General features: G+C 37.1%; 1 protein-coding gene across 1 annotated transcript; it reads right to left on the bottom strand.

The window, feature by feature from the left end:
* Positions 1–17,795: 17,795 nt before the first annotated feature.
* Positions 17,796–26,158, bottom strand: LOC149822276 (uncharacterized). Its single transcript, XM_089980662.1, has 7 exons — positions 24,933–26,158; positions 23,197–23,407; positions 21,916–22,001; positions 19,542–21,156; positions 19,266–19,444; positions 18,797–18,980; positions 17,796–18,696 (listed from the first exon to the last, which is right to left on the bottom strand). The coding sequence occupies exons 2-7, from the start codon at positions 23,354–23,356 to the stop codon at positions 18,059–18,061; spliced, it is 2,862 nt and encodes a 953-aa protein (XP_089836788.1). The 5' UTR covers positions 23,357–23,407; positions 24,933–26,158; the 3' UTR covers positions 17,796–18,058.
* Between the last annotated feature and the right edge of the window lie 45,931 nt (positions 26,159–72,089).

Consider the following 72,089-nt stretch of genomic DNA (forward strand, 5'->3'; position numbering starts at 1 on the left):
GTTCTTCCAAATCTAGTCTAACACTGGTCTTTCATCAAATCCAATTCTCACATTGGTCCTTCCAAATCCAGTTTAACACTGGTCCATCATCAAATCCAATTCTCACGTTGGTCCTTCCAAATCCAATTTTACACTGGTCTTTCAAATTCCAATTGGTCCAAAATTCCAATGTTTATATTGGTCCTTCCAAATTCCAATTTCTCAAATTGGTCCTTCAAAATTCCAGTTTTACACTGGTCCTTCAACATTCCAATGTTTTCATTGGTCCTTTAAAATCCAATTGATCCTTCATCAAATTCCAATGTTTTCATTGGTCCTTCAAAAATTACAATTTTCTCAAATTGGTCCTTCAAAATTCTAGTTTTTCACTGGTCCTTCAAATTCCAATTGGTCCTTCATCAAATTCCAATGTTTTCATTGGTCCTTCCAAATTCCAATTTTCTCAAGTTGGTCCTTTAAAATTCCAGTTTTACACTGGTCCTTCAAATTTCAATTGGTCCTTCATCAAATTCCAATATTTTCATTGGTCCTTCCAAATTCCAATTTTTTTCAAATTGGTCCTTCAAAATTCCAATTTTACACTGGTCCTTCAAAATCCCAATTCAGTTCTTCAAAATTCCAATGTTTATATTGGTCCTTCCAAATTCCAATTTCTCAAATTGGTCCTTCAAAATTCCAGTTTTACACTGGTCCTTCAAAATTCCAATGTTTTCATTGGTCATTCAAAATCCAATTGGTCCTTCATCAAATTCCAATGTTTTCATTGGTCCTTGCAAATTCCAATTTTCTCAAGTTGGTTCTTCAAAATTCCAGTTTTACACTGGTCCTTCAAATTCCAATTGGTCCTTCATCAAATTTCAATGTTTTCATTGGTCCTTCCAAATTCCAATTTTCTCAAGTTGGTCCTTCAAAATTCCAGTTTTACACTGGCCCTTCAAATTCCAATTGGTCCTTCATCAAATTTCAATGTTTTCATTGGTTTTTCCAAATTCCAATTTTCTCAAATTGGTCCTTCAAAATTCCAATTTTACACTGGTCCTTCAAATTCCAATTGGTCCTTCATCAAATTTCAATGTTTTCATTGGTCCTTTCAAAATTCCAATTTCTTAAATTGGTCCTTCAAAATTGTAGTTTTACATTGCTCATTCAAAATTCCAATGAGTACATTGGTCCTTCAAAATTCTATTTTTTCTCGAAATTGATTCTTCAAAATTCCAATGTGTACATTGGTCCTTCAAAATTCCAATTTTTTTTCGAAATTGATTCTTCAAAATTTCAGTCCTTCAAAATTCCAATGTGTACATTGGTCCTTCAAAATTCCAATTTTCTTAAAATTGATCTTTCAAAATTTCAGTTTCATCATAGTTCTTCAAAAATTCCAAATATTTACATTGGTCCCTCAAAATTCCAATTTTCACAAATTGGTCCTTCAAACTCTAGTTTAACACTGGTCCTTTACCAAATTCCTTTACCAAAATCTTTTTACCAAAAATTCCGTTACCAAAATCCTCCTCAAATTCCAGTTTAACACTGGTCCTTTAGCAAATTCTTTTACCAAGGTCCTTTACCAAAATTCTTTACTTAACCTCATTTTTAAGTTGGTCTTGCCAAATTCAGTTCTTACTAGTCGAATTTTCCAATACTTACATTATTTCTCCAAAATGTCAGCTCGAGGTCCTATCAAAATCTATATTGAGTGATTATTTCACAAAGGATTCTCGAAAACTTTGTCAATCTGCTAAAAATGTGTTGATTCCAAAATTTTACTGCACACAAGAATCACCTCAGATTACCTCTAGTATTCTTTTCAAAAGGGTGAAGCTTTTTGCGAAAAAGAGTAAAATTCAAATCTTCTCTCTGTCGGTCAACCAAGAGGATGTAAGAAATATCCTTGGTATGAATAGAGAAAGAAATATTCAATGATGTTGAAAAGCTGGAAGCGAATCAATATTGATTATAGCTATGACACATATTTAAAGATGACTTTCTGGCAATTAGGCAGTAGAAATATCCTGAGCGATAAAAAGAACCCACTCAATCCATATCTCCTCGTTTATTTAAGCTACAATCAGATATCTGCAAAAGGGATCTCTCAATTGTCGTCAAGTTGAAGGCGAATATGCGAGCTAGACCCACGGGGCCAAAGAAGATTCAGATCATCTCCCAGATGAAGGAGTTTGTGACGGATCCTTCCAGGGAACGTTCAGATCACCGTCAAGATGAAGGCGATTGCGATGAACCTCCCGACAAACCCTAAAAGATATTTGATTGCCACTATCAATCAAGAGATTTCCAACCAATGAACCAGTATAATTCCTGAGAAAAAGAAGGATTGGAGCATCTCCAATATGAAGGAGTTTGTGACGTACCCTTCCTCGAAGAAAAAAAGAAAAGTCAAGACATCTCCAAAATGAAGGATGATGTAATGAACTTCCCCCAAAAACCCAAGAAAACTCAATGTCTCAAAAAGAGTGCCAGAAAGATCATTATGGAAAAAGCCTCAGGATATCAAACTGCCAAAATTGCCAGAAATCATCTTTTCTTATGTGAAATCCTTTCATCAATGTCTTTTCACTACTTGCTTTTATGAAATTAAGAGTATCTCTTCTCTATTCATGTCAAGGAAATGGATAACTTTCTTAAATAAACTCAACAACTTTAAAATTTAAATCTGACTCTGAAATTCGGGAAGCTAACCTCGTTGGAGGAAATACTCTAGGTAAAAGAGGGAATATCTTTCGCATATACGTGCACACTTTCAAGCATTTGAATCAATCACAATTTCATCTTATTGGCAAAATTTTCTAGTTATCTAAAAATGAAATAAATGCTCAATATCTATTTTGATACAACCTAGCATTCTTTATATTTTCCAAAAAGAGTTGCCTCATTCTGGTGAGGTATTTCTCTTAGTTCCATCATGGTCTTTCCTCATCAAGGAATCCATGCTTTGTATATTCATTCAAACAAGGATTATACCTGAACCTCGTCCCACGAGGTATTTTTCAAAAATATCCCATCGTGGTCTTTCAAATATCTTTGTCTCATCCAGGTTAAGGGCTAAACCTGAGTCTTTTAAAAAATCCTTACTTTTGTCTCAACCATGAGACTTCTTCAAAATCTCTCCTTTTTACCATTTCGGGACATTCATCTTAAAGTCCCATCTCGATTTCCTCAAATTCCTTTTTCCAAATTACTTTCTTCTCAAAGATTTCATTTTCTTCTCAAAAAATCACTCAGGATAAGGTATCAAACCTGAGAATGATATTTTACAAAAAATAATTCTTCCACACCCAGTTCAGACTTTCTGACTGGGGCATTTTTAAGAAAATTTGGTGTGTCTTCTTTGCCGCTAAGCTCGACTTACAACTGACTTACCAGCAAAGAGGGGCATCTATGAACACCCCAAATTTTTCAAAAAATCCAAAATTTTCCTTTTTACCCCTGGGTCTATCTTCTAAAAAATCACGTCAATTTTAAATCAAAATTTCCATTCATTTCTTGGATTCACTGGAAACTAGACTCAATTTTCATTTTTTACCCAGTTTCTGATCCAAATCGGATATCCAGATACAATTCTGATCCTGAATCTCTTATTGTTCAAAAAATAAAAAAAATCACTTTGAAATTTTATCGGATGTTTTTATCTGGATGCAATCATAATCTGAGATCCGAACCCAATATTCTCTAAAAATCTTGGATCCAGATCTATGTTGGAGTTCATTTTCTGATATAAATTGGGTATTTTTCCTCAAAAACCACATTTTAGAAAAATCTTAAAGTTTTAAAGCAAAACTTTTGCAAAAAACTTCAAAAATCTTAATTGGATCCCATTTTTTTTTATTTCCATCTTATTTTAGAACTTTTCTAAAAAATATAAAAAGATTTCAAAAAAATATATAGCTTAAACCTCCTTTCTGAAAAACTTTGTAAAGAAAACCCTTGTTTTGAAAAAAAATCTTTTCTAAAAACCTTTTATTGAAAATTTGAAAATGGCATGGGACCTCCATTATAAAATCCATAACAGATTTCCGTTATAAAAAGGAGTCGAAGGCTCCCTTCCTTCCTCATCACGTTTCACCCCTACACCATTCTTCTCCTTCATGATCGCCTACATCCCATCTTCATTTTCTCCTTCTTTCTCTCTAGTCTTCCTTTCCACCTACTGAAAGGAGTCCATCGACTACCCCCTGCAGTTACAGGTAAGTGATCGCCCCTTTCTTTCTGATTCTTTATAGAAATTTTGTCTCTCTTTCATAGCATCTCTTTGTTTAAAAATCTCATTCTCCTTCATTTTTCTTCTTTTTATTACAAAGCAAAGGGGTGGGATCGGTCTACATATAGCAGGACCCACCCACCTGCGTGCAAAATCAACAGAATATATATTCTGACATCTTTTCATTTCTCCTTTATAATTTATTTCTGAATTTCTTATTTCAAATACCTGTTTATGTTATTATGTGTTAGATCCAGTAGTTTCTTTATCGATTTCTTTTTTTTTTTTGTTCGTTTGTTTTGTTTCTTCCTTTTTATCTATGATGCATTTCATTGGTAGATTCTTACTTGCATTTAGTTCATAGCATTTTGTTTAAAACAGTATTTCATTCACTTTTGTTTTGATCCTGCAGCTCTCTGTTGATCTCATTTTAGTCAATTTCCTGTTTCAATAGGGTTTAATAGCATTTTGTTCACCTTGCTTCCGTTCATCTTAATTACAATGCATTCACATTTCATTTCCTGTCTTTAGCATCCATAGCAATCATGTATTAGCCTTGATTCTCTTTTATCACTTCAAATTTTGGTTGGCATCAGATTTCTGGTCCCATTGCGATAATCGACTGGTATGTTTTAATTTATTTCTTATTTTCTTTATTTTTATGAACTTTTTGATTCTCTGTTCTATTTTTCTGTGGCTATGATTATCCGTTACGCCTGATCTTTTGTTTCCTTCTTTTACTGTCTTTTAGTATCTGATTTCATATATTAACAACATCGGATCGTGTTCCATTCACCAACATTTGCGGTATTTTTTTTATTTTTTTTTCACTCTAAACAACATTTTGTTCCCTTGCAATCGAATCCCTTCTGTTGCCTGTTCACCTTCACATAGGTAGAAGCCTGCAATTCATCCCATCGTAGCATCACATCATGTTACCATTCTATTAGACCTGAATAGAGCCATTCCATTTACTCCAATGGGCATGATCTTCTCAAATAATCTCAAAGTTACCAGCTCACCAATAGAAACAGGATAACTCCGGTTGCTGAGTGGGATTTGCCATGTAATAGAACCCCTCGTGCATTCATATGTTACATTTGGTTTCATAGGTTATCATAACATGCATATTGCATTCTATTAAGGTGTTGCATTATCGCCTTGTAAATTTCTGCAAATAAAGGATCATCATAATCTGCTGGGTTAAGTTGGTGGGATCGAAGGAGTGTGATGGGAGATGGGCAAGATCTTGGCCTACCCGTGAGTCCATCCCCGAAGAGTGACAAGTTCCATGGAAATACACACTCCTATGTGAATAAATTATAATTGTCTTTGCAACACTGTTAATACCAATGAAGTCCGTGGATGACAGATCATTACCAGTCCAAGGGAGCAAACCTCTGTAGAAAAGAGAGGTATGAGAAAGCGATTAGGAGCGGAGCCTGCATTTTTCTACTCAAGTTGTGTGTTGAATCCCTATTCCCTAATCTACAGTTTTGCTCTGATGTTCGCTGCTATCGCCACATTTTGACTGCTGAAATTGTTACTACAAGCATGGCTGTCACAACACCTAAGGGAATAATTTAGAAGACATTTACAGTCTTTTCCAATTCTTGAGAGTGGAGCCCTGGAACAACTAGGCATGGTGGGACAAGTTTATTCAGAACCCTTTTGGAAAAGGTGGTATCGAGACCAATGATGTTAAGAACAACTAAATGGGAAGCCCATCCTTGTTCTCCTTCAAGCTGACGCTCAGGTGCTCCAGTGTGAGCCCATAGAAGCCGAAAAGGGCAAAGACAGGTTCTTCACAATTATGCATCTATTCTTGAATTTCTCTTACAACTTTGCCAGTGTTGTGATCATTTTTTTTGTGATAAGCTTCGTTGTGATGCCAGCAGAGATTCCTCACCCCTCACCACAACATCACAACATATCCCCCTTTTACAATTTACACCTGTTACCCAACATTACACTTTCATCTTACAACCCTACTCACCTGTGTTTGCTGTCTTTGCATATCTCCGCATTTAACACCCTGCAAAACACACTATTCACTTCCAGCTTCATAGACCCACCTACAACAATACTTACCTTTGCACAACTCCATCTCACTACCACACATCAATTTTCCCTGCTATGTAGTCACCTCTCACAGTTATATTCCTTACATATGCATAGCATTATCCTGCTACACAAAAAACACATCAACCACTTATGCGTATCTGTTGTATATCTTCATTTTTATCACACATCACGTATCACAGCAGATTGCCTTTTCCACCACATCTAGCATCTCTACCTTTCTCACACTCCGGTACTTACCTGCTGCATACATACTTTCACAACCCCTGTCCACTGCTGCCACACTTTCCGGCATCATCTGCAACCCTCCTGCAAAATACACTATTCACCCTTACAGCACAGTCACATTTTACTTTCACATACACCCTACCTCCAGTAGCATTCCCACACTTAGTATTATCCACTTGCATATATTACATCACACCCCCACTGCTCACCATCTGTTACAACATCCAACACATATCTATCACCACATTCCAGCATTCCACTTAATCACTTGCCTTCACCTGTCACCTATTTACATTACAAAACACCAACACCTTCTTGATCACTATGGCATCTGTTGCACATGCACAATGTCACCCTTCACAGCAGCATCACTTGCATATCATTTAAATATATGTAACTGCATTGCATGAATAGCATGTGCACATCATTTAGATATATGTGCCACATCTTTTAGATATATGTGTCACATCTTCTCACAGCAACATTGTTGCAATTACAACCATATGATCACCCCTTGTCAGCCTTTAGTTGTTGTACCCACTGTTTTCACAGCAACAATGCTCCAACCACTGCTGCAAAGCGTCTACAGCTTCAACATAGCTTACCCTCCATTCTCACTCACATGTGCACCACTATATTTTCTCTTAATGTTACACTTGCACACTTAGCACGTGCACTTCTCCATCAGTCACCTTGAACTTTCACAAGTAATTTGTGAATGGGTTTCTAGCTCTCATCTTTCACTATGATTATCGCTTGCCTTCATCTCACAGTACCTTGTTGAATCACCATGTGCTTTCATGACTGTTTATGGGAGTTATTTATTACTAACCCAACCCTTGGGAAAAAATTTCATGTTACATTTTTCCATTAACCTTAGCCTTGTATAGACATAAATTACCCCCATTTCATCATCAAATACAAGCATTGCACTGCCACTTAGTTGATATATATGTATTCTAACTAACTTAGGATATCATTCATGTATTTCAATATCTATTTTCCATCATCATTTCAGGATATTACATGCATATTATGATATTCATTCAATATATCATCTCAAAGTATACTTTGTCATTTGCATTACATCTCCATTAGCATAATGTACATACATGAATATTTCGTCAATTGCATCTTGGATTCAAAAGTGATATTATATGAATTGCTTCATACATACATCATGTGCTAACTTGGACTTTGGAGGGATTAAGAAGAAAATGTTATTTTCCTTTTTAATCTAGGATTTTTTTTTAATTCAAGCAAAAAGTTGTAATAGTGAGATATCAATGAGAACTTTACATTTCTAGTCTTAGAATAGAATGTATGAGCATGTAAATATCATGAATTATCTGTTTCATACTATTTAACTTTTACTTTTCAAAATTTCACAAATGGGAAAATGAGTGGCACGTGCACCATTTTATAAAAGGTGATTAAATCCTAAGTTGACAATTTGCATCAATGGCCATAGTCAATGTGCGAACAAAACTTAGGATTTTCATCTCTTATAAATAATACTGGATCTACACTGGGTCCCCTTTCAAAAATCATCATATTTTTCTAAAGTATTTTCTTCCTTTATCAGAGTTTAATTTAAAATTAACTCGAAATATATATCAATGGCCATAGTCAGAATATATTAAGAGTTAATTTCATTTTAAACTCTATAAAGGCACCAAAAATGTATTTTATTCTTCACATGAATTTAAATATGATTATTATATAATACATCTTATGACCATAGTCAGAGATGTATTATATTTTCAATCTTTTTTCAAATTCATTTAAAGAATGAAATATGCTTGTCAAATATTCAATTTTCAAAATTCCTTAATTCATTTCATCATTTAGGCCAAAATTATATCATATTTGCAAAAAAAAAATTTCAAAATCCAAGTAATTTTTTAGATATATTTTCAAATATCTTCTTCACTTCTCAAATCAATCTTCAATTTTTTTATTTCAATTAATCTTTCTATCTCATTTCGAAATTCAAACTTCAATTTCAAAGTCCAATTTGACTTTGAAATTTCAAATTCACTTCTATATTCAAAATTCAATTTCCAACTCAAATCAAATTTCAGAGTTTGAATCAATTTTGAAATTCCAAATTCATCTTCAGAATTCTATTCCAAATTCAAATTCAACATTTTAGATCAAAGTTCAATTTAACTTTGGAATCTCTAGATTCATCTCCTGATTCAAGTTTCATTCTCTATCCTTCCTTTCAAATTTCAAAAGTTAATTTAGACCTCTCAGATCCAATTTCAGGTTTCATCTGGATCTATGAAATTCAATCCTATCTTCAAATTCCATGGGGATTTCTCAAATCCACTTCAGATTCAATATGGATTCTCAAATTCAATTCCGGATTTCTCAAAATCTGATTTTCCACTTTCAAGCTCAACTTGGACATTTTAAAGATCCAAATCCAAATTCAATTTAGATCTGAAAACCCAAAATCCAGACTCTCGATCCAACTTCATTTAGGATTCTAGATTCCAGATTCAACTTTATCTTGGATTCCAGACTTCGAATCCAGTTTCATTTAGGATTCCAGATTTCAAATCCAATCTCATCTTGGATTTCAAACTTCGGATTTAAAATCCATTTTGGATTCCAGATTTCAAAATCTAATTCCATTCTCAATTCCAGATTCAAATCAAAATCCATTCCAGATTTCAGATCAAAATTTTATTTACAATCCAGTTCCATATTCTCAAAACCCAATTCCAAATCCCATCTAGATTTCTTAAATATCATCCACCTTCCGTTTTGATTTCAAACTTTAAATCTAGAATTCCACTTCATTTCTCAAAATTCTATCTTGACTTTTTCGATCCATTTTTGAAGTCTATATTCATTTTTCAAAATCTCCCTTCTTCAAATTCAGGTTCATCTCAATCTTTGATTATTTCAAAACTCAAGATCTATTCTAAATCTTAAGATAGAAAACCTAACTTCTCCAAGTCCGTCTTCAACTTTCAAAAACCATTTCTTCATCATGTTCATCATAATTTCAAAATCACTTGGATAAAATTTTCAAATTCTTCTCAAAAGAGCATACATCCCTACATTTGCATTTATACAAGCATGATTGTTTGTGCATTTTTTTAGACTTAGAATAAATTCTTCGATAATATTTCTGCAAAGCAAAAAGCATAAATTCGATCCTTGGTTTGATTACCCCTGGTAAAGGCGCCAGGAACGGTCAAACCTCGTATCGACGAGCGAATCCCGTCTCTCCATTTTTTCCCGCAAATTTTCAAAATAGAGGTGAGTAATCTTTTAAATATTTTCAAATTTTAGGTCAAGTAAGACCTTCGCGAAAGAATTTCTCTCTCTCTTCTTTTCTTTTCTCCTCTCTCTTCTTTTCTATCTTTTCATTTCTCCTTCAAATAGGGGGAAATAGAGGTTAGAAAGGAAAAGATAAGGAAAAAAGACCGAATACCAAGAGAGGAAAAATTTTGCGATGATCACACATAGCTAGATTGTAATGCCCCAATTATTTAACTAAATTTTTTTGATAATCTTTTTTTATAAAAACACACCAGAATATTTGGTTAACCCTTCGGTCAACCAGTTTGGGGCGAGTTACAGGTGATAACAAAGAATTCCATACCATCTCATCATCATTCAATATTAATCGATTAAAATAAGGATCTAACATTCTTACACGAATAGTAAATTAAATCATGTATTACAAGTCTATCAGAGATCTGCATGACTACAAAAATGTTTGATCTCATGGCTCTGCCCCAATGTTGCACACAATACGCTTTGTACCAATCATACGCTTTCTGAGAAAAATAAGAAGGTAAATGTGTCAGACTACAACCAGTCTGAGTAAGCAACACACAATAATATGTATACGCATCATGTTACGTGTAATGAACACAATCGTTACTCAGATGTGAAGTAAACAACATAATTCATGACATATAAAGTTTACATCTAAATTAAGAATTTCTCTAATAGACATACAAAAAGAAGCATTAGTTTTTCTAATTAGACTTTTCTCATATTTATATTTCTGAAACAAATGGAAACACTCAGGATATCCAATTTCACTAAGATCTATTTGCTTATCTTTGTTAACCATTCTTGTGGGTACACACAGGACAAGACATCGTAATAGACTGAGACCACATGGAAATTTATTATGCAATGTCATTCATTTTTTTATTATATTTATATAATTTATTCTGTGTGACTAGCTATACAGATACCCTAAGGGGACGGCTCGTGACTGAGAGAGTACTCCTCGAAGGCCCAATAAGATAATAGGATGCATCCCGAAACTTCTGCAAAAGACTTGGATGCTAACATAGTGTTCAAAAAGCCAATCCATACCCAACATGACATCATATTCTGTCATGTCCAGTAGGATTAGGTTTGCAGGATCCTAGTATGGGTTCTACGTCTAACATATAATTTACACACATCTCATTGAATCTGATGGGATTATACACTATCAATTCTTGATTCAATGATTCAATGGGTACTTCAAGTTGTTTAGCAAAATTTACAACTATAAAGGAATGTGTTGCACCACAATCAAACAGTACCAAGGTGGTTTGACCAGATATAAACATTGTACCTTGCACCAAATCTTCCTTTTGCAACTGTTTCGCTGATGTAGTATAGACCCTACCCGCCACCTTCTTTTGAGATATTTGCGATTGTTGCGGTTGTTATTGCTGCTGCGGTCCCCCGGTCCCATGCCTCGTTTCATCTGCCTACTTTTTGTAACACTCCTTGATATAGTGTTCCATCTTTCTGCAATAGAGACAAGCACCGGTCTCACAGAGACATTGTTGCTCGGGGTGGAAGCGATTGCATTTCATGAACCTCTGATTTTGTATTTGTCTTAGCTTATTTCTCCCGTTATGCTTCTGTTTCTTGGCCAGTGGGATCAACTTCTTTCCTCCGAATCACTTTTTGAACTCAGGTTTTTGTACCCCGGTTGAATTCTTTTGGGACTTTTATCCCTCCTTCTAGTCATCCTCCAGTAGGGTAGCAAACTGTTCAACAATATTAGACTCTAGGGTTAGATTTTTTTTTCTATCACTCTTCGCATAATTTGAGACTAATAGGTTAAAATGTACGCCTTTAAACTGAATGAATAATAACCAGTAAAAGAGTATTAAAAGTAGACCAGCCACAATGTTTAGATATATAGTTCTAGATCTACGTTTCTAATTCTCTGTACCACTTCTAGCAGCATGACGATACTCATAAACTGACATAATAATAATAATCAGTAACAGAGTATTAAAATTAGACCAGCCGCAATGTTTGAAAATAATATATACATAGAACAACTAAACGACTAAATAAAATATGTGTGAATAAGACTACACCCACGTTCTAGCTATAAGTGTATTTTTTTTCTCTAAGCTACTTCTAAATGAAAAGAACGACAACAATATGTATGAATCAGATCACATCAACGTTCTTTTTTTCTAAGCTACATCTAAATGAAAAGAAAGACAACAATATGTATGAATCAGACCACATCAACGTTCCAGCTATTAGGGTTTATTATTTTTTTAAGCTACATTCAAATAAAAAGAAAGACAACAATCTAAGACTATAACGTTACAGCTATAAGTGTTTTTTTTTTTTTGAATTGCAACACATACTCTGAAACCAAATGATCATGCTTCATAAACGGATCTGACAAAAACAATCTGTTCTTTGAGTCCATGCTCACAACAGCATGATCAACCCATCGCCTTGGTGCCATCGATCTCACTGAGAACGGAAAATCGATGAAAGCATGAGATTAGATCTAACATGGCCTGTAGGAAATTAGATCCAATAGATATATTATTAGTTTTTTTTTTCTATTGGGGTTGGACAGACCCGCAACCTGTCACAGTTTGCATCGCTGACTACATATATGTGTTGAATACATATATTTCAGAAGTGAATGGTGTTCATGAAACAGCTAACACGTTGTATACACATAAGGTCGTGTGTACCTACCTTTCAAGCTCAAACAAAAAGATTGTCCTGACCGCTGTCTCTTCGGATCTACCGGCTGGTTCTTCCCAATTCAAAAAATGTTTTTCCCAAACACATCTCTCTTCCACTACTGCCTCCACACCCAAAACTGTGTGAATAGTAGGTGCTTTGGGAAGTAGATCAGGTCATGCTGAAAATGAGCGTTTTTGCTCATGCTGACATCGTGGCCATCCGATTTGCATTTTAAAAAGCTCAAAAGTCAACAAAACCACGTGGCATTCATCCAAAACGCAAACAGATAGCCACGATGTCCGCATGAGCAAAAACACTCATTTTCAGCATGATCTGATCTGCTTCCGGTGCTTTGATGGGGAGAACCAGGAGAAGGTTTGAGAGAGAGGAAAGTTGAGAGAAATGAGGGAGAGAGAGGGATTGAGAACCCACCAAAGAGAAAATCGGTGAAGTGTGTTTTGGCAACCCTTAACCTTGTTTCCTTCTTATTTCTATTTTTTTTTATTGATTGCCCAAAAATCTTATCTTTTGAAACTGCCCCCACAACCCCTCCCCCCCCCTTTTCCTTTCTCATTTCTTACCTTTTTCTTCAAGCCTACCTATATGGCAGCCACCTTGAACCTATCCCAAAAAAGTCGTAAAATAGAATGGAGCATTACTACTTACCAAATGAGTATTTTAAACTTCTCTTTTTTCTTTTAAATTCTAATTACAACTTAAAAGGGGAAAACATGTGCTAAATAGGGAATGTCATTCATGTTTCAAAAATTCAAGATTTAAATCTCAATAACCCTAATTAAGTTTCTTATTTTGAGATTTTCGGTTAGTCTATGTTTTGCATAACTAAAATGTGTAATCTTATAGTAAGACTTCAAATTTTTTGTCAAAAAATCTAAGTGCACCAAAATAAAACCCATGTGTGTGGTGGTGGGAAGAGGGGATTTAAACTTTGGTCATTATCCAGAAAGGCAACAAACCCCTCCACAACACTATTATTCTTTTTATTGCAAATTGAGTTCAGGTTAATTTATTTATACACATGTAAACGTCAAAAAAGAATGTAGTGCCTTGTTACCAAAACTGCATGTGTGTGGTGGGATTTGAATTTGCAATCAACTTTTAAAGATGTAATGAACCTCTCCACAACAACACTTTACTTTTTCATTGTAATTATGACTACATAAATTTATCTATATACATATTATTTTCTAATGGATCTTGGATTTTGGGTTTGATTACTAAAAATTATAAATTTATACAACCCTCCAATTGCTTTTCAAATCTTGACTGGGTTTATATAAAATGTTTGGATCTCTAGAAATCCAATTAGATTTCAATAGGGTTTTGGGTCCATTTGGGATCCAAATTCATTTGCTAAATCCATATCCAACTACTGGTTTCATATGATTTGGTTCGGATATAAGATCCATTTGGACCTAATGCCCTCAAATAACAACATATTATCACATTTATTATGAATAAAGTTTACTTCCATTGATTTTCCAAAAATCATTGAAATTTACGAGTTTTATATAGATGGACATTAGGTCCTTATAATGTCCATTGAATTGATGGAGCAATTTGAAGCCCCGTTGAGCACATAGATCATCCTAAACCCCATCTTTGTCTCAGGGACACGTCTTTTGAGAAGAAGCTCTTCCATGTCATTCCATGATTTTCAAAGTGATCTTTCTCGATGTTTTTTTGCCCCAAAAAGCTTTTATCTGCCTTCATCTTAAAAATAAAGTCTTTGCCTTTGGCAAAATTACCAACCATCTTTCATGCGATTCCAAGCGATCATACACTTATTCTGTCCTTGTCTGATCTTGCTCAAATAAGACTTCTTGCTCACAATACTGAGTTCAATGAAAAGCCCTCGTGTGAAACAAGGTACTAGCTTAGTCTGCACTTCAACCGCGTTTAGACAAACCTGTCTGCCTATTGACAAGCATGACAGGGAGCCCTTTGTGTTAAGCTATGTACGCGCCTCTAGCTATCTTCTTGCACCATCAAGCTATCTTTGTTTTTGTCAAAATTCTTTTTTTTTCAAAAAACTTCGCCAGAGCCAATCTTTTTTGCTCTCTTCAACTGGTGTGTTTACTTTTTTGTTATCGATCGAGCTTCACACACTCGAAAATAAGGATGGGCCATTCTGTTGACACCCAATTTTGGACTTAAAAAAGTCAGGCATTTGCGAATTTGGATATGAAACTGTGTCATTTTGGCATACAATACAATTATTTTTTTTTATCTTTATTTTAGTGTAGTTAGTATTCTATAACAATAGCTAGTTTGACTATCAGTCTTGAATCATTTGACAACATAGCACATACATTTTTTTGGGATAATCCAAGGAAAAAAAACCCACATCACCCACCACACATTGGCTGACTTCTGGTTGGTAAAACCCTTGAGGTTTCCCCAATCCACTAGAGAGTACATCCAGCTTCGACCTTGTGGCAAGGGACACCAATGGTGGGTTTTGACGTCTTGTTAACTTGGTGACATTCACAACTAACCCCTGCCAGATAAGTAGCCCCGACTAGATGAGTGAAGCACAACCCTTTCAGGTAAAATTTGGGCCATATACAATATGGGCACCACCTAATGTAGAGAGCAGGGAAGCTGGCTGCTTCAAAAGAAGAATTCATTCGGTGACTTCTCCCAAGAAGCCCCAATAAGCATAGGTGATATGTTAAATCACTTTAAGAAAGTGATTTGACATCTTCACCATCCATTGCTTCATCCCACAAGGACCTCATGGTCCTTGTGTACATTGTGGACGTTGAGGATACCAAATAGCCATCTCAATTTTCAAGTATCTCCAAGAAATTGCTCAAACAACTCCTAAGTGGGGGCGGCTCAAGAGAAGTTGAGGCCCTAGGCATATTTCATTGGAGGCCCTTAACATGAGGCACATGTGTGTGCCATGCACATTGGAGGCCCTCAGCATGTGAAATATAAGTTATATTTTTTTTCATTTGAGGCTCCAAGGCGGTGGCCTCAAATATCAAAGAGGCCAGCCGGCCCTGCTCCTAAGTTTTATCCATTGCAAACACTTTGTGCTGAGAATCGTTTTTACCCATTAAAAACAAAGAAAGGTTAAAAGTATCATTTTAAGGAGGTAGCCACACTTGAATGGTATAAAAAGTAACTCAGGTGGTGATCTGAGTAACTTCTTAAAATGGCAGGCATATATCGCAAATATTTGAAAACTAAGGCAGCTAAATGAAAATTAGTAAATTACCCTGTAAATCTTTATTTAGAAAACCAATCACAATATTAACCACTTGCATTCATTCAGAAAAAAGCTTATCTTCAGACTTCTCAGTTGCTAAAGTTCAAATGTTGACCGGGTCTGATGTTCCTACCCTTGCTGATGCATACAATCGTTTGAGTAGACTTGTCATCTCTCTTCCACAATCTCAACCTATATCTCAGACGTCTGCTCCCTCTAGTTATGGAAGAGAAAATCATCTAAATATTAGATTACGAGGTTGTGGAAAAGTTATGGGAGGTAGAGGTAAACTCCAATGTACTTTTTGCGGAAAATCAGGACATTTAGAAGATCGTTGCTGGGATAAACATGGACAACCTGCCTTTCCTACATCGAAGCCTAATGTTCCAAAAGCTAATGTTACAAAATTAGAGGTAGCGAATGACACCACTTCTCCAAGTGACTGTATCACCCTGAGTCGTGCAGAATATGATGAACTGGTCGCTCACCGTCCTTCAAGCTCCTCTTCTCCTGTAGTTGGTGTGGCCTACTCAGGAGACCATCTTCATCCCCATGATAGTAAGTTGATCATTGACTCTGGTGCATCTAGACATCTATGTGAAAACTCTCAAAATCTTTCAGATCTAAAGGTTATTACTGCACATTGGAGGGTCTCATTAGCAGATGGGAGTTCCTCTCTGGTTATTGGTAAGAGAAATGTTTCTATATCCTTTTCTTTGCAGTTGAAAAATGTCCTTGCTCCTTCATTTCCTCAAAGTTTACTCTCAGTGAGTTGTCTTACAAAAGAGCTAAATTGTAGAGTGATATTTGATCCTGTGTGTTGTCATTTTCAGAATTTGCTGACGGGAAAGAAGATTGGTGGAGGCTATGAAGAAAATGGAGTCTACTATCTACAGCACCCAATGGAAAACATTTATGCTGCAGTCGATTATTCCTCCAGTTCTGTTCAGTGGCATCATCGTCTCAGACATCCTTCATTGTCAAAGCTTCGTCGTGTTTTTCCTCAAATTTCGTCTACTATATCATTTTAGTGTGAAGCATGTCAGTTGGGCAAGCATCATCGGAGTTCGTTTCCTTCTAGTCAGAGTCAGTCTAGTCATAAAGTCTTTGAACTTCTTCATGCAGATGTATGGGGTCCTAGTAAGATTCCTACCAGGACTCAGTGTCGTTATTATCTTGTCATTGTTGATGATTTTTCTAAGTTGTCTTGGATATTCTTAATAAAAGAAAAATCTGAAGTTCCTAATATTTTCAAATCTTTGGTCATTGAAATAAAAACCCAATTTGAGTCAGTTAAGATTATTCGCATTGATAATGCTCTTGAGTTTAAAACCACAACACTATTGCAATTTTATCATGATCATGGAATTCAACCTCAAACCTCCTGTGCTTATACTTCTCAGCAAAATGGGATAACTGAACAAAAACACATTTGATCTTTGTTTTCGAACAAAATATAAATCCACAATCTGTAAACATTATGCTCGAACGTATTGTAATATTTGCGAGGACAACTATTCCAAAATCCAAAACAAAGGACCAAACAGCTGAAAGATTGCCACCATGGAAAATCCAAGGGGTAATCTCTCTACCTCTCAAATCAATTTCTTAGACGATGTAACACTTGTTGACACACAAAACTCCCGCAAATATCAAAAGTCCTCATAGGAGAAAATGTATCACAGTTCACAGGACAACAACCGCCTTTTTGTTTCCTCTCTCTCTCTCTCTCTCTCTCTCTCTCTCTCTCTCTGTTGGAATCTATAACGATATGGAAGGTGTTATCCAAGTCTGGAGGATCCCTTGGTATTGAGAGTCTGAATTCCGCCCACCCGAACACACACACACAAAAAAAAAAACAGGAAAAAAAATCATACAACCAATAGCCAGTCAGCAGATACAATTAAGAGGATTAATGGCATTCTGAACATACAACTGAAAAATAGTTTCGAGTAACAGAAAATATGCCATTCATATAACATCAACATACCATTATGTTGTGTATGATCTCACACAAACAAGCCTGCCATTTCAGAACTCAAAAAAAGAAAAAGAAATGGAATGCAGGCTTCTTATTAAGGACAGAGAAATAAAACCAAAACAACCAATTATGAACAGATAGCCTAACAAACCCATCAATGTCAAAGATAACCTAATTCAAACCTTGTGGTTGTGATCCACCACTGATATATGAACAACTCCAACGGTTATCTTTCCTATCAATGGAAAGCAGAATGAAATGAATGCAGCCAACAATGCAGAGCAATACCCACTTGGCAATGAAGAGAACTTGCATAACTGTTTTGCTGATTTTAGCTTGCAAGATCAATTATAGTATCTCCTATCAAGTCTTCCAACAGGCTCACTTCAATCTCTTCTCCTATGCATCCTGCATCCAATCTGAGGTCCATCCAGCTGCTGCTTTTTGCAAGATCTCTTCCAACAATCTGATCTAGTGTCCTGGATTCTTTGGAGTGTAGAGCAAGATGCCAGTTTACACCTGCCCATACATCTTGAAGGAGGTGTTCTCCCATTGGGAAAGGCCGCACAATTGGCCTAGAGCATGAAACTCGATTATGGTATCCCAAGGATCGCCCTGACATCTCCAAAAGGACCTCATTAACGCAATCAAAGAGCATCAGTTGATCCACCAAAACATCAGGTGGATCTACCAAGAGAAATAAGGATGGGTGTAGAGGTTGGTTTGATGAATCCCAACATAGATAAAATTCCTGACTGCCAGTCAAATCTGCAGCTTCTAATAGCATTTTCACGTACTCAAAATCTACTCCTTTGGACTCCAAGCAACTTCTCCATGCCATTTTTGAATCTGAAGTTGCTGAAAGCGTTCCATTTCTGCTAAGACTACAACCAGGACTGGACAATCCATCCATCCCTTCAGAATCTTCTAGCTCCTCAAAATGAATTTTCCGAGGCTTTACAAGAATCTCTGCAGTGGAATGCAGACAAATCAATGTCAATTTCAGCTCAAGCACAGACTAGAACAAGAGAATCAGGAAATGAAAGCTGACTTTTGATATCAAATAGACCTTGTTGGATGGGGGGGCAGATTTCAGGACTTGAAACATCTGAAAAAGCTAGCTCTAGCACTGAAACTGGACTTGGTTGCTGTGGCTTATCACATATATTTCCTGATAGCACAACTTGATTGGAAATTTCAAAAGCTGATGAAAGAGACAGGGAGCTAACAGTTGTCACATCTGCTGAAGAATCCTAGAATGACATGAGAAAACATAAGATTAGATAATTCTGGTAAAAGAGCAAAGTTTAACCAGACACTAATCCTTTGTATAGACGTTGTCCATTGAAGAGACAGACCCAAATCAGGGATTATGGAGGACTCCCAATTAAATGACCCACGTTGGTTTGGAACCTGACCAACTTGAGGCCCAGTCCTGAGTTGAGAACAAAGATCTCAAACACAACAAATATTATGCAGATTCAATTTGTAAATAACAGACATTATTCTTTACTCTGAAAATTAAGGACATCATCTACCAGTATTGAGAATTCCAGATTGATTCTATTTTCTGTTCCTTCTGGTGAAGAACATAAGCATGATGCGGGGGAATTTCTGAATTGCTCTTCCACGTGATCAGGTTCAGGAGGACCTGAGAACTTAGTTTTGCTCATCTCTTTCTCCTCACTATCTTCTTGTTCTGTTCTACCTTTATCACCTGGAGAAGCATTTAGACATATGAAAGAATCAATTCCTCAGAAACTGATACTGCATTGAAAGATAAGATGAAACACAAGAAAAATTCAAAATCATACCTTTTGGGCTCTCAATTTCCTCATTGCAAATGCCCTCCTCTGTTAAACTGTCAACCAGAATTCCTCTATAGTTTTCTGTATTAGATTTTAGCTCTTCAATCCCACTGCCTTCAATGAAAGAAGATATGATCTCCTGCATGTCAGGCTCTTTCAACTCCAAATACTGCTTCGCTAGGCTTTTGCATTCCGAAACCTTTTCCCCCTTGGAATATGAAGAAAATTCAAAACCAAGATTCTCACGCTGAGGAGAAGCCCAGATTTCATCAGAGCTGTCCCTCCAACGGCTCAACCTAGGGGACAACAAACTATACTCAGGCAAGGAAAGTAACTTCCCTAGAGTTCTAGTAGGTGGTCTGCCAAACAAACACTCATCGGCATCCTTTGCATTCAGAGACTCAGACAGATGTCTTTGAACTTCTCTGGTACTAGCGGATTCTCTAGGTTGTGAAAGTAAACGAGAGTATGCCATGTTCTTGTTTTCAAGATAATTGATGCCACGAGGTGAAGATAACTCATCAACAATGATTGCCTGAGATCTCAAAGGCCTCCAATTTTTCTCTCTCCAGCAGTCACTTCTTAAGGGTCTAGTTGTTCTTTTAGAAAAGTCAGAAGAATCACCTCCCAGGCGTCTCTCTGCTAGACCTCTGCTAAGCTCTTGTGAACCTTGACATCCATATGGAGCCCTATGCAGAATACCATCCATTGAAAAGCATTGCTGCTGCTCTTCTTTTTCATCTGATATTGCTAGCTTTAACTTCCTTTTGATCTCCATAAAAGAAAAAGGAGAGTTCAGTTTTTCTCCCACCTCTTGTTTTCTCGAATCATAGATTGCACTGGTCACACCCATATTATTTTGGATACTAGGAGGCCCAGGCTTCAGAACCACAATCTTTGTTGAAGAGGTATCACCTTCCGTCAGTGAAGGGTCTCTACCCCATAATTTATGTCTCCTTTTTGAGAACTTATGTACATTTTGCTTGCTGAACTTTTCATCTACACTACAGTCTGATAACTCATCTGATCCTGATGGCCTATTTAATTTTATTTTTGACATTCGCTCCATCTCAGCATTTCTTAATCCTTGAATATGCTTGACCAAAAGCGAATTGGGATCATGCAGGAGTTTGAGAAATAATTCCTTGTTTGAATTCAGTATCTCCAATGCATCCATAAATTCTTTCGAATGATGGATCCTACCATCTTCTGAGAGGCACTCTGCTTCACAAAATTTCTGGTTTACAAGAGCTTCTGTTGCCTCAAAGATTTTCTTGTTTTCCAATTCTGATACCTGAAAGGCATCCTTATTATAGAATCCCTGCACTAGTGTAGCTTGGTCAATGCTACCAGTAAATAGTTCCATGGATTTAGAGTGACAAGTAGGATCAGGTTTCTTCCATTTGGAAGCTCCCTCATCATATGACTTGAGATTGCACATTATTTTAGATGTCTTTTTTTTCTGATTCTGGTGTTCCTTAGAATGGTTTCTTTTCTCTGAGACTGACAAGAAACAATCCCTATGCTCGTCCTTGGAAATTTCATTGGCTATTAGTGCTTTCATAGGCACCTGATCAGCATTTGCTTTGGAAACCTTGGTTTCATCTATCTCTTTCTGAACCTGACAAACCAAAGATCATACTGTTAGGGCTGGAAAATATGCCGAGCAACTCATCATTTGGCTCTGTTCGGCTCACCATGAACTCATTTGTGTTTGGTTCATGCAGCTGGTGAGCTGAGCTACGAGCAACTCGTTAACCAAAAATGAGCCGAGCACAAACAAAGGTTGCTCGGCTCGGTTCGGCTGGTAGAAACATAAGATTTAGAATTTTAGCTCAATAACTTTCACAAAAGGTAGCTTTGTACTGTTAGTTAGAACACATGCCATGTTAAAGTGAGGTCTGCAATTCAAATCCCATTGTTGTCAATGCAAAATACAATATTTTCTTTTTTAACGAGCCAGCTCGTGGAACGGTTCAACTGACTCAAGCTCGTCTAGTTATGGACATGAGTCAAGCTAAAGCTGAGTTAAATAATAAACGACCTCAGACTGAACAAGATGGGCGTGATTTGTTCGGCTCGTTTATCAGCCCTACATACTGTTCAGTTAGTTTACTTGGACAAAAATGATTATTTTGCAAAATATACTGGCAAGTTCTAAATTTGCATGATGTGTGTGTGTGTGTGTCTGTGTTGCATGCGAGAGCCTGAAATTATGTGTGTGTGCACATGCATGTAGACTCTAGGCCTGCAAGTATGCATGCTTGCTTGTGTGCTCCACCAAGCCATTTGAAAAGTGAATAAGCTACTCATGGTTGAAACGTCGATCTGTTAGACCAATGATATGTCGGAAAGGGAAAAAGTCATTCAGATGAATTACCACTACATTGTCAACTGGAGAATATCTTTCCATATGCTTTCCTTCATTGCTGGTAAAGTTTAGCCGCCTTCTTGAATATCGAGAACCTACATGCATGCAAGGTTATTCATCAACATGCATTGCACAAACCACCTCCCAGGATGCATCAAACACCATTCACTATGGTAGCAATTCTTTGTTATCTAATATAATTCGTAGTAATGACAACAAGGGAGAAGTCTATAGAATGACAATAGGCCTCAATATTACACAAATAAGTTCTAACATCAACTTCTAAAATAGTAAGTCCATATTTTTGTTTCCATTGGAAATATTCACAGTGATATTGCATCTTTGTGAATCTAGATCTGTTAAATATGCAGAATATGGTTCAAGCCAACAAATAAAGTGCACAGATGAGCCCCTGGTCAGCAATTGGCTGACATGGCCTGCACCGAGAAATACTAATTACTAAGAAATAGGAAAGCCTTGTTATTTCATCCATAGGAAGATGCAACCACAGGATAAGGTGCACACACAATATAAATAAATGAAGCATTACACAGCTGGTGAAATCTTTAAACGTTTGCTTAAACATGTTTGAGAGTGTAATGCATCATCTGAGAACCTTTCATCAACTAATTGAAACCCTGAGAGATTGATCAATGTCATGAAAAATATTTCTTGAATGATGACCTCACCAACAAAATAACTTACTCCAGAATCTGCAACTTGGAAAACCAACTTCTTTGTCCGTGTCCATTTTGAATTCACTTTTATTTATTTGTGCAAAATATAAATTTACTTTTTCTTTCCTGAGAGAAAAGCTGCCAGGAAATACTCACTGAATAATAGTGACAAAAAATCCTAACGGAAATTCTAGTTCCTATCAAGCTTTCATGTCAAATCAGATTGTGCATTGAGCATCTGGAATCCCAGAAATGAACAAGCACAGTCACTCTCACGGAAGAACACAAACCAGAAATATGTTCCCAAACCACTTCAGCAATAACCAATGACAATGTGCCTAAGATTCCCACAATGTTTAATTGCCCAAGGTAAGAGATGAGTGGATGATTCAACATTTCCAAGTGCTACTAATATTGCTTCCCTTTTTGTTTAAGTTAGGAAATTAGACCCTTTGCTCAGTAAAATGGCAGGTATGATATGGAATAGAAAATGCAATTGCAATTGTGAAGTGAATGTATTTTTAGTACATAATGAACAGTGTTTCTACTGTTTATAGACTCAGTACCATGCTACATGACCATAGCTTTATAATATGCAAGGTTTCCATCTTACCAACAACTGCATTTGCACCACCGCCACGCCCCCTGTCTGATAGCAACCTTTGAACGGAATGACTCTGACGGAAATCAAAGATTCTAAGCAGACCCCATATGCATCCGGGTTGACGTTTCTCGCGTCGAACATAGCGCTTGTGCATAAGATTCCGCTTCATTATGCTGTTAAATTCTCTCAGCACGTTGAGGTTGGACAATCAGCATTAAACCTGATTAAGAAAATACTATCCGAATGGATTAGTGCCATTTCATAAGAGGCAAAATATGTACAGTCCAGTGAAACTCAGGCTTTCACGAACATAGTAATTAGGTACTGAAACTTCTCGAGATTAGGAATACATTGTTCATGATCTTGGCTAATATATCAAATGGTCTGACCTGTTTATTTTGAGTGGATGGCATAAGAAGCACTGAGTATGAGTTTCCAATACAGCAATATATAGGCCTTTGATAGGCTCTTTAACAGCTGAATGTGTTACTTTATTAAACACTAACTTGTATTCAAAGTTGCATTAGCTTTGAAGTTTGCAACCCAAAAAGAAAAGACAAAGAGGACTCCAATGTCATGATTTCAGTGGTTCATTCCCATATGCATTTTAGGCTCAACAATGGCAATCAACTGCAGCAACCACATAGAATTGAACACCCAGCCAGGACAAAGGGAAATACCAGATATCAGAAAATCCTTCAACAGGAAACCACACAAATTTTAAAGAAACAGAAACTAACACTGTTCTACAGTAGACATCTATTCCAGCTATCATACACTATTCAACTGGCCAAATCAAGGATATTGATCTCTCCAGAAATTTGCTCAACTGTCTGCATATTGCCAGCCTGATGACAAACCAAGAAATCCAAACATAATCAAGAATCAACTTTGCATGCAGAAATTGATTGGAAAATCCAAGACTATTGAATGGAAACCACTTACTCCCTTGTATGCTATGTCATACAAATACTCCATTTTGACTGCAGTTCTGCATTCCCTTATACTAGTTACATTGAAAACTTCATAAAAATGGTCATATCCCTGCATCTTCAGCCGTATCCATGTGACATAGCTTGTATGAATCAGTAAGTCTCAAAGGCTCATAAATATCAGCTATTCTGAAAGGCATAGCTATTAAACAGTCTCATATTTTTTTTAATGAAATTGAAAGTTTCTTGATAGTTTCCCACCCAACCCCTCAAACAAACCAAAAAGAGAGAAAAAAAAAACATTTCATGGAAAATAGAAAAGCAATAGAATCAAGGCTTCTAAAACCACACTCCCTAATAAGAAAAGGTAAACAGGTAAAGTATGAATCGGACATGCGTGTAAGACAGGAACATGCCAAGGAAAACAGAGGATAAGATTCACAAAATATCAATAGCACAGAAGAATGCGAACAACTAAAAGATTATTATGATTATACTAGAGTTAAGCCTCATGGCAGCATGACACCAATAAATTCGAACAGGCTAAGATTTTCAAACTCAAAGGCTACATGGATCAAAGTGTCAAGGTATTGCAACCAAGAAAAGCTCAACATACTCTTTTAGACAATTAGTTCAGACAAGATATCACAGAATACAAAATAAAAATAGAAAAGCTAGGCTCCTTGTTATCAACTAACTCAGAGAATCCTGAATACTTGAATATTTCATATCCACCAGAATGACAGAAAAAGAAAATGTTCAGGGAGAATACATAAACAGCTTATCTGAAGAACTGAAAAACTAGCACCATACCCACTCTTGGATGGTTCGGAGAATCATTTGTCGTCTCAAAGATGTTCCACAGGGCATCCCCCAAAAATGCTTCATTTTCCTGCATCTGTGAAACAGATGGTGCATTTTCTCATGGCTTGTACATCATCCTTTAAAATCTGGGAACTACGAGAGCCTCTTTTCTTCAATTTCGTTCTACTTTTTTATCTTGTGTCTCCAGCTCAAGAATCCTGGCAGCAGTTTAGGCTTCTCAGTGGTCCCAAAAGTAAAGAATCGAATTCCTCCTCCAATCTTACACCACAAACTTCCACTCCTTTCCAAATCCGTGTACAATCATAACGGATACCTGAAACAAACAGAAACTAGCTGTCCAACCCTTACTTTTCCCAACCTCTTCCATCACCTTGAGAGGCAAGAAACCATGAAAAGAGATATTCTTGTAACAAGCCCAAATTCCAACTGATCTCCAAGATAAAAAAAAAAATCAGAGAAAACTGCAAATTTTCAGCAATCCAAATGTATTCAGTTATTCCTTCCTTTTCTGAGCGAAAGAGAAACTCTAATTCGCGTCCTTTTCCCTCCTTTTCACCATTAAAAGACACCAAACCACAGAGACCCAATCTTACTCTAAAACCAGCAAGATGAAAAAGCTTAAACCCTGACAAGAAAAAAACAATTCGATTCACCAACCTTTAACCTCCAATTTAATATCCTCCACACTTTCTCTCAGTCCTTCGAGACTCCAAAGAGTAGTAAAACTACCACATTACTTTATCCAAACATGAGAAGAAAGAAGAGATGATATAAAATGAAGAAAACCCACCTTCAAAATCTCAAATCCTAAATCGGACGCCCAACCCACCATCAGAAGAGTCCTTCAGAGCCCAAAACATTCAACCTTCTATCATCTACTCCAGATCCCACTTCCTTTTCCACCGACCATCAAGGCTAAGGAATCCAGCTTTTCCGTCCCTCTGAGAACAGAAAAGCAGAGTTGGTAGGGTGAGAAGAAGCGAACTTTCAAATGGAAGCTGTCGAGGCCTAGTGGTCTCTATCATACCAATTACGTTAGTCCACTACCCGGTATTTCTTCTCCTTTTACCTCTTTTTTTTTAGAAAGACAGAGAAGGAGACAAAGCGTTCCAAACACGTACTCTCAGTCCAACGGCCCTCTAAAATTTAGGGTCATCGGGTTCCCTCCGGATTTACACACATTTGCTGCTGTCGAAATATAAACCCCTACACTCATGCACGCGCGCACACACACACTCTCTCTCCCTTGTTCAGGTATATATATATATATATATATATATATATATATATATATATATATATATATACACCACTACTGTGGCTGGCAGGAAGGAAAAAGCATGGGCCACGGAAAGATGAAAAGTTTTATATTGGCCACCTAACTCTTTCAAAATACGAAATCAAGGATTCCCTTCATCTGTCTTTTCCTTTTTGTTGATCAAATTTTATGGCACAATTCTCTGCTTATTCCAGTTCCCTCTCTCTCTCTCTCTCTCTCTCTGAGCTGGGTAGTTACTGATTATTAAGAGAGACAAAGGACCACAGCCGTTGTCTCCTTTAAAGACAGATGTCTTGTTAGAAGACCTTTCAAGGGAACAAACCACTCTCTACAGAATACCTCTACGGTACAGCACGGCTTTTATGCAGAATTTATAGCCCCCTCCCCTCAGCTTTTTGGCATTTACTTTATTTACATTAGAAGAAGTTAACCGAATTAGTTGATGAGGGGCCCTTTTTTCTTTTCCCTTCTCCCCTCTCGCCCACCTGCCTTTTACTAAGTTACCTTAACAGCTAGGAGGGTACGCAGTGGTCCTTATCCAATGGGTTCCTTATTAAACGAGCAAAGAAAAATAGAAAAGCCAAAAGCTTGCACCACATTTATTCTGGTTGCTTTGTTGTGGGCAGTGCACCAACTGTCCACTCAGCACTTTTCACCTATTGGAACAAAAGGGTTCACTAAACAACAATGTTTCTTTAAAGAAATGACATTTAGATAAGTTTTTAATGGAGGGGAAGCATCAACTGCCTCATCATCATCATCATTATGGTTGTAAAACCTTGTCTCATCTATCTATGGTCCAACCTACTGATTCCATACGTAAGCTTTGAGTCTCCTCACATTAGTTTATAATATATATTGAAAGGCAAGCTGGGGTTAATTAGGCCGACCCGACCCGGCCCGGCCCTACCAGAACAACAGCCACACCCATGTGGGAGAGGGATTCGATCCTGGGCCTTCAGCTTGACACAGGACCCCACTTACCACATGGGATGCCAACTTATATTGCTTTTAGCTACTTTCACTTGTTGGTGTTCTCTTTTTCTTAGTTTTATCATGACTGTCCGCACTTAATTCTTCATGCTACTGTCAAGTATGAATGCACGACCAGTTGAGAAAAATGTAAACCATTTTCTGCATATTGTTTTTTGGTTTTAGACCACTCAATTTTTTTTTTTGGACCACTCAATTTTTCCTTGCTACAGTGCGTATTGTTGTGGAAAGGCCTATGTCTAAACGAGCGTTTTCTTAAAGCGCTCTCTTCTTTAATTATTATGTAGTGTTCATAAAACTCTGGTTGCCATACGATTCTGAAAACCTTGGAAGCTCGCTTCACGAGAAGCTTGCTTTATAAGCATAAAATCTTGCGTGTGTGTGTTTTCACAATTAGACACTTTATGAGAAGCTCGCTTCCTCGTTATGCAACTGCTCCTTTTTTTTTCAAAGAAATGAAACTAAAAGTATAGTTTTTCCCTGTGATGGTCCAAAGCAAGGTAGTATTTTGGCTTGGGATACATTTCATTGAAGTTTTCATGATGTTATAGATACCATTGGATGGGTGACCTTCAATTAGCATTGAAAGCATATCACTTTATGGCAGGATAATGTTTCACAATTTATATAATGTTTTTTTCTTTCGCTTATTTTATGGTCAAAAGATTATTTATGGTTGAACTTTTTCCAACTTATCAAATAAATAATCTTTTTGGTATGAATAATTTATCCATCGGTCATCTTGTTTAGAAATGTACTTTTCATGTTAGATAATTTCTATATTTTTAAATTTATTTTTATTACAAAAAACTCTGTCTGTGTATAACTGTTTAGTTATACACTGTCGGTCCCAAACCCGGATAAAGGAGGAGGGTTGCGGTAGGCCTGTGACAACCAGCATAAAAACTTAGTCATACCCTATGAATACGAACCAATATGAGAATTTCGTTGGGGCGTTCCCTACTGAGCGACGCGTTGTACTCTATAGGCCCGGAGGCAGTGATAAATGGGCAAGGGTTGCTAGGTCGTCGCCCAGAAGCGACGCGTCACACCGGCGCCCGGGTGTGGTGTCAAATAGGCAAGGGTTCCCTCATTTTGTTGGACGGGTGGGGGTAAAGAAGTTAGTCCAAGACCATAAAATTAGGTTAGCCACTTGGAACATAGGATCTTTAACTGGTAAGTTGGTAGAGTTAGTAGATGTTATGTGTAGGAGAAGGATTGATATTTTGTCTACAAGAGACCATATGGGTAGGTGAGAAAGCAAAAGTGATAGAACCTTAGGGATATAAGATTTGGTATACAGGAATAAATAGGAATAGGAATGGAGTAGGGATTGTTATGAGTCGTGAGTTTATAGATAATGTAGTTGAGGTCCGTAGGAAGGGTGATAGGATTTTACTTATTAAATTAGTATTAGGTACGAATATTATTAATATTATTAGTGTTTATGCACCTCAAGTAGGTTTAGATGATTCCATTAAGCGTCAATTTTGGGAAGATTTAAATGTAGTAGTACAAGGGATATCTTATGGAGAAAGGCTTTTCATCGGCGGTGACCTTAATGGGCATGTAGGCATTAGTAGGGATGGATTTGAGAGTATCCATGGAGGCTATGGTATAGGAGAAAAAAATGAAAGTGGAGAAAGGATTTTAGATTTTGGTTTGTCCTATGATATGATCTTAGCAAACACTTGGTTTAGGAAGAGGGAGTCTCACCTAGTAACATTTAAAAGTGGCGTTAATACGAGTCAGATAGATTTTTTCTTACTTAGAAAGAGAGATAGGGGTTGTTGCATCGATTGTAAGGTTATACCGGGAGAAAGTGTAGCTACACAACATAGAGTTTTAATTTTAGATCTTAGAATTAGACAATACCGCAAAAGGGATAGACATATGATAGATCATAGAATTAAGTGGTGGGCACTGAAAGAAGTTAAACAAGGAATGTTTGTAGAGCGGGTAGTTAAGGAAGTTGATTGGTGTCTCGAGGAGGATTCAAAATCTATGTGGAATAAGATAGCGGGTGGCATGAGAAAGGTGGCTAAGGAGGTATTGGGTGAGTCTAAAGGCGGTGCACCGCTAGGTAAGGATACATCGTGGTGGAATGAGGATGTCAAATTAGCTATTAAGGTTAAAAGAGAGTGTTATAGAAATCTAAGTAAAAATCATGATAATTGGAATTTGAAGAAGTATATAATAGCAAAGAAGAAAGCTAAAAAAGTAGTTCGGAACGCGAGGGATAAGGTATATAAGGAGGTTTATGACAAGTTGGATACCAAAGAGGGTGAGAAGGATATTTATAGGCTTGCAAAGATGAGAGATAGGAAATCGAGGGATCTGGGTATGGTTAGATGTATCAAAGATAAAACACAAAGGGTTTTAGTCAAAGATGAGGAGATTAAGGAGAGATGGAAAGATTATTTTGATAAGCTATTTAATGAAAGTCATACTCAGGATCTTGGAGACTTTTCAATTCCTTTTCATGAGATGAATCGTGACTTCATGCACAAGATTCAAAATAAAGAAATTGCAGAGGCTTTGAAGAAAATGAAATCAAGAAGAGCAGTTGGCCCAGATGGTATACCTATCGAGGCTTGGAAATGCTTGGGAGAGAAAGGTTTAGAATGGTTGACAAATCTTTTTAACAAGATTTGGCGGACAAATAAGATGCCTAATGAGTGAAGGAAGAGTACTTTGGTGCCTCTATATAAGAATAAGGGTGATATACAAGATTGCACAAACTATCGTGGTATAAAACTCATGAGTCATACTATGAAACTTTGGGAGAGGGTGATTGAGTCTAGGTTGAGGAAGATTGTCATGATATCGGAGAATCAATTTGGTTTTATGCCTGGAAGATCAACTATGGAAGCTATACATATTCTTAGACAAATTATTGAGAGAAATAGAGAGAAGAACAAAGATTTGCATATGGTTTTTATTGATTTGGAGAAGGCTTACGATAGAGTACCTAGGGACGTTCTCTGGTGGACAATGATGAAGAAAGGTGTTTCTCTCAAGTACATTAGTATAATTAAAGATATGTATGAAGGAGTAGTAACCAATGTCCGCACTTGTGGAGGGGTGACAACCAATTTTCCTATAACGGTTGGGTTACATCAAGGATCTGCTTTAAGCCCTTTCCTATTTGCTATAGTGATGGATGAGCTTACGAGATCAATTCAAGAAAATGTGCCGTGGTGTATGTTGTTTGCTGATGATATTGTTTTGATTGATGAGTCTAGAGCTGGGGTTAATGCTAAGTTAAAATTATAGAGACAGACATTGGAAGCAAGAGGTTTTAAGTTGAGTAAGAGTAAGACAGAATACATGGAATGTCGATTTAGTAAGCAACGAAGTAGTGATGGGAGTGTAGTGAAGCTTGGTGAGCACGAAATATCGGTGGATGATTCTTTCAAATATTTGGGATCTATCATTCAAAAGTATGGAGAAATTGATGGAGATGTAAATCATAGGATAAAGGTTGGGTGGATGAAATGGAAGAGTGCAACTGGAGTGTTGTGCGATCGTAGAATGCCATTGCGGTTGAAGGGAAAGTTTTATAGGACGACTATTAGGCCCGCTTTACTATATAGTACGGAATGTTGGGCTGCCAAAAGACATCATATTCAAAAAATGAGTGTAGCTGAGATGCGTATGCTGAGATGGATGTGTGGAAATACAATAAAAGATAAGATTCGGAACGAGGAGATACGTAAGAAGGTAGGCGTTGCACCCATTGAAAATAAGATGAGAGAGAATCGTTTACAGTGGTTTGGACATATTCGACGAAGGCCTAATGATGCTCCAGTTAGAAGGATGGAGAAATGGGAAAATATATTAGTTAAAAGAGGTCGGCGTAGGCCTAGGAAGACGTGGATGGAGGTGATAAGAAAGGATATGAATGCTTTGAACCTCACCGAGGACATGGCATTGGATAAAAATGAATGGAGGAGAAGGATTCATGTGGAAGACCCATAATGATTTTCTTTGTTGGTTCATATCGCCGACCCCAATTGTTTTGGGATGAAGGCGTAGTTGTTGTTGTTGTTTGTATTTTTTTTACAAAAACTACATAACATTGATATTAATAATTAACTTCCATTATCGCTTCTTACTCATCCCCCTTACATTTTATAAATGCTTTCTACTTCATGTGCCCTAAAATACTATTTGAACACTTGATTCTGGCTTCATGCTTCACACATTGTTTCCTTCAAACCCGATATCAATGTTGCTAAAATCAGTTCACTGGGTGAATCTATTTCTTAAAAAAATTGAATGGATCTTGAATCGCCCCTTTTGATTTGATTTGATTTGATTCTTATTAAAAAAAAATTACTACCTTATAGAATATTTAAAAAATGAATTGAATTGACCTTGAATCGACCCTTTTTTATCCCTCTTTGGGATGATTCATTGGCTGATTCATACTGATTTTGACAACATTGCCATATATATATATATATATATATATATGGTGAAAAGGCTTCTTACTCTTCAAATGTGGCAGGTCTCTCTATTGATTGCTTGAACACTGCCGCGGAAATGGTGGTAATCTATCATTGTCGTTTGATTTGGAAGCTCTTTACATAGGTTGGAGCTGAGCACCTCATATTACTAGATTATTGTTATATATAATAGTGAATCTATTTGTTGGTATGCATGCAGATGAAAAATCAATCGTTGTTCCTTGATCATGAAATGCGGCTAATAATTATCATAAAAACATAATTTCCTATATACTTTTCTCTCAGCCATTTCCTTCCTTCTAAAAGGGGGTCTAGAATTACATACCACTATTCAAAATATAATTCACAATTTTTTTTTTTGAAAAGTAAGCCGGGGTTAGGCAGACTCCTAGCAGTTATACAACTTTACCATTGGGTTTTGCCACCAATTACATTACCAAAGCTTAAATTTTGTTAGGTGATAAAAAAGGGTAAAATTATCAACAAAAAAAAAATTAAATTACCATGTTTGACATATTAAAAGGGGTAAAATTGTCAACAGAAAATCAAATAACAAATTTTGAGTTAGTGAATTGGCCATGTTTGACATATTTCTCTAGCCTCGGACAAAACAAAAAATATGGTGCCAAAAGTGAGTAGTTGAGGTACTATCTACGTCATTTCAGGTTTTTTTCTTTTTCTTTTATTTTTTTTCAATGTTTTTGGAATATGGTGATATTTTTCCTAAAACCTGAACCGGTTCTGTAAATTTTTCATTTATTGCTTCAAAACATCCAAACTTTCTTGTGTGATGGGAGAAAACTTGATCATCTTTGTAATATCAGCAGGGGTGCCCTTGCAACTGACAATATTACCGTTAAGGTTGTCTTCACTATGCCTGTTTGCTACGAGGAGATCAACCTAGTTCTAGGATATATAGCTGTCAAGTGGTCAGGGTGTAGTCTGCACCTGACCTGGTTTGGCATTCACCGCATCAGGTGTGGGCCATTGCCAACTGGTCCCTGTGTGGTCTGATCCAGGTGATCTGAGTAGGGAGAGTTAGGTTTTAGTGTATTTGGAACAACACACTGCAATGTTGGACTAGCATCACATGTCTAGAGATGGGTCAGAAACCTCTAAATAGATGTGAGTCTAATTTCATTTTTTGTATAGGATTTTTTTTTCTTGGCTAGGCCAGTCAAGGTTTGATTCCCATGGGTGTCGCCCTTTTTGTGCAAGTTAACGCATAGGATAGGTCCCAGCAGTGGCGGAGCCAGAAGTTTTTCGTTGGATGGGCAGACTTCGGGTCTCGGGGACAATGCTATGGTCTTGAAGGACGATCCATTTATTCGGACCAGTGGTGGAGCCAGAATTTTTTCGCCCACCCATCGTCAGAAGAAATTTTGGTTGTGCGTGGTAGATCTGACATGCTCTTCTAGAAGCGGCCTCCCTGGTCGGAGAAGGCGATGGCCATCAAGTTGATGGTACCATCTGGTTTCATCATTCTGAGGGCCTTCATGGCATCGGCCTGCCCGTGACTAGGCTATAACAACACACTTTCAATCCCTCCTTTCCTCCATTTAGTGAAGCAAGCATAGTGTTTTGCATGCCACCCATAACCACATTTAGGTTTCAGTCATCCATATCGCCATTTCTGTCATTAGGACCTCACCTATGCAAGTTGTTTTCATCAAATTGGACCCTGTGTATGTGATCTACATTATCCATTTAGTGAACATCTGCATTTGAATAGACAAAATCCAACTTATGTGCAGGACTTTTTGCTGATTCAAAAATCAATAACCATTAATAAAAAACATGGTTTTTTTTTTGTTAAACAACACTGTCAAAATAAATTGAAAATCATGTTTTTTTTTGTTAAAGAACACTATCAAAAGATTGATTTCTATTAAATCAACCGTGTTGAACCCATCGATAGGGCAAGATTGATCAAAACAACTTCGTACCAATGAGATCCCAGAGGGAGTTATGACCACAGAGGATGATATAGGGATGAGTGGAGTCGGGTTCCCCATAAACGTAGGTTACACGGTTTCACAAAGAACAAATGACAAAAGAAGAAGTTGGGGGAAAAACACATAGATCTTTGTTGAATATTCACAAGAGAGAACTCCAACTCCCATGAACTAATAACTGGTCTCTTCTGCGGTTTTTGCACAATTCAATAAGGTGAAAAAAATTAAGGGAAAAGATTAGCACTACCATCGTCAGAAGAAAACACACATGGACACATATTCTTTCTTTAACATCGTCAGAAGAAAAAAAAATCTGGTTTCTAATTCTGGGGTGGGCGACCGCCCACCCATGCCCACCCCTAGCTCCGCCAGTGGGTCCTAGGAGCAGGGGTCCTAGCCTTGAAGTTCTATGTTGTTGGCAAGACTACCGTAGGTATGGCAGGCTGAGCCAGTGCGGTCAGGTCTTCCGGTGTAGTTTCTTCGGGTTATAAATTACAAAAAAAACCCTCCTCCAACACCAATTTCACATTGGTAGGTCTCCTATTGATAAAACCCTTGAGGTCCCCCTGTCCACCAAGAAGTGCACCCAATTTTGGTAGCGAGAGGTAAACGTGTGAGCTTAGAACTCATGACATCCCATCATAGTGATGTCACCCCTACAAGATGGGTGGAGCTCTTATGAGCAAGAGAATTGGAACTAATAAGACATGATAGGTTCCAACTTTCAACTATAAAAGAAAAGAACCCCTAGGGGTTTGGCATAGTGGAATGGGGCTTAGGCCCTTAGGCAGATGGTCTAGGTTCAAATCCCATGAGTGTCACCCCGTACACAAGATGAAGCATGACACAACTACCTACCTTAAAATTTTACGTTGTCATGACCGAAAGTAAGGCAAGCAAAGCCAGTGCAACTCGTTTCTCTTAGTGGAAAACTAAAAAGAAAACTCAAAAAAAAAGGAAAATTTTCATTTGGAGTGTCAACTTTTACCTGATATTTCAAAAAGTCCCATGCATGCTTTCTAAAAAAATATTTTAGGGCCCAAAAATTCTAGACCTTAGTTGGAGTAACTCATGTTGGTTGTGAGTTAAGTACAATAAAATTGCTAAAATGTGGCAGGACACACCTTTTCAAACCATAAGTTAACCTTGAAATTATCTTAATATCTCTATTTCATAGTTTCAGTGAAAATTGGGTCCTTAAATGTCTTTTCAAAATTATAAAACCTTTTTTGAAATATCAAGCAAATGTGGGCTTTTAATGAAAAATTCTTGAAAGAAGAAACCAAGACGGGATGATGCACAAGCCAAAGGAGTCGCTCCCCTCTCTAAGATCTTGTTTCTCTTTTCTTCTTTCATCACACTTTTTGAGGGTACAATCATCAGAATTGAGGATTTCTCTTTGATTGCACCCTGACCGATCAACGAGAACGTGTTTCTCCCTTCGATCATGGCATCCACAATTTCTTGATAGTTACGAGCACATCAATGAGGGCCCAAGCCCAAAGCAAGTTATATGTTCCCCCCTCGAACAGGGCCAATACTGAGATCTCATGTTCGGGGGTTCCAAATAGTGCCACGTATAAGATGCAGACCAACATGTATCCCCATGTGTGTCCGCATCATATTGCATCGTAATTTGGTGCCGCAGCAAAGACTTAAATACCCTTTACCGCCATTCGCTTCCTCTTCCTTGAACAGACATAAATGCCCTCCTTCTAGAAAACTGAATCGTCGGTTCGTGAAAAGGACAAAACTGCCCTCCATCGTTATCGTGCCAAAACGTTCCGCAAAGTTTGCGTATGTAGCAAGCCTTATGTTGTAGGATTTAAATAGTTTAAAACAATCCATTCTCGCTCTAAGCAAAAAACTCTACCGGAGCATACTCTGCTTTCATCTGTTGTTGCCGGAGCATCCTTTCCTTTGTTCCAGAGCATCGGTTTTCATCTTACGCGCAGTTGCAACATCGTTGCCACCTTCTGTTGCGTATTAGTTGTTATTGTTGCTTACTCTACAGTTGGAATATCCAAAATCTCATTGTTTCGGTGAGTTTCATGTAAGGTTTCTTTCTTCAATCTGAAGATTGCTTCTTATACAACGATTTGTAAGTTTGATAAATCTTACAACGATGTGTACTTATGAACCCAAATATTCCGACAGGGAAAAAGCCTTGGAATTGTATTATGCGGAGGATTATCCATCAGATATCTAGGTTGCGGACCAAAGGAAGAACTCTGAAGAACGAAAGATGTAGAACAATGATGACGAAGAGAAGGCAAAGCAAATAAATATTGATGAGAATATAAATAGAAGGCGGAGGATTAACGCAGAGCAGATGGAAAGGAAGAAGAAGAATGTGGAGGAGTGAGAAAAGTATTTTAGCAATATAGTGGAGGAGACTAAGGCAGAATGTCAGAGGAGAGACTTGGAGCGTAGAGCAATGCGAAACAAGGCAAGGCTACTGAATGAGGCGGAGGAGAGGCGAAGGCAAATGAATAAGGAGGAGAAAGAGAAGGAACATAATATTCCTCAGTATGAGGAAGAAAAGGAAAGGCGAAGGAGGGAGAAGGAGTTTGAGGAAGCTAAGGGAAATGCAAAGGTAGGAGAAGGAGAATGAGGAAAAGAAGGAAAGGCAACGGAAGGAGAAGGAGGAAGTGCAGGAAAGAAGGAAACAAGAATTGAAGGAGATGGAAAGGCAGCGGAAGGAGGAGGAGGAGGAAGAAAAGGAAAGAGAAAGGAAGAAGCAAGAGGAGGAAGTGCAGGACAGAAGGAAACAAGAATTGGAAGAGATAGAAAGGCGGCAAAAGGAGAAGGACGAGAAAAAGGAGAGAGAAAGGATGGAGAAGGAGGAAGAGAAAAGGAAGGAGGAGGAAGATAAAAGAGAGAGAGAAAGGAAGCAGGAGCAAGAAAAAAAGGAGAGAGAAATGAAGGAGAAGGAGGACGAGAATAAGGAGAGAGAAAGGAAGCAAGAGGAGGAAAAAAAGGAGAGAGAAATGAAGGAGAAGGAGGACGAGAATAAGGAGAGAGAAAGGAAGCAGGAGGAGGAAAAAAAGGAGAGAGAAAGGAAGCAGAAGGAGGAGGAGAAAAAAGAGAGAGAAAGGAAGGAGAAGGAGGCGAAAAAGGAGAGAGAAAGGAAGCAAAAGGAGGAAAAGAAACGGGAGAGAGAAAGGAAGCAGAAGGAGGAGGAGGCGAAAACGGAGAAAGAAAAGAAGCAAAAGGAGGAGGAGAAACGGGAGAGAGAAAGGAAGCAGAAGGAGGAGGAGGCGAAAAGGGAGAGAGAAAGGAGGCAGAAGGAGGAGGAGAAAAAGGAGAGAGAAAGGAAGGAGAAGGAGAAGGAAGCGAAAAAGGAGAGAGAAAGGATGTAGGAGGAGGAGAAAAGGGAGAGAGAAAGGAAGCAGAAGGAGGAGGAGAAAAGGGAGAGAGAAAGAAAGCAGAAGGAGGAGGAGAAAAAGGAGAGAGAAAGGAGGAGGAGAAAAAGGAAAGAGAAAGGAAGGAGAAGGAGGAGGAGAAACGAGAGAGAGAAAGGAAGCAGAAGGAGCAAGGGAAAAAGGAGAGAGAAAGGAAGCAGAAGGAGGAGGAGAAATGGGAGAGAGAAAGGAAGGAGAAGGAGGATGAGAAAAGGAAGGATAGAGAAAGAATGGAGAAGGTGGGCAAGAAAAGGAAGGCCAGAGAAAGGCAGGCGATGGTGGAGCCGGTAGAGATGGAGATTGAAAGGCAGTTGGAGACTGTGGACCCACCAGAAAGTCCCAGATTGGAGAAAGAACAGGAGAAAATAGCGACCAAGGTAAATATATTTGTTCTGTCTGTGAAGATTTAATAATATGTTTAGCGATTTTGGTATAGCGATTACTGTGTTACGTATTAATATGTATAACAATTACTGTGATAGTTTGTGTGCAACCAATATTATTTATAGCGATTAGTAGAATACTATTTATAAGTACAAATGAAACTAATTTACAACTGGTAGGAATAATATGTTATTTTGTGTTACAGGGAGGTCACAGGAGAAGTAGAGCACCAGGTGAAAAGCTCGGAGGTCGATGTCAATGGCCTGTAGTTCTGTCGTAGTATGGTCAGCTGAGTGCGTATCAGAAGGACCAATTACGAAATATGCACTTCGGTGGCCTTTTGGACCAGCAATATTTTGAAACTTGCTGGAATACCATGACCCACCTGGTAAATAAGTAGAATGATAAGACGAACACATTCCAGTTTGATTCTTTTGAGATCACCATGACTCTAGAAGATGTGGCGAGGATCACTGGCCTTAAGTGCGATGGCAGTGCTGTCCTATTACAACATTCAAACTATAACGCAAGGAAAAAATGCACGACCCTTTTAGGAATGTCGATGGACGAATGAAGTCAATGTATTTCTGGTGGAATCAATTCTACATCAATGAAAGTGTCATTTTTTTGTAATAAATGGGGAGGCCACTCCGCTACTTGTGCATCTGAAATAGCTGACCAAGAGTTGCGCGGCTTCCTTTTATATTTTTTTGGTCTTACATTATTTTTCGATTGTTCTGGTTCGAGAATAAGTTTTATGTGGCTGCAGTACCTGACAGACTTAGACAAAGTCAACAACTATGCCTGAAGTGCCGCTATGCTCGCACACTTGTACAGTCAACTCCACCATGCGAGTAATGACACAAAAACAGTTGAGGGATTTTGGTCATTTGTTCAGGTATTTGTTGATTACATACTTAGTAATTGTAGACAAATCTCATTGCAGGTTGTGGTGTTACTAATAATATTGTTTTTGTTAGGCCAGGGCGTTGGAACATATTATCCCATTGCGTCTACGTTGTTGCCCTCCGATTTATGGTTTTCCAAAGATCGGTCGCTGGGCTAGAATAAACATCACAGTTCATAATGCTAAGTCCATTTTAGATGGGCTGCAACTAAATGAGGTAAGCGTTCTAAAATTGTTTACAATCGCGTCAGCATTTACCATTGAGTATTGGTTGATATTTTGGAAGTGGTATTTTTAAAACAATATTTTTCAATAAAAACAAGGGAAAATCGTAAACCAAAGATATAAAAACTGACTTTCACAAAAGTGGCGAGTACGGGTCGAATCCACAGGGAACGGGATATTTCTGAATTAATTCTAAAATTACACTTTATTAATATAACAAGGTTTACAATCTATGTCAATATTACAAATTACATTTAATAACAATCTAAACTATGAAAAGAAAATTAAAATAGGAGGCTAAGGCTTTCTGTAGGTCTCCAGGGGCAAAACCGTCTTTTCACCACAAGTGCGCAATGCACTGCATATTTAAATTACACCTATGAACCTGTTCTAACTTATCAACCTACACAATGAAAACACTAAGTTAGTACACAATTGATATTTAAATCTAAATTACATCTATAACTAATTATAAACTATTTCAGAATTAAACTACAGTTAAATTAAATATATAAAACTAAAGTTACACTAACTAAGTGAACTAACTAAGCTAAGCAACTCTAATTATTCTAAATAATGTTAATTTACTAAATACAAGACTAGAAAATACTAAAACTACACTAAATCAAACAATTACATAAAAGACTATTTTGTCCCTAAAGAATGCAAATGTGGACTCTGACAGCTTTTCGCAAAATGACTGTTTGAGGGGTCAAACGATTTATAAAATTCATCAAATCACTTTTATTCTGCAAAAGACAGATAAAAAAAACCGACACATTTTACGGATTTGAAAAATACATTCTGGATCTCCAGATCTAAGCGTTTCAAAATCAGGATAATTTGGGAAATCGCAGGACCCGAAATTTCAAAATCCGAAAATGCTGTTTTCATAATATACTTAAGAACCAGACCAAATCAACTTGGATCGAGCTGAAATTTTGTCTGCAGACAGTTAACACAACAATAAAGTGAATAGAAAAATAATTTTTAGGAAATTCAAGAAAAATTCACATACGATGACGAGTGCACGATCGGGTAAAAATTAGGGTTTTGGTTCAGTGCACTATTCATCTCTTTGAATCCACTAATGCATTTACACATTAAATCACATGACATAACAGTCCTAAACTACACCTAAGCTACTTCTAAACTACAGCAACAGACTATACTTAAACTAATTAATAAAATTAATAAACTAAACTACCAATAGTAAACATAATCTTGACGAACACTAAAGCTAAGTTACTCTCAACTACGTTATTAATCTAATTACACTATCTACATATCTGAATTACTCACTAATTAACTAAGGTTAGAGTTAGTTAACTAGGGTTGGTAGGGGCGATTTAAGATAGGGACTTGACTACACGCCACTCTAGATGGTTTAATTAGGCTAATAACTAATTGGTATTTCCTAAAACACTAAAGTAAATCTAAATTAACTCCTACATTAACTATACACTAAAATAAGCACCTACCTAAATAAGTATACACGATTTCTACAAACCTAATTTAATTCAATAAATACTAACCTAATTAGAATACACGAATTTCTAAAAACTATACTAAGGCAAGTAATACTAAATTAATTAACACCTAATCAATGCTAATTCCTAACTAAGAAAGTAATATTAGGGCTTTGAAAGCTAAGGCTCGAATTTGGTAGGGAGTCAACCTCTCTCATTATTACCTTAATTACACATTGGGAAAGCTCATCTTCAAAAACCGTCCAGCTATTATCTTACACGATTTTCCATATTTGCATTAAAAGCAAGTCATTCATTTTGAAAACCTTTCCAAAATAACAAGGTACGATTTTGGAGTGAATACAATAAATAGCATATTTAAAATCCTTCCCAATTCGTGTGAACCATTTTAGAAAGCCTTTTGAAATTCCAAGCATTAAATCCTCTTTGAAAACATTTCCCAAAGCATCACACATTTTTGGGTTGGCTTTAAATGATATTTAGAATTTCAAATCTTGCCCAAAACGTGTAGACACTTTTAGGAGGTCTTTTGGAATTCCAAAGGGTTGCCTCATTGGAAAAAGTAGCTCATTTATAACTGGGCTGGGAAATGAAGATTTCTTTAATTACACTTCACGAATTTGAATGAAGGTCAACCCTACCAAAATCGTGTATTCAACTGAAAGACCAATATTGCCCCTTCACTAATATATACTATTAACTAAGTAACTAAGTTACTATAATATTAATTTAACTAAATTAAAATATATCTCATAACTAAAAGGGTAAGAAAGGATAAAGAAAAAAAAAAACGAAAATGAAAAGCTATCTATTTTAAACCATATACACAAAATCGACCTTACATGAATTAATAATAAAACCTAATGTAATTAATTTAGACACTAACTAGAATGGAAACTAGCATTAATGACAATAACACCTAGCTAATGGACTTTATTACCTTGCTGGATCTCTAATGGCCGCCCTACTTATGGAGAAGATGACTACACTTACACGCAAAAATAAAATATCTAGTTTTAAGCTAAAAACACAATGATAATTACAAAGCTAAATTAAACTAAGCTAAACATCCGAATATTACTAACTAAGTAAACTAAAAGCACACAAACTGAAATGACTAATCATGCTGGAAATTTGAACCAAAACAGAAAACGATTTCTAGACTCTCACTACACTCGATCATCCTAAAAACGCAAACTGAAATTCTTTAACACTAAATCTATTATCAACTTAAACTACTTGATTCTACATGTATGATTAACTAAATAAACTTAATTTAACAAAATATACAGTTGCAGGAAATGCTACTACTAAACAAAATTTAAACTAAATTACAAGAACCGATATTCACATTGATCAAAATCTATCAATAAAACTACAAAACAAAATTAACTAAGGAATTATCTAAATAAACTAATGATGATAAGAACACATTCAGACTGCTGGACGTCCTACCTATAAATCAGAAAACCACATTCGACTAGACAATCTACACAAACATAAACCACACATAACTCGACTTTTCAATTTCACAAAATCTAAAAACGCACACAACATGAAATCACATAGACACTTTTCCTAGGGTACTAAACTCGAACAAAACAAGAACTAATGGACTTAAAACAATTGAAAAATGCAGACATACAGAAATATTATTTCTAGCACATGCACACACCCAATAGCATCTAAAAATGCCAACATTGGATTGAAAAATATCAAACAATTAACTAACCCACACACCTAAACATTCTATGCGCTGGTTGCAAGCACAAAAACGCTATTCTAAGGCTGACAAAATACAGAAAATGCACAACCACATCACTCACACACAAAATAGGTTTTATCTAGAAGAACGGGATGAGAAGACCAACCTCCAGGGCGATCCGACGACTGAGGGGGAGAAAAGAGCGGACTTTGCTTGGCTTCGCACCGTTCGGAACCTCGTTGATGCTGGAAATACGCCATGGTACCATGTCCTACAGCTGCAACACCTTGGAAATCCACCGAAGATGAAGTGTGAACCGATTCTCGATTGGGGGGCGTAGAAGACCGGATGGAGGTAGAGCCGGCCCTTCTCGTTGGAGTGTTTCGCACTTCCACACGAGAAAAGACGTTTCCCACCTCTGCTGCACCTGCAAAACACAGCCACAAAATGATTAACCAACAAGGGAGATTAAGAACTGAAAAGGTTTGAAAGAGAGTCAAGAACGAAAGCTTGGATCTCAAGCTTTGATTCATGGCTTCAATGGAGATGGAAGGAGGTGAGGGTTGAGAAAGAGGCTGGAGCTAGAATCGTTCCGCTAGGGCATGAAATCCAAAGCAAAGACAAGGCATCCATGGGCGCCCCTCTCCCTTTTGACGTTTTGGCTTCTTTGGGCGTTTTTACAAAAACAGGTTTAAAAACAAAAGATTTGCTGGGCGCCTCATTTTGCAGAGGGTTTTCAGAAAAGGTTTTATGAAAACGTGAATGGGTTTGGAGCTTGGTGGATTCTATGTAATTTGACCCAAATCTAGGATCCAAATGGGCGTCTGGATCCAGATCTCTCAATTCTGCTCTGATGTTTGACCCGCTACACTATAAATGCCATAATTTCCTCAAATTAACTTCGATTTCGATGCAATTCGAACCAGAGATTCCTAACATCATTATGCACCTAAGTGTATGCTCTAAACCTATAGATGATGCATTTGTGCAGTGAAATTGTACTAATAAAATGTATAATTTATGCATCATCAAATACCCCCATGCTAGAATAATTGCTAGTCCCTAGTAATACACTCTACCATGCAATGAAACTATGGACTACCCAATTAACATGAAAGCTCTTATTAAATAAAATAAAATAAAAAAACTAACTCACTTTCGTAGGAAGCACAGTTGCATTTAGCTTATGCAACAAGCCCTATAAACCCCTGGGTTACCCCAGTGGACGAGTAAGGTCTCGTGAGGGTTTGCAGAGATGCTACCCACAAACATCAATATCATGCATGAAATAATTTTCAGAAATACTAGGCAATTAAGAACTCATTGCAAACATATACTTCATGTAATCTACATTCTCAAAACAAATTCAGAAATTTTTATGCCACCACAGTAAAAATCTTTTTCTTCACTTCTCTAAAATTTGTAATTATTTATGAATTTTCTCAGAAAGTCAAGTATTGTCATGTTTTACTCATTTATCCTCACCTGTATATTTTCTGTACAGTATTCAATAATTATTCATAAGCAATGAAATTTCTACTCATTCAGCTCATTCTTTTTCTTTTGATATTCAATTTTATACTCTTTTTCATTCTTCCAACTATTGAGCACTATTTCGAATATCAAGTCTCATGACCCATGTAGCAAGCTTTAGGTCAGTGACTCCCAGGTCAGACAAACTTAGGGCACCAGATACAAAATATCCCTCGGACTTAATTGCTCGAGTCACTAAACCTTCTATTTTAATAGTTTACGTATAGTCTTCCTCTCATCATGTGCAATGTCTCTATCTCTTAGGCTTTCTATGCAGTTCATGTAACAAGTTTTTGAATCGGTGGCTCCTAAACCAGATGGCTTTAAGGCACCAGGTGTAAAACACCCTTCAGACTCTACTTACTCAAACTACAAAGGCCACAGATATCGACTAGATGAGAAGATGATCTCCTTCGTTATCCTTTTCGTAAGAGACTCAAACATTTCAACTCATGTTTGAGTTCCACTACTAGGACTCACGAAGACATCTACAACTAAATGTAGCTCTATTCTATTAAGCTCATTTTTCAAAAACATTATTCAATTGCTTACTTTTTTCACAAAAAACATTATGCATACTTATACTAAAGTGATTCAAAACTTTCTAACAATCAGATACTATCTTTTCTTTAAACTATTTCATAAACAACTACTCTATTTAAATCAGATAAGAAAATTTTTTCACATGGGGCTTATAAATTTCTAAATTGTCAGATCATGCAGAAAAACAATCATAAATGATACAAATTATTCTTAAAAGACCTACTTTTATGAGTTTCAAGCTATCAAACATAAAGAAAAATTTTAAAATTTGTGCATCTAAACCATCCCCCCATGCTTGAATGACATTGTCCCTAGTGACATACAAAATATTGCAATCATGCAATGCAGATGCACACTACAGAACAATAAAATGAATAAGGAGAAAGGATTGATACAACCTGATATGCTCGAGCCTCTGAAGCTATCGATTGACTGGACTCTGCACCACCACTATGCATGTACAAATGCATAGTTTTCTGCTCATCTGGTCAATGTTCTACTCTTGAAGGCTTCTTCATATCCGGTTACTTGAACTCATACATTGATGGATCGGATGTTCATACATGTCAACCATGAAATTCAAATGAAATCAAAATAAAATTCAGAACAAAACAAAACACATAAACAAATACTACTTTATTCTCATATACATATGATACATGTAAATAATATAAAACATTAAGATATAAAACAACTAACTATGTTAGAATAATCTACATCTAAATCAGTAAAACAATGAACAAAGTAGCAGCTAACCTATGTTAGAATTAAACTAAATAATCAATCTAATCTAAATCATCAAGTTAGCAATTACTCTATGTTAGACTATGCTAAAATAATCTAATTAATCTATGAAATAAAAACATCTACTCTAAATCAGAGAGTTAAATAACTAAACTATTTTAAACTCTGTTAAAGCTATCTAATTAAACTATGCAAACTATGTTAACAATGTTAAACTAAGCTTATTAATCTATGAAATAAAAGACAATCTAATCTAAAACACAATATCAGTAAATACAAGAATTCACAACTATTTTATCTAAGACTCACCTGTTTAAGTACTCATTAAAGCATGGAATTCGGTGAATCATAATAAAAACAACAAATGAACCCTATATTTTCTAACTAGGTTATCTACAAACTAAAACAATTAAATAAACTAAACTAAACTAAACACATATATTAATAAAATGATATCTCAGAAATACTCAGAACATAATCGCCGTTCCCCGGCAACGACGCCAAAATTTGGTTGATATTTTGGAAGTGGTATTTTTAAAACAATATTTTTCAATAAAAACAAGAAAAAATCATCAACCAAAGATATAAAAACCGACTTTCCACAAAAGTGGCGAGTACGGGTCGAATCCATAGGGAACGAGATATTTCTGAATTAATTCTAAAATTACACTTTATTAATATAACAAGGTTTACAATCTATGTCAATATTACAAATTACATTTAATAACAATCTAAACTATGAAAAGAAAATTAAAATAGGAGGCTAAGTCTTCTGCAGGTCTCCAAGGGCAAAACTGTCTTTTCACCATAAGTGCGCAATGCACTGCATATTTGAATTACACCTGTGAACCTGTTCTAACTTATCAACCTACATAATGAAAACACTAAGTTAGTACACAATTGATATTTAAATCTAAATTACATCTATAACTAATTATAAACTAATTCAGAATTAAACTACAGTTAAATTAAACATATAAAACTAAAGTTACACTAACTAAGTGAACTAACTAAGCTAAGCAACTCTAATTATTCTAAATACTGTTAATTTACTAAATACAAGACTAGAAAATACTAAAACTACACGAAATCAAACAATTACATAAAAGACTGTTTTGTTCCTAAAGAATGCAAATGTGGACTCTGACAGCTTTTCACAAAACGACTGTTTGAGGGATCAAACGATTTCTAAAATTCACCAAATCACTTTTATTCTGCAAACGACAGATCCAAGAAACTGACACATTTTAAGGATTTGAAAAATAAGTTCTGGATCTCCAGATCTAAGGGTTTCAAAATCAGGATAATTTGGGAAATCGCAGGACTCGAAATTTCAAAATCTGAAAATGCTGTTATCATAATACGCTTAAAAACCAGACCAAATCAACTCGGATCGAGCTGAAATTTGGTCTGCAGACAGTTAACACAACAATAAAGTGAATAGAAAAATAATTTTCAGGAAATTCGAGAAAAATCTACATACGATGACGAGTGCACGATCAGGTAAAAATTAGGGTTTTGGTTCAGTGCACTATTCATCTCTTTGAATCCACTAATGCATTTACACATTAAATCACATGACATAACAGTCCTAAACTACACCTAAGCTACTGTTAAACTACAGCAACAGACTATACTTAAACTAATTAATAAAATTAATAAACTAAACTACCAATAGTAAACATAATCTAGACGAACACTAAAGCTAAGTTACTCTCAACTACGTTATTAATCTAATTACACTATCTACATATCTGAATTACTCACTAATTAACTAAGGTTAAAGTTAGTTAACTAGGGTTGCTAGGGGCGGTTTAAGATAGGGACTTGACTACACGCCACTCTAGATGGTTTAATTAGGCTAATAACTAATTGGTATTTCCTAAAACACAAAAGTAAATCTAAATTAACTCCTACATTAACTATACACTAAAATTAGCACCTACCTAAATAAGTATACACGATTTCTACAAATCTAATTTAATTCAATAAATATTAACCTAATTAGAATACACGAATTTCTAAAAACTATACTAAGGCAAGTAATACTAAATTAATTAACACCTAATCAATGCTAATTCCTAACTAAGAAAGTAATATTAGGGCTTTGAAAGCTAAGGCTCGAATTTGGTAGGGAGTCAACCTCTCTCATTATTACCTTAATTACACATTGGGAAAGCTCATCTTCAAAAACCGTCCAGCTATTATCTTACATGATTTTCCATATTTGCATTAAAAGCAAGTCATTCATTTTGAAAACCTTTCCAAAATAACAAGGCACGATTTTGGAGTGAATACAATAAATAGCATACTTAAAATCCTTCCCAATTCGTGTGAACCATTTTAGAAAGCCTTTTGAAATTCCAAGCATTAAATCCTCTTTGAAAACATTTCCCAAAGCATCACACGTTTTTGGGTTGGCTTTAAATGATATTTAGAATTTCAAATCTTGCCCAAAACGTGTAGACACTTTTAGGAGGTCTTTTGGAATTCCAAAGGGTTGCCTCATTGGAAAAAGTAGCTCATTTATAACTGGGCTGGGAAATGAAGATTTCCTTAATTACACTTCACGAATTTGAATGAAGGTCAACCCTACCAAAATCATGTATTCAACTGAAAGACCAATATTGCCCCTTCACTAATATATACTATTAACTAAGTAACTAAGTTACTATAATATTAATTTAACTAAATTAAAATATATCTCATAACTAAAAGGGTAAGAAAGGATAAAGAAAAAAAAACGAAAATGAAAAGCTATCTATTTTAAACCATATACACAAAATCGACCTTACATGAATTAATAATAAAACCTAATGTAATTAATTTAGACACTAACTAGAATGGAAACTAGCATTAATGACAATAACACCTAGCTAATGGACTTTATTACCTTGCTGGACCTCTAATGGCCGCCCTACTTATGGAGAAGATGACTACACTTACACGCAAAAATAAAATATCTAGTTTTAAGCTAAAAACACAATGATAATTACAAAGCTAAATTAAACTAAGCTAAACATCCGAATATTACTAACTAAGTAAACTAAAAGCACACAAACTGAAATGACTAATCATGCTGGAAATTTAAACCAAAACAGAAAACGATTTCTAGACTCTCACTACACTCGATCATCCTAAAAACGCAAACTGAAATTCTTTAACACTAAATCTATTATCAACTTAAACTACTTGATTCTACATGTATGATTAACTAAATAAACTTAATTTAACAAAATATACAGTTGCAGGAAATGCTACTACTAAACAGAATTTAAACTAAATTACAAGAACCGATATTCACATTGATCAAAATCTATCAATAAAACTACAAAACAAAATTAACTAAGGAATTATCTAAATAAACTAATGATGATAAGAACACATTCAGACTGCTGGACGTCCTACCTATAAATCAGAAAACCACATTCGACTAGACAATCTACACAAACATAAACCACACATAACTCGACTTTTCAATTTCACAAAATCTAAAAACGCACACAACATGAAATCACATAGACACTTTTCCTAGGGTACTAAACTCGAACAAAACAAGAACTAATGGACTTAAAACAATTGAAAAATGCAGACATACAGAAATATTATTTCTAGCACATGCACACACCCAATAGCATCTAAAAATGCCAACATTGGATTGAAAAATATCAAACAATTAACTAACCCACACACCTAAACATTCTATGCGCTGGTTGCAAGCACAAAAACGCTATTCTAAGGCTGACAAAATACAGAAAATGCACAACCACATCACTCACACACAAAATAGGTTTTATCTAGAAGAACGGGATGAGAAGACCAACCTCCAGGGCGATCCGACGACTGAGGGGGAGAAAAGAGCGGACTTTGCTTGGCTTCGCACCGTTCGGAACCTCGTTGATGCTGGAAATACACCATGGTACCATGTCCTACAGCTGCAACACGTTGGAAATCCACCGAAGATGAAGTGTGAACCGATTCTCGATCGGGGGGCGTAGAAGACTGGATGGATGTAGAGCCGACCCTTCTCGTTGGAGTGTTTCGCACTTCCACACGAGAAAAAATGTTTCCCACCTCTGATGCACCTGCAAAACACAACCACAAAATGATTAACCAACAAGGGAGATTAAGAACTGAAAATGTTTGAAAGAGAGTCAAGAACGAAAGCTTGGATCTCAAGCTTTGATTCATGGCTTCAATGGAGATGGAAGGAGGTGAGGGTTGAGAAGGGGGCTGGAGCTAGAATCGTGCCCCTAGGGCACAAAATCCAAAGCAAAGACAAGGCATCCATGGGCGCCCCTCTCCCTTTTGACGTTTTGGCTTCTTTGGTTGTTTTTACAAAAACAGGTTTAAAAACAAAAGATTTGTTGGGTGCCTCATTTTGCAGGGGGGTTTTAGAAAAGGTTTTATGAAAACGTGAATGGGTTTGGAGCTGGGTGGATTCTATGTAATTTGACCCAAATCCAGGATCCAAATGGGTGTCTGGATCCAGATCTCTTAATTCTGCTTCGATGTTTGACCCGCTACACTGTAAATGCCATAATTTCCTCAAATTAACTCTGATTTCGATGCAATTCGAACCAGAGCTTCCTAAGATCATTATGCACCTAAGTGTATGCTCTAAACCTATAGATGATGCATTTATGTAGTGAAATTGTACTAATAAAATGTATAATTTATGCATCATCAAGTATTATAAATCGTTGTAATATTTAACATTCTTAAGTATCCATTGCTGCAGGATTGTCTTCCGTAGTACATATCATTATTGTCATATCATGCATAAATAAATTGTAATATATTTGTCATTCGTTATTAAAAAGAACTACCAATGTACAAGTTTTGTGGAGACCTTATGGAGATGGAGAGGACGATGATCAAGACGTTGTTGCGGAGGCTGCTAGATTGTCTGACCACGATTTGTGGCTGTTCTGCAATTTTGAAGCCGAGTTGCAGCAAGGTAGTCGAGTTCTCCTACAATCTGGCTTGGGGCAGTCTATCCCAAATAAGCCTTTGGAAGTGAGAAGGAAGATGAATAGTGGTGGGGTCAGGAACGTGAATTGGCGCGATCGCTACAGGGACAAATTATTAAATTGGAACTCAGGTGGTTTCCCTGTCGTATCGTATGATCATGAAGGACGACGATTTGATCCCTTCTATTTCGAAAGGTATTGGGAACCAATGCAGCGAAATCAGAAGATTGAGAAAATTGTGAACCCATGCCTCCCAATTGCCCCTTCTCATGTTGCAGCCCAGCCTCTACAACCAAAACGTCGTCTCTCTCTGGTTACTACGACTAGTCTCTCAGTAATAAAGCGCGAGGAAGAGCAAACACTTGCTCCAAAAGAGAACATTGTCTCTGCCGCAAGGTTCGAACTTATGGAGAGGGAGAATAAGAAATTAAGGACAGAAGTAAGCACTATGGGGATTCAATTGAACTCAGTGGTAGAGATGATGACCGGTTTTCTTAATAAGATAGGCGCAACCAAGAGGCCACGCAGGATAAACAGTCCACCAATAAAAAGTGAGAGACAAGTCTATGATATTTCATCTGATTCGTCAAGTGCCTTGGAATAAATCCTAGATTTTCATTTTTATCACGCTAGGTTTTTGTTATAATTGTATAATGAATTGTCGTAACATGACATTCTTTTATTGTTTAATTCTTTATTATTACATTCTTTCGTCTGTGGATCTCGGTAATAAATAAACTTTAATAAAAAATAGATGTTTGTTCAGAAATCGTGACATTGTCTAACCTCTTTGGCATCGCTAAGACAGAGCATTTCTGTTTAGCAATCGCTGTATTTGTCTCTGCCTCGAAAGAATATCGCAAAAAGGATTGAAGATGTAAGTCGTGAACAATAATTTAACGAGTTCTGACGGCGTAAATGATAACAGACAATAGCGATAAGAAAAGGTTGATGCTCCAAAATCTGTACGATACGGTTCCCGGTCAGCAATTGTTCATTTGACAGGGACACCTTCAATGCAAACCGCGATAATGAACGTTTGTTGTTAAAAAACCGATAAGGAAAGTATGTTGCATGAATATATCGATGTATCCATATACGATAATCAATAGAATAATCGTGAAAGAGTATTCATACCTGAAAAACGGGTTTGTTCGGGTCGTGTCAATCTCCCACTGAACGATTGTTATAATGCGACCGACAAACCACGGTTTTTTAATTATTTAAAATTCAATCATTTAATTTGCGGGGTGTTTCCGAAAAAGGCCGGCATGTGAAAGGACGTATTTTTAAATATTTAAAACGCAAAGGGCGGCGTGTGGAAAGACGTATTTTTAAATACTTCAAACGCAATCATTTAATTTGTCGGCGGTTATCGAAAAAGGGCGGCATGCGAAAAGACATATTTTTATTTATTTAAAACACAATCATTTAATTAGCGGGCTGTTTTCTAAAAAGGGCGGCACGTTAAAGGATTTTACCTTTGTATTTGAATGAGGATGACATTTCCGTATCTGCGTTGCAAAGGTGCCATCGATATCTCTGTCTAAGCATGGCGCCGAAGAAGGGGACAATCAGAGCAGTACGACCAGCTATGGCGGCCAAGAAGAGGACGATGAGAGCAATACGACCCGGCACGACGCCAAAGACGATGGGAGCACTACGACCGGACATGGCGGCAACAGAGAGGACGATAGGAGCAAAACGACCAGGCACGCCGCCAAAGGAGTGGATGATGGGAGAAAAACGACTAGGCACAGAACAAACAGAGAGGACGATGGAAGCAAAACGACCAGGCACGACGGCAACAGAGAGGATGATGGGAGTAAAATGACCAGGCACGGCGCCAAAGGAGTAGACGATGGGAGAAAAATGACCAGGCATGGAGCAAACAGAGAGGACGATGGGAGCAAAACGACCAGGCACAACGCCAACGGAGAGGACGATGGGAGCAAAACGGCCAGGCACGACGCCGAAGAAGAAGACAACCACATCCACAGTACCAGCACTAGCGCTTAAGACGTATATTTTTTGAAACGCCTGAGCGGTTTAGTCAACATTTGCCTTTTCATGTCGTATTTGGACTTGTGTTGTTTACTGTAGACAATAATTTCAATGTCGAATCCTGAATACCATGCTCATGGTGCACTCAGTGCAACATCCACAGGCAAGGGTGAGTGGCAACACCCTGACGAGTTCGTAGATGACATCGAGCAGATGCAAGATGAATTTGCAGACGGGAACACTATCAGTAATTTTGTAAGTATTTAACCACTATCAATTTCTAGGTCATCGGTTTGTATGTATTGAAGTTCGTAAATTTGTGCAACCAGACAATGTGTGATTTTGTCAATTACATTCAGAGCAACCCAATTGGCAATACAGTACGCATCATCAGCCCTTATTTCATGGTATGTCTGGTCCGTTGTTGTTTTGTTTGCTTTTATGACGTACTCACGTTTCTTGGTGGTTAAACCTTACTATTTCGTGCAACAGATGTACGTCCGACGAAAGCCATACGACATTGGATTCACAGATGCACTACCTTGATGGAACAACGATGATGAGTGCCTAGACATTTTGAAATTTGGAAAGGTAAGCGAACAAACCTCTTCTCCAAGGTTTAGTCGTAACATCTCCATCGCGATATGTCTCTGGAATGAAAAATTATTTTATCGATTCACAGATTTTACTTCCTACACTCTGGCAAAATCCCGACCATTGGGTCTTATACGAGATGAATTTTCTAAAAAAATAACTACGGTGCTACAACTCATTGGATTGCCACAGTGGCGTAGAACGCGACGCTATGCATTTGGTAAGCTTCTGCCCATAGGTGAATCGTAGTTATTCAAGGTGGACCGGACTGTAATATATTATCCCTTTATCACAGGCGGGATTCCTTAACAGGCTTATGGGTGTCGACATTGCCGAGTGGATGTTGCTCTGTGCTGACGATGCTCCTTTACAAAGTAATGGGGTCGATTGTGGCATATTCGTAATGAAGCATATTGAAGCAATATACAATAAAGAAGAACTTTGTTTCCACGCTGTATGAGCTTTGTATCCGATGTTATTGGGTATTCCTGTTATATATTGGTTTCACATAACATGTTTTGTTGCAGGAACATATGCCGGAAATACGCTACGAAATATGCGGAAAATTGATTGAGTTTAAAAAGAACGGCAGACAAAATATGTAAAGTAAAACCTATCGATTGCTTTGTCTGTACAACCTAACGAGCTCCGCCATCACCGTTCTCGCCCTCCTCCTCGACAGCAACCCAGTCGGTGCAGTCGCGCTGAGGGTGGCCAGCAGGAGCTCCACCATGTCCTCTTCCTCTCCCTAGCGAGGAGGTCTTAGAGGAGCTGTCGTTTCGGTGACGGGGGTTCATCTCGCCACAGTATGATTCATCTAGTTTTCTGGTATCAACACAATCGAAGAGAGAGAGAGACACAAAATGGAGATATGTAGGAGGAAGTCCAATAGGCCAATTTTTTAAGACTACAAATTTTGTAAACCTGTCTCCGTTGAAATATAATTCGAAGATTACAAAACACGCTTGCAAATCGTTATACTGCTTCCTCTACGAAAATTAAATCGTATTCAGAAATAGTTTTTTGTTGTATATGCATAACCAATGCTAGTAAAGTTGTTCTTCAGTAATGAAAAATACTGTACGACGAAAAATATTTTGGTGCGGTTCCTACGACGAAAGATATTTTGGTGCGGTTCCGAAATCTTTCTAAAAATCGCATTCCGTGAACTTATCAATAAGAAAGGTTTGTTCTTTGAAATTGCTGTATTGCTGAACTTACGATAATGTACACCTAAGGCGATTTCTTGGGACGCGTGTGGACGTACTTGTGGATTTATTTAAGACCCAAAAATTCGGTCCAATCGCATTGATTACTATTGAGAATAGCCCTCTTGCATGACATTGTTCAATTTCATTAATGCGAAGTGTATTTTTATTTAAGATTTGCTTTTGGTTTAATGAAACTGACGTATATACTTGAAAACTGACGGAGGGTGACAAGACGTTTCATTAATATTTGAATGACACAACACACAGTTCTACTTTGCTTCACGAATAAGGAATCGACAAATCGACAATTCCTGCATAAACGACTTGTTCTTGAATCAAGTATATAGGCGACTTCGACGCAGTCGTCGTATCCGTCTATACTTTTTTCATGTCTGCAAGATCATAATTAAAGGAAACGTCGTTTAAAATTCAAGAAATTTTCAAATTCTTACACAAGTTTTCATGGTGGTAGCAGTGTAGTTGACGTTAGACCACCAATTCTGAACATCAAGCATGTCGTATCGCTTTGTCCTATTCGTAATTACGAAAGTGACATTAATGGCTCTTATTCACCACTTTTTTCATATGTCAGCAATAAAGTGATGTTTAAGCATCAAACATTTCATAGCGATGTTGAATATTATCATTTCGAACATTAGAAGTCTTTGTTCATTGCATACATCGCAGTCTCATTCTGCGACTGTCAATCACGCGAGTTGAGCGCACATCTTTTATCAATTACAAGCCTTTTAGATCCTCGCGACGCCTCCGTCACTTTCTCCTCTGCAATTAGAAATGACGTTAATTTTTTGCAGAGTTCTTCGCGGAATCCGGGTATATCAACCTGCAAGGAGAGATTGTAAAGTAGAACCAATAGACATGCACTTAATCCCCAATAACAGAGGCCAAGAAATGGCATACAGCATCGAAACAGGGTTCTGCACCATTGTATATCCCTTTAATGTACTTCATTACAAATACACCGCAATCAACGCCATTATCTTGTAAAGGAGCATGGTATGTTGTGTGATAGATCCACTCGCTAACATCGACTCCCAAAATGGCTTTGAGGAAACCGATCTGAGAATAATGGGACCGACAGTAAATTCATGACCCCAGTACACGACACGATACTCATATAGATGGAATCTTATGAGATGGGAAATGTCTAGCCGTAAACCACTGTCAACTTCCAACGAATTGTAAAATCATAGTTGTTTTTCGTGTAAATCCATCACGTATAAGACCCAATGCTTTTCAGATTGCCAGAGTATAGGAATCAATATCTACAAATAGATCGAAAGAATGATGTTAGCAATGTTATGATGTAACCTTGCAAGCTAGGTTTGTTTGCTTACCTTTTCACATGACAAAAGGTCTCTGCAATGATTACCGTTAACCCAATAAGGTAGGCCATCTTTGAATCCACTGGAGTATGGCAAACGTCGTAAGATCGTCTGCATACCGAAACATTGCTAACATTAACGTTAACATACGAATCAATTGGACTAAATCAATAACCAAAAGCAACATAAAATACAACCGAGATACCATGAAATATGAGCTGACGATGCTTATAGTCTGGCTTGGTGTGTTGCTTTTAATATAATTGACGAAATTGGCTATAGTCTGTTTGCAACAAATATGGTGTTGTTAACACACCTACACATGGCTTACGAATATAGAAAACTCATACTGGTTTCATACGAACAAAATTACTGATCATGTTGCATTGTGAGAATTCATTGCGCATTCGTTTCAGGTCCTCCAGGAGTGATTCACTAAGTTTGCACCCAACTTCGTCGGTGAATGTTCTACTGAAATGAATAAGGACATTAAAATTATGAGATTGAAATTAAATTATATAGTACACAACACAAATCGCAAAATACGGCATGAAAGAGACGATGTGTAGACAATATACACATGATTCGCCATTGTTGGTCGTGTAGTTGTCTTCGTCTGCCTCACCGTCCACAATTTTCTATGTGGGAGCAAGGAACTCCAGGTTTATGATGGAACCGTCGGTTTGATTGTTGCTGGTTCACGAAGTATAAAATAATCACACCGTCCAGTACCTATGCGACTATTTATGACCCAAAAGATCTACTGCTCAACCAACATGATCAATGAATAATGTACGACAACTAAAAATTTTATGGTTATCTATTGGAACTTCGTAATTCGACTACATATTCGGTGCATAGCGAGTTGTGGGTATCGCGGGAAAGCGTTTTGTGCTGTAATACTCGGCCTTTGTAAACGGTGTTAGTCAACACCGAATCACATTGTCAAATGATAGTAGTATAAAACGCGATTGTTAGAAATTGTGGAGTACCACTCATACTTGCACTTTCACTGTTAAAGTGAACAAAGCTCCCCTTGTAACAGATCAAGAGGTTTACTTACCGCTTAAGAAATGAAGTGAGGAAGAGAAAAGAGACATTGATTAGCCTTTTATTTATAATATATGGCTACATGTTTTCACAAGATAACAATAATGATTTCAAAAGGCAAAAGGAGGTGCTGGAGAAGAAGTTGAATCGCCGCTACGTCATAGCTTTACCAACTAACGTCGTTAAATTGACCGAAATTCCTTCTTTGTTCCATGGTTGAACTCTCTTCGTCCAGGCATGGCGCCGAAGAAGTGTAAGCTTCGATTAGTGCTTATCGCTTGGAGCTGTGTAAGTAAACTTCGTATTCGTTGCATAGCCAATTATGGAAGTCGATTCCTAACATCACTGAAAGATGATTTGTGGTTATCGTTGAATAGCGATTTGTGGCATCGCAACATAGTGATTGGAGGGTATTGTTCGACTGTCAATCTAAGTGGGATGAAAAACATTGTTCAAGTAAGGTTTTTTGGGGCATTGATCAAGGTTGCGCTTCATTTTATGATCTAAGTAGGCTATCACCTGCGCGGTGATAGCTTACTCAGATCATAAAATGAATCACAACCTTTATCAATGCCACAAAAAAACTTACTTGAACAACCTTTCTCAGCCCGCTTAGCTTGACATTCGAACAATACCCTCAAATCACTATGCTGCGATGCCACAAATCGCTATTCAACGATAACCACAAATCGTCGTTCAGTGATGTCAGGAATCGACTTCCAGCGGAAGCCACAAATCGCGATCTCTCGATTTAAGCAAACCCAACAACGGACCGCAAGTCGTCAATGACAAATCGCTATAAACTCTTAACAAATCTGACATTGTTGACTTCGGGTCATGCAAAGACGCATGACAACTACATTAATAGCCCACACGGGATTCCTGCGTCCCATACCTATCTGTCGAATGCATCAGAGCCTGTCATAAAAGAGAAAATATAAGACACTGTATTAAGTTTCACAACAAAAGCATACCTCCTCACAACATTGATTACATACCAAAAGACTTGTAAAACTCAAGCGATCGTTGCCGGAAATCTGGTCGGGAGGAATGGATGTTTCAACGTTTGCTGGTACTTCTGTAGGGTATTGCTGCATGTTTGACATTACATGAGTTAGATATTGACAAGCTTCACGTAATGGGAAGCAATATAATGTCTTACATACCTGTTCATTCGAAGGGCTTTGTTGTTTTTTATTACAGGTTGGTTGTTTCTTAGTCCTTTTCTTGCCAACCAATTCTAGTGCACCCTTTGCCCTCCGACGACTGCGATCAGCGGCAGATTTTCTTTTGATGCCCTTCGCTTCATGAATATGTCCATCATAATCAACAACGTTCACTACTGACTTGTTGAAGATAATGTTTACGCTTCGGCGCAACTTCTTGGGAGTGTCAAGAGAAACATGATCTTCACCTACGCTATTTGTTCCCATTATCTTCGGATGGTATTCATTCGCTGCAACGAACTTAAGGTGAATTAACTCCACGTTTTTAAGTAACTGCATTGCAGCTTTTCTCACACATACATAGCCTTCTTCACTTCTCGATGCCAAATCTGCAACATGCATAAATGACCTACACAGTTGTTGGTAACGAGAGGCTATGCGGCACTTCTCGTCAACACCAGATTTGCTCGCATTGTCCATAACGAGCATTTCAATCTTTGCGCGTCTCTTCCATCTTCGCATTACGTAAGACTCAGGTATTTCTTGTATCTTCTCTTGATTGAGTGCCTTTAATGCATGACAACATAGAATACCTTTGAATTCATACATTTTGCACGAACATGCAACTCTTTTGTTGTCAACATTGTACGTGACATGTGCTTCTTGCCTTTCGTGATGCTTTTCGCCTTGCCATAAAATATGGTATTTGTGCATATTATCGGTTTGCACGAGTCCTTCTATTTTGCAATTCATGACATGTAACACCTCTTTCTTGATCCATTCAAATACAGTTAGTGTATACAGAGCTGCAGGTTGCCTCAATATCTTCATGCCAAAAGTTAGAGGTCGTGTGTTGAAGCATTTCACGTCTTGTTCAAGCTCAATCTATCTTAGACTGTCTACAAATAATTCATATTGTTCCATGAAACGAAACATTGTTAAACATGAATACAGGGTTTTTTTCAACGTGGCATGCATAGATTCAGCTCTTTGTGTGCTTATCATACCTGCACAAAAGTATTGTCTTCCATATGCCAATGCCCACTTCTCTTTTTCTGCATATAAATTTTGTAACCACAGACAGTCAATAAGGTCGTATGTCTTAATCATTTGCTCCCAATCTGACTTAAAGGTGACATTGTCTACGCTATGAAGTACACACCTTGTAAACTTTTTGTCAAACCCTGTATTCTGATTAAATATGTGTCCTATGTTCTTTGCTGCATTTTGAAAGATATGCCACAAACATAGGCGATAATGTGCATCTGGCCACACCTGAAGCACTGCAGCCGCAATTGCGTGATCACCATCTATAAGTACAGTTTCAGGATGCTTCCCATTCATTGCCTGTGTAATACTCTGAACAACCACTCAAAGCTTTGCTTGGTTTGGTCATACAAAAATGCACCGCCGAATATACAACTCTATGTGTGATGGTTCACTCCGACAAACTGCGCAAATGGCCACTGTTCATTATTAATCTTTATTGTGGTATCAAACACAAGCACATCATTGAAGCATTCATAATCTACTCTTGACTTTGAATCTGCCCAAAACATATTCACAACATATCCATCTTCGTCCACTTGCATTGCACTAAAGAAACCATGTTCATTGCTTGATTTATTATGTAAGTAATGAACCAAAGAACATGTTTCTCCATTCTTCATGTTATTTGTCCTCTTCCTTCTCAAGTGGTTTCTTAGATCCAAAGGTGTGAATGGCACTTTTTCGCGACCACCATCTATGCGGGCAAACAAATTGTATGTCTTCCTTGGTGCAATGTCGGCGCTATCGGCTATTTCAGCCATTGCAACATGCGCTACAATTACTTTGCGATGTGACCTTAGCATAAGAGTCATAAATGATGCAGATAAATCATGATTATGATCACTGATTAAAGTGCGCACGACAAATTTCTCATTCAGATGTCTTCTCAAAACCATTCTCGCTTGACATCCACATCTTGATTCTGGCATGCTCCTTATTGGATTTCCCATTGATTTCTTTCAACCTTGCTTGGAACAAACATATGTCTTTCTAACCAAGACACCCTTTGCATTTTTTGACCAAGAAAACCTTCTAACACTGAAGCAAACTTTTAAGGCATAATCATTGTAAAATTTATATGCAGCTTCCTCAATATTAAACTGCATTCCTTCTACGGGAACAGAGTCAAGTGTAATTCCATGTGAATTCCCAGTTCCTACGCTTTTATTGTGTGCACTGACATCAAAATCTACCTCATTATTGACTTGCATTTCTTCTGTTGGAACATTCAAGTCAAGTGTACTTCCATGTACATTACCGATGCCTAAACTGGAATAATCGTAGTCTACCTCACTATTGAATTGCATTTCTTCTACTGGAACATTCAAGTCAATAGTGGGTCTAATGCCTGCACCATTCTTTTCACGTGCATCATTAGTGCAGATGTTCAATTCTTCAGTTGTGTCATTAGTATAGATATTCAATTCTCCAAATCTTTCCATTGATTGAGCTACATCATCTTCATTACAACCTGATGATAAGCTCAACAATGTTTTAAGCAATATATCAATTTGTGTTTGCAGCAAAATAGCAAACAAATCGATATTAACTAGCAAAAATGTGTCTCACAAAAACGGGAGTCTGTTACTAATACAGAGGTTTGACATACAATGCATATAATGAGTGAATGTAGGATACCTGATGGGGTAGAGGCCCTTCCTAGCATTTGTAAACAAGCATTCTTGTCAACAGGTCCCAGCGTCTTACAAATATTGATAAGTTTCCAACCATCGTAAGGAGAAGATCTACCTGCAATAAACAAACAATGCCTTAATGGCACACAACACGACATGCCTTCTTCCTCGATAGCATGATGAGATGGAAAGCTACTCATGTCGCCTTAATGGCACTGGTTGGAATGTTTGTGCATCATTGCTTTCTTCCATAATGCCTAACAACAACGAAAAAGAAGAGAAGATAGTGGAATGTTTTGTAACCAATATATCAATTTGCGTTAACAAGTACATACGTTCACTACGATTTAATCAGGATGCATGTAACAACGGATACTGATAAGGTTAAGCAAGTCAAAGCAACGATTTAATGAATGACAGTATATGCAATTTGATGTTTGCTTATAATGAGCATCGAGTTGTCACTTACCATGCCAATAGAATACTCATGTCGTACATGTGTGTTGACGATAACACTCTCATTATGTCCACGAGGCTATAACGCGAGTTCAATAGAAGTCGCTGATAGAGCAGCGATATGAATGCGAAAATCACCCCCGAATTACACGCTTTCAAAGTCTGTGTACAAATATCTTACAAATGCATATTACAAAACATATAATATTGAATAAATCGATATACTAATCGATTTGTAAGATATTGAAAATCGATACGACAGTTCAACATAATAACTTACAACTCGACAATACAAAACCATATTGTCTAAAAGGTGGATAAATATATCGCACAATAAATTACAAATCGATAAGGAAGAAATTGAGCATAATAGCAAACAAATCGATATTAACTAACAAAAATGTGTCTCACAAAAACGGGAGTATGTTACTAATACAGGGGTTTGACATACAATGTAGGATACCTGATGGGGTAGAGGCCCTTCCTAGCATTTGTAAACAAGCATTCTTGTCAACAGGTCCCAGCGTCTTACAAATATCGATAATTTTCCAACCATCGTAAGGAGAAGATCTACCTGCAATAAACAAACAATGCCTTAATGGCACACAACACGACATGCCTTCTTCATCGATAGCATGATGAGATGAAAAGCTACTCACGCTGCCTTAATGGCACTGATTGAAATGTTTGTGCATCATTGCTTTCTTTCATGATGCCTAACGACAACAAAAAAGAAGAGAAGACACGGGAATGTTTTGTAACACAAGGCAGGCACGAGAAGGCAACAATGTGTTGTAAAACATGGTAAAAAGCAAGGCGGAAAACTCGACTGGAGAAGAAGGAAAAGTTTGGGTTGATAATCGGAGCTACTGTTACAGCAGATGGCGCAGGAGTTTAATGGATAGGGAACGTCTCCACTTTAAATAGTTAACATCAAACTTTCCAACCATCGTAAGAACAAGATCTACCTGCAATAACCAAACAATGCCTTAATGGCACACAAGACGACATGCCTTCTTCATCGATAGCATGATGAGATGAAAAGCTACTCAAGCTGCCTTAATGGCACTGGTTGGAATGTTTGTGCATCATTGCTTTCTTCCATGATGCCTAACGACAGCAAAAATGAAGAGAAGACACAAGAATGTTTTATAACACAAGGCAGGCACGAGAAAGAAACAATGTGTTGTAAAACAGGGTAAAAAACAAGGCAGAAAATTCGACTAGAGACGAAGGCAAAGTTTGGGTTGATAATGAAAGCTACTGTTACAGCAGATGGCGCAGGAGTTTAATGAATAGGGAACGTCTCCACTTTAAATAGTTAACATCAAACTTTCTGGATGGAGGACTTTTTTGTCCGCTTCTCGAACCGTCGTTTGACAACTTTTGAATGGAGGATATTTTTGTCATTTCCTCGAACCGTTGTTTCAGGGCATGAAAAGCAAGTAAGGGTGATTAGGTCGTTGCAACAGCACCAGAGTCTGATGCAAAGTTATGTCAACTTACACAAGAATACGAGACCCATGTGCATGAATACATGGCGCTCCTTCGACCCCCCGAACACAGACATGGGATTCAGTGAATCATCGGGGGCGAACATACACCACCCTCTCGCCCAAGCCCTTCATATTTTTTCAGAAAATCATTAGGGCATCATTCCGTCGGCCCTCTCTTATACTCATGTCGATATGCAGCCCAAACCACGACAAGTGTATCCTTCACACAGGATTTCTTGGTCGTCTTCTTCACAAGTCTCTCAACTCTCGTTTCTGTTCATGAGAGAGAAACCCTCTTTCTTGCATTTCCATTCATGCAAGGGTAGCAACCTCTCACGTTGTTCTTTCATTCTCTCTCCCTTGTTTCTTTCTCTCTCTCTTTAACTCAGTGGGATGAGGCAACCACTGCTGCTACCGTCCAACCCCACTCTCTCTCTCTCTCATTCTTACCTCTCCTCTTCTCTCTTCTTCCTCTATCATTTCTTCTTCTTCTTTTCTTCTTCTTTTCTTCTTGCCTTCTTCTATCATCTCGCCTCACATTGCTCCCTCTTTCATGTGACACTGTCCACTGTAGCATAAACTGCAATTGCCACCCTCCACCCATATGCATGCTCCCCCTTTTCATGTGATGTTGCCTACAACAGCACTAACCCACAGCCTGCCAACTGAGTCTGGTTTGAGCAGATCAGGTGTGATCTAACCCTGTTCGGGCACTGAGCCAGTGTCACGCGTATGATCGGCAACACCGCACGCTCCCTCTCGGCATTCTCATTACTTGGATCGAATGCAATTAGGTGCCTCCAGTTTTGGATTTTCTTATATTTTTTGTATTTTCCTATTATTTTGAACATGTCACCATTGTTACACGTGATCCAAGGAGTTTTAAGATTGTGGATATATTGGAGTATGCTTGGCGAAAGGAATTCACATGAGCTCCCACCAAGTTTTATGTGTGCAGGGGCTGTCAACGATGGTAGATGTGATTGGCCTTGAAGTTTGAGAAATTAGCCTTTTATTTGCGAAAGGAATTCACATGAGCTCCCACCAAGTTTTATGTGTGCAGGGGCTGTCAACGATGGTAGATGTGATTGGCCTTGGAGTTTGACAAATTAGCCTTTTATTTTCAGGTGCCACTAGGTTAGGCAATGTTAGCATAGTAGAGCAGTCTGGCCAAGTATGGTCTTTCTTTAGAGAGGCCAAGTATGAAGATGACCATGATGCAAGCATAGGAAGGTGGGCTGTGCAGAACAAATAGACTAGACAAGTCGTTAGGATCGACAACCGAGTTTGGGAAGGTTTCTGCAAGGCCCGAATAGAAGAAACAATGAGAGACTCGCATACGTGAGCATATGGCAAAAAGGCGAAAGAAGGGATGCTCGTATATCTTATACAACATACCAAGGGTTCAAAATTTTAATTGTCATTTATACATAATTTTCATCCGCCATTAATTGTCTTATGTCATCAATGTCTTGGTTCTCTCCCGTTGTTCTTGAGTCATCCTCATCTGTCATGGTATAGTTATCATCATCATCATTCGATTTTACACTATCTACATGATTACTGTTACCAATAATAAGTTGTTTGAATGTATAAATTAAATCAAAAGTCATCATATTTATCTCTTTATTTGCTTTCATGCATGCATTATTCCTGCATTTCAAATATTTAAGAATAGCCATAAAAATAACTCATTCATCATCACATCTACATCTCAATGACAAATTATAAAGTCCAACAACTTGTACCTAGTTATGTCATCCAGTGTTGTGAGAGGCGTACGCCTCAGTACCTGAAGCGTACACCTCAGAGGCAAGGCGCACGCTCAAGGTACTGAGGCGTTGCTGTGATGCGCAAATTGCCCCTTATCAACCTCCGACCAGTTGTGACCACCGACCACCGGAGTTGCTGTGCTGCTCAGTCTTCTCCGACCACCGGACGACCGACATATCCCTCGCTTCCGTACCAGCTGGGTGTGTGGTCCTTCTCCTACTGCCTCCCCTCCCACCGCTTCACTTCCATACCAGTTGTGAGAGGCGTACGCCTCAGTACCTAAGGCGTACGCCTCAGAGGCGAAGCGCAGGCTCAACGCCTCGCTTCGCCTCATCGCATTTAACAACCTTGATGTCATCTACCTTAAAAGGCTAAATGTTATCCAAAGTACTGTGGTAAAGATCATCCATGTGATAGGTTTGTTGATGTAGTTTTACATCTTCTGATCATGTACAACATTAATTGTTTATGAAAGATCTTCATTGCTTGCACATCGAACATCTTTATCCTTAATTGGTTTGGAAAATTACATGCCCTCCACGTGCATGTTGTGAACATCTATATCCCTAATTGGATTGAGCTCAATAAATGATGACTTAGAAAGATGCATATTTTTCATATGATTTTCATCATCAATTGCTTTTTATGCATCACTTTCAACTGCTTCTTGTTTAACTTTGCAAGCATCCAATTAAACATTATCACTAAATAATATTGATTTTACATCATCATCATTCAAAACAAATACACATACTTGTTAGCTATCTATGATTGAAGAATAACTATACCAAATGCTCAATAACTCTTCCATATATCCGGTTTTACAAAATATCAAAGCAATAAATTCCTTAAAGCTACTATTTTTAGAGATCAATATAGATCTCCAAGTAGAGTGATCAATGCAATGGTAGTATACTTTAAACCTTTCAGTAGCCATAATTAACTGCATATATCAATCACACAATATATCATTCAATTAATAAAAATAACATGTGACAAAAAGGCTATCCATATATCCTTCATACATTCAATTGATAAAACTACCTACAATAAACACTCTGCAAACTCACTAACTATAAAAACGTTAAGTCCTATTGAATATGTGTGCACAGTCAACCCTAACCCCATCACACTAATTGATTGTTTGAGCATAGTCTACCTTAACCTCATTACCAGATGACAAAACTATCAAATATTAAAATAAAGACAAGAAAATAAGCATAAATCATATACAAAACCAAAAAATATATATCTGTAAGAAAACCCCTAAATATAGTAAACCCTAAACAAAAAAACTGATTCTAAATATTAAATAAAACACAAACAAACATACATAAATCATCCACAATAACAATCAAACATAAATACAACAAGGCCTATTAAATATATATCTAAAAAAATAAAGACTTATGAAACTTCACTTTTTGACCTAACCAAAAGATGAGAAAGTTGACAAAAAGGATGCCACAACCTTGCTGAAATGTTGCAAGATAATTTCATACGAATCGCCATAAAGAGGAGAGAAAAAAATTTTAGGGTTCTAACGAGAAACAAGAAAAAGTGAGAAGTATTTATATATGAATCATCAAGCATGCAAAGGTACAAACAATTACAACTGGAATTTGTGAATGTAAGCAAACATTTGTAGACGATTGAAGAGTATTTAGTTAAAGGAGGTTCAAGCTTTTATTGTGAAGATTGTACTATATTTGCAAAGGTAGTAACATATTTGTGTATGTTGAATCAAAGTGTGAACGTCGAGGACATTTGTAACCGGCACCTGCAGATGTCACCACAAATTTATGGGTCTCATTGACAATCATTTACTTAAAGGTGGTTCGCAGAGTACCTTCGCGAAGTTCATACCATATTTGCAAATGTCATAGAGTATTTGCGGAGGTCTAATCAAAATGTGAACATTGCAAACATTCATAACAGGTACCTAGAAATGTCATATACATTTGAAAACCTCCTTCAAGAGTATTTACTTAAAGGAGGTTCACATGGTATGTTCATGAACATCGTTCTATATGTGCAAAGGTCGTATTATATTTATGAAGTGTAAAAATATCCTAAAAAAACCAAGAATCAAAGTTTTTGGGTATGCAAAAAATATTGGCAAATTGGGAGGCATTTCGAAAAGTGTGCCATTTTGCAAGGACAATACAATTATTTTCTGTATAATTAACATATGCAAATTGAACTTAATATGTTGATGCAAACTTTAAAGATATGCATTTCCAACATATTCTTCTTTTCAAACATGCTGCTTATTTTTTTAAATTATTGAAGATTTCCATTTTAAATTTCAAGCCCATGAATAAAGTTAAATGGTCAACAAAAGCATGTTAATTATCATTTGATTAGTCATTGCTTTTGCCCTAATATTTATTAAGAAAATTATTTTAATTTCTTGTATAAAAGGAAATGACATGTTTGATTAGATTTTTGTGTATGCAATTCATCTTTTATGGATTAATTAATCAATTATAGTATTACATTCTTTCTTATCCTAATTATTATATAAAAATCACTAAAAGACTAAAAAAGTGATCTGCCTCACTAAGTTGAACAATCTGTTTTTCAGTCAAAGAATTGAGTTTTTTTTATTCTTGTCATGTTTACCAACTATGGTCAGCCTCCTAAAAAAAGCCTTATATCATTAAGTTTCTTTTAACCAATCTTAGGTTGCCTATGCCGTTGTTGTAAGCTCGGATCATTGCAAATGGGCTGATCGGTACCAAATTGGCTCAAAACCAAATTTCTAAAAGGCCGATTGGGTTTAATGTTTGTAAATATTTTAAATGGGGTTTAAATATATTATTATTATTTTATTTTTTATGTCATGTGTCATTTGATGTTTAAAAATTGATCGATTCCGATCAGTCAGGTTTGATTCTGAATCGGCCTATTCTTCGGATTGTTTTCAAAACCGATTCTAACAACATTGACGTATACCATGATGAGACAAAGAAATATCATACATAAGAAGTTGTTGGTGCCCACTTCTTTTGTAAGTGGATATTGATGAGTTAACCAAGTTGGTCGCATGTGATAATTGGATTGCAAAACTCTCACCATCTTATAGCCAAGGAGCCTCAGCTTGGGCCATCAAAGTGGGTCTGCCAACCCCAAGGTTACCTGGCCAAAAGAAACGGTGAAGGAAAAGTTCACCAAGCTTGTTTGGTGTGAGCAATTAACAACTCATTACCAAAAGAAAAAAAAGGCGTGTTTGAGATTCCTATGGTGATGCCCACCTCTAAATTGGTTTGTAAATATTTAATTTGCCTTCTTTAAAAGGAATACATTTTAGAAAACCATTAGAAAAAAGAGATATTGATCTCATAAAAAAATATTTTAGAAGTTCTAGTTGTCTCAACTAACAGAAGGCACACATTCATATTTAACATGAATTATAGAGTTGATGCAAACTTGCAACTACTTTGCATTCTAATATGGTATGCATTTTATCTTCCAAGGAGGTTTTGGTGCCAAGGAACATATATAAGATCTGGTAGGATAGTTCTTGTGAGTAACCCTAAACCCACGACATATGTTCAAGTTTCCCATGCCCTAAAACCAGTACTACCCATATCACTAGCATACTTGTCTTGTACAAGAAATACTTCATTTTTTCTAACTTGAAACTGCACATCTCTATATGAGGTTATTACGCTGAAACAACCCTTTCATGAAATTTTTTTGGTCATGGATGATTTAGTCTATTTAACCTTCTATTATCGTGTATGGCAATGAGATTGTATCCATTGCTATCATAAAATACACCTGAATTGCTAAAGTAGCAGACTTGCCAAATTAACCACACAGAAAATAAGGACACACACATGATTTTTTAACATGGTTTGATCAGAGGGATCTACATCCACGATGTTGGGTCCTCTTTCAATCTCTCAAAAGCGATAATACAATAGAGAGAGGACCTCTATTATCTAGAGCAAGGTTACAAGATTTTGAGGAGAGTCCTCCTCCTTGAGGTACATAGCATACTTCTTGTGGGAGACTAACATCTATGTTAATTTTGGAGCCTTCTTGATTTTTTTTCTTCCTTGCCGGACTCTCTAAGGTGGGACTCTTAGTGGTGATAGACTTGCCTTTGCCTTCTTCATTGTAGAGCCATCTTTTGGAGGACTTTCTCATACAATGGGAGACTTCACCAAGGAGGAACGTGTGATGATCTCTAACACCCCCCCTTAAGCTCAACGTCCTATACGTGACATTGAGCTTGGATATGAAATAGTGAAACTGAGATATTGACAAGGACTTTGTTAAGATGTTTGCAATCTAGTTACGTGAGGACAAATTCTGAACACAAAGTTGTTTTTGGGCCACTTTGTTAGACAAAATGCACATCAATTTCAATATGTTTGCTTCGATTATGAAACGTTAAATGTGCTGCAAGGTATGTGTCAATGATGCTATCACACCAAACAACCAAAGGAGAGGCCTGACAAATGCCAAGCTCTTGGAAAAGAAATTGCAACCAAGCAAATTCTGCAACAACATTAGCTATAACTCTATATTCAGCCTATACTGAAGTGAGACACAACATGCTATTTTCTGGAACTCCAAGACACAAGGTTTGGTCTCAGGTAACTTATGATCAACTAGGCAGCCTACTCAGTCAACATCAGAGTAAACAGAGATACCAAGAGACTTGGACGGCCTAAGCAACAAGCCATATTGAACAATAAACCAAGTAATGTGGGTTGTGTTTAACAACTGCCCAGTGTTCAACAGTCGGACGATGTATATGTTGTCATACTTTATTCACACTGAATGCAATGTCTGGTCTTATTAGAGTAACATAATGCATAGCTTCAACAATGCTTCGGTAAGGAGTCAAATTTTCATATTCTACTTGAGCAAAGGAGATATGGTTTAACATCAACATATTAGATCTCACGAGAAGGTACAATATACCAAAAAAATAATGCAACATGCCAAGATCTTTAAGAGCAAACAATTTTTCAATAGAAGTGACGAGATCATGAATAGCAGATGACTAAAATATCATCAACATAAACCAAGATAAAGATTTGCAATTTATCTTTATGGAAAATGAATAAGGAGGGATTTTTTAAGCTAACAAAATCTTGCTCAACAAGAGCATTACTCAATTCTTGAAAACATGTTTTGGGTGCCTATTTTAGACCATAAAGAGATTTCTTAAGTTTATAGATATAACCAGAAAACTATTGATGTTCAAACTCAGGTGGTTGAACCATATACACATCCTTCTGTAAGGTTTTATTAAGGAACACATTATTAACACAAAGCTGTCTTACCTCCCATCTTGCACTTAAAAAAACAAACAACATGGTGAAAATGGTGGTAGGTTTGACCACTAAACTAAAGGTCTCAAAGAAATCAACTCCTTCTTGATGAAAATCCTTGGCTACCAAATGAGTTTTATATTGTTTGAGGGTTCCATCGGCCCTCCTTTTGATCTTGTAGACCCATTTGCAACCTATAAGGTTGTGAAAATCATATGGAAGAACAAGCTGCCCCCTGATCATGAGTAAACTCACTCAACAAGGTTATGGGAAGTGAGTATTTAGAGAAATGATAAGCTTTAGGCTTAAGAGTCCCATGTTGAGCATGGGTAACCATATGATGAGTCCATTGTGGAGCAGGTATAAGCATGTCATCATGGATTTGCCCAGAACTTCTGGGCAGATCCCTGAGGTCAATGACAAGAACAATATCAGGTGAACCAGAAACAAAGTTATGTGAGGATTCAACTTCCTCTACAATGGTAAATAAAACAGGCTCATGTACTACAGGCACACACACATGCAGGTTAATTGAACTGGATGATTTTTTTTTTTTTGGATTATATCCAAGGGAAAATTGGTTTCATTAAATATGACCTCTGAATATGACAATTTTATGAGACTAAGGCTCAAGGCAGATGTATTGGTGATGGTTATTGCTATAACCCAGAAAAACATGAGCTTTGGACATAAAGTCAAGACTATTTTCCTGATAAGGCTGAACGTTAGGATAATACACACGCCTAAAGGTTTTGAGGAATTTGTAGTCTGATTTTTTTTAAAGGATCTCAAGAGGACATTTGTACTTTAGGTTTGGTGTAGGCAACCTATTGATGAGATAAACAACATTAGAAAAGGCATATGTCTAGAATTTTTGGAGAATACTGGCATGAGCCATAAGTGTTAGGATTGTATCAACATGTCTATGCTTTCGCTTAGATACACCATTTTGTTCTTATGTGTGAGGACAAGACACATGATGACCAATACCACGCTTTTAAGAAAGGGTCAAGAACTTTGTAATCACCACCATCATCAATATACAGGTATTTGATCTTCTTTCCAACCAATTTTTCAAACAAAACTTTAAATCTTCAAAAAACATTAGCAACATTAGATTTATAATTCATTAGGTAGAGAAAAAAATATTTTGAAAATGCATCAACAAATATTATCTAATATCTATAGCCATTTTCACATGGAACTGAGGTTGGTCCCCAAATATCAAAAAAAAAATGCAGTGCCTAAAGGTTATCATACAAAATACTAGAGAAGGGTAACTTATGTTGTTTACCTATCTGGCTTGCAGAGAAAACATGAACATCATTAGTAATATGAGGCATACCAAAGTTTTGAATAACTTTCTGAATGATTTTGAAACTAGTATGTCCAAATTTACTATGCCAAATATCAAAATCAACTTTTTCTCCTATATAAGCACTTTTATTATCAAAACTACAAAAAAAATCTATAAAGTAAAAACCATCTTTTGCTTTCCCTCGAATAAGCTCCTATCCAGATTTGGCATCCTTCACACTACAATAAGATGGATGAAACTCAAATGCTACTCCATTGTCTTGTGTGGATTTTTGCATATAAAACAATTTCTTGGTTATTTTAAGAACATGCAAGATATTACTTATAAAAAATTTAGAATTTTCATATTTAAAAACATAACTACCACTATGAGATATCTATAAATTTTTATCATTACCAATCTTAACAGAATCTTGGCCTTGATATTCTGAAGGAGTGGATAATGTGTTCAGGTCAAGGGATATGTGATATGAGGCCCCCAAATCAGGGTATCAAACATCATTTTCTGACGCACCACCATGGGTAGCGTGATGAACATAAAGAGATACAGGCTAGCTTTCTACGGAGATCATCTTGCAGGTCTTGGCAGAGTGCCCTGGCTTGTCACAAAATTGACAAATAAGGTATTTTTGGCTTGAGTTGCCCTATCTACCTTGTGACTAATGTCTTCTATATTAATTAAAGTTTGGGGTTCTACCATAAAACCAACCACCTCTTCTACAACCTCTGAAACATCCTTGGCCACCCTGACCTCCATGAAAATTGCCTTTGTTGCCTCCTTAACGGGTGCTAATAGACACCCGAAAGGAGTCATATTCATCAGGTAGACCCCAAAGAACATAAAGGATAAGATCCTTTTCTTGGATGGGTTTACTTGCTACAACAAGTGGATGTGAAATAAACTTTATTTTCTAAATATACTCATCAATGTTTTGGTTCTCCTTTTTGAAGCATTGAAGTTGCTTTTTAAGATGCATGATTTTTGCATGTGAGTGGACAGCATAGGCTTCCTTGAGAGTCCTTCATACCTCATACAAGGTGTCAAGATCCACAATTTGCGTGTGAACAACCTCAAAAAGAAAAAAGATTATCCTGCTCAACAACTAGTCGTGGCTCCTCTAAGTCAAATACTCTCGATTAGGAACCCACTTCCTATCTTGGGTTATGAACTCTGTAGGTTTGATCTTCGATCCATCAATGTAACCATGCAAATCATAGAAAATTAATAGAGGCTTAATCAAGGAGGCCCATAGAGCATAGTTGTGAACAATAAGGTCGGTGCTTAAAAAATACTAAAACATATTTGCTGGAAGTGATGGAAGAGGAGAGAAAACTATTGCTCTGATTGGACTCCAAGGATGATCTTGATGAGAGACTTGGACACAAAAAATGATGATGATGGCTATGGATCTAATGCCATGTGAAAGTAGTAGACTTGCCAAACTACAGAAAATAAGAACACACACACAAATTTTTAAAGTGGTTCGATCACAGGGATCTACGTCTATGATAGTTTCTCTCTCAATCTCTCAAAAATGATAATACAAGAGAGAGAGGACCTCTATTATTTATAGTGCAAGGTTACACAATTTCAAGGAGTCTTCCTTGAGTTACATAGCAAAGTCCCACTTGTGGGAAACTAACATCTATGTTAATTCTGGAGCTTTCTTGATTTCTCTTTTTTCTCTCTTGCAGGACTCTCCTAGGTGGGACCCCTAGTGGTGATGGACTTGCCTTTGCCTTCTTCATCACAGAGCCCTCTTTTGGAGGACTTGCTCATACAATGGGAGACTTCACCAAGGAGGAACGTGGATATGAAATAGTGAAACTTAGATATTGGCAAGGGCTTTGTTAAGATGTTTGCAATCTAGTTACGTGAGGACAAATTCTGAACTCAGAGTTGTTTTTAGGCCACTTTGTTATAGACAAAATGCACATCAATTTCAATATGTTTGCTTCAATTATGAAACGTTAAATGTGCTGCAAGGTATGTGTCAGTGACGCTATCACACCAAACAACCAAAGGAGAGGCCAGACAAATGCCAAGCTCTTGGAGAAGAAGTTGCAACCAAGAAAATTCTGCAACAACATTAGCTATAACTCTATAACATCGGAGAACAAGCTCAAGATTGCGTAAACATCAGCCA

This window comes from Nuphar pumila, chromosome 11 (assembly GCF_984573655.1).
Source record: "Nuphar pumila chromosome 11, dmNupPumi1.hap1.1, whole genome shotgun sequence".
Lineage (NCBI taxonomy): Eukaryota > Viridiplantae > Streptophyta > Magnoliopsida > Nymphaeales > Nymphaeaceae > Nuphar > Nuphar pumila.

Excerpts from the sequence above, each read along its gene's own strand:
- LOC149822276 (XM_089980662.1), bottom strand. The coding sequence starts at position 23,356 with ATGAAGCGGAATCTTATGCACAAGCGCTATGTTCGACGCGAGAAACGT. Across the intron at positions 21,157-21,915 it reads CTCCAGTTGACAATGTAGTG|GTTCAGAAAGAGATAGATGA; the intron begins GTAATTCATCTG and ends TTGGTTTGTCAG. Across the intron at positions 18,981-19,265 it reads ATCTGGAATTCTCAATACTG|GATTCTTCAGCAGATGTGAC; the intron begins GTAGATGATGTC and ends ATGTCATTCTAG.